The sequence below is a fragment of the Canis lupus genome, chromosome 3 (genome assembly GCF_011100685.1).
Source record: "Canis lupus familiaris isolate Mischka breed German Shepherd chromosome 3, alternate assembly UU_Cfam_GSD_1.0, whole genome shotgun sequence".
Lineage (NCBI taxonomy): Eukaryota > Metazoa > Chordata > Mammalia > Carnivora > Canidae > Canis > Canis lupus.
Window position 1 is genome coordinate 68326539 of NC_049224.1, and position 60948 is coordinate 68387486.

At 37.0% G+C, this 60948-nt stretch overlaps 1 long non-coding RNA gene across 2 annotated transcripts; it reads right to left on the bottom strand.

Annotated features, from left to right (window-relative positions):
• Window positions 1-27759: 27759 nt before the first annotated feature.
• On the bottom strand, window positions 27760-44080 carry LOC111095384. Of its 2 annotated transcripts, none has more exons than XR_005356405.1 (3): window positions 43920-44080; window positions 42381-42451; window positions 27760-29059 (listed from the first exon to the last, which is right to left on the bottom strand). It is a non-coding gene; the product is annotated as an uncharacterized LOC111095384 (long non-coding RNA). The 2 variants fall into 2 exon arrangements; XR_005356406.1 differs by lacking the exon at window positions 27760-29059 and adding an exon at window positions 34994-35111.
• Between the last annotated feature and the right edge of the window lie 16868 nt (window positions 44081-60948).

Sequence of the window (60948 nt, forward strand, 5' to 3'; positions counted from 1 at the left end):
AGAGTGGTCTAGTTTCATTCTGCACATGGCTGTCCGATTTTCCCAGCACCATTTATTGAAAAGACTGTCCTTTTTTCCAGTGGATACTCTTTCCTGCTTTGTCAAATATTAGTTGACCATAGAGTTGAGGGCGCATTTCTGGGTTCTCTATTCTGTTCCATTAATCTATGTGTCTGTTTTTGTGCCAGTACCACATTGTCTTGATGATCACAGCTTTGTAGTACAACTTGAAACCTGGCCTTGTGATGCCCCCAGCTCTGGTTTTCTTTTTCAATATTCCCCTGGCTATTCAGGGTCTTTTCTGATTCCACACAAATATTTTTTTTGACTCCACACAAATCTTAAGATGATTTGTTCCAACTCGCTGAAGAAAGTCCATCATATTTTGATAGGGATTGCATTGAATGTGTAAATTGCCTTGGGTAGCATTGACATTTTCACAATATTAATTCTTCCAATCCATGAGCATAAAATATTTTGCCATCTCTTTGCGTCTTCCTCAATTGCTTTCAGAATTCTTCTGTAATATTTAGGGTATAGATCCTTTACCTCTTTGGTTAGGTTTATTCCTAGGTATCTGATGCTTTTCGGTGCAATTATAAATGGGATTGATTCCTTCATTTCTCTTTATTCAGTCTCATTGTTACTGTATAGAAATGCCACTGATTTCTAGGCATTCATTTTGTATCCTGCCACATTGCCGAATTGCTGTATGAGTTCTAGCAATCTTGAGGTGGAGTCTTTTGGGTTTTCTATGTACAGTATCATGTCATCTGTGAAGAGGGAGAGTTTGACTTCTTTGCCAATTTGAATGCCTTTTATTTCTTTTTGTTGAATGCCTCTTTCTCTTTTGTTATATGGAGTCTAAATTTTGATAAAATTTTTGAAAAGAAAGTTTTTGATAACTTTTCATAGATATTACCAAAATACAGAATGACCCAATAGGCACATCTGCCAAAAGTGTATGAAAATTCCTGGTGCCTTTCAACATTGCCAATAGTATGTGTTACTAAAACTATTGTCTATAAGTCTGTGTGCATCATTATTATAGTTTGCCTTACTTTTGTTTTATGTTTATTTTATAAGGGGATTGGAAAAATTTATGTATGTATACTTTTTTATTGTCAGGCCCTTTATTTTATACATCTTTCTATTGGGTTATCAATATTTTATTAATTGACATATAAGTACTTTACTTGGTAAGGAAATCACCCAATGCATGTTCTAGGTGTGGCAAAAACAAATTTTCAAATTATTGTTTGTCCTTTGACATTATTTTCATAATTTAATTTTTTCCTACAAAAGTAATTTATTTAAACAGTTTTAACATATTAAGACAACTGCTTTGTGATTTCTGGATTTTATAACTAGTACCTAAGCTTTCTATAGTCTTATAAATTTTTTTCAGTTACTAGGATTTTAAATGGGAACTCTACTAACTGATTTATTTAATATTCTGTCTTTTCTCTGTTTATTGACAATTTTATTTTTGTCTTATAATAAATATGCAGATTGTATGAGTATATATTTGGGCACTTTTTTTTCTTATATTGAGTTGTTCCAATTGTACTCAAGTACCACTTTCCTTATTGTATGATGTTTCACTATGTGCTAGAGCTCTACTCTGATTAAACTTTTTTTCATTTTTTTCATTAATACTTTCAATTATATTGGCGATATTTCTTCAGAAGTTTGATAGTTTGGTTGATTAGTTTATTGTACTGCCTGGATGTAGTCTTTTTTTTTTTTTTTTTTTTGACTCTCGTTTTTTAAAGAACTTTCCAATTTATTCAGTGGTAATAGGTCTGCTTAGATTTTCTTTTTCCCTATACAAATCTTGTAATTTATATATTTTTTAGGAAAATTATCCCTTTACTCATGTTTTCTCCTCAATTTGCATAGATTTGATTAAACTAGACATATACTTTCTTCTGTAGCTGTATTTATATCTCTATTTTTGTTTCTAATATTGTATATTTATAACTTATTCCCTTAATTAGTTTACTCTATGGGTCTCCCAAGGAAGCATTCTACAAGATACCGGCCCAACTGACATTTACTAGATGTTAATTTCTCTAGCTAATGATTTTATCTGGCCTTTCTAGTCTGCTTTGGTGTCTGCTTTATCAGTCAGAAATACTAAAGAATGATCTTTAGACCAGCTCTAAACCAATGACCAAGAGTAAATGATGTATAAATGTCCCAGCTCTTTTCTCTTTTACTTCTCTTAGACACAGAGGACAACAGAGTTGTGTTGTTGGATTGGAATCTACCTGGATTCCAAAGTTGGAGAAGTTGGGGAAGTTCTAGTTGCCCACTTTAGTGGTTTCTTTTCCTCCTTTGGTTCACTATCCCACTCTTCTATTAGGTTTGTTTTTTTTTCTTTGTCGTTGTTGTTTTTTTTTACCTGTACCAAGAAAAAACATTTGATTCTTTGTCTCAGGGTTTGTTAGACTCTTTATTAACAGTCAATAGTCAACACTGTCAGCAGGGAGATTTTAGGGGAACACAACAACATCCAATACAGTTATTAACCTTATTATTTTGTCTTCAAGTCTTCTGCTTTTTTTTTATAATTTTACCATATATGTTTCTTAAACAATACATTTATTGTTTCCTGTTTTTGAACTTTATATAAATGAAGTTATATAATGAAATATATGTATATAATGAAATTATGTGATCTGGGGTGCCTGGAGTGGCTCAGTGGGTTAAGCATTGAACCCTTGGTTTTGGCTCACATCATGATCTTATAGGTCAATGGGATTGAGCCCTGTGTCAGGCTCCACACTCATTGGGGAGTCTGCTTGAAGGATTCCCTACCTTTGCCCCTCCCCCTATTTCTATACACTCTTCTCTCTCTCTCAAATAAATAAGTAAAAATAATGAAATTTTATATTCTCTATTCTATTGTATCTAGCTTCATTGCTGAACATTGTGCTCTTGAGAATTATCAAGGTCATTTGTGTATGATTTTTATTTTCACAGAAAATTACCTTGAATGAATATGCTACAATGTGTTTTTCCATTGATGGGCCAGTAGGTTGTTTCTACTTTATTGACTAATTTATTTTGTACCATTTATTAACTGTCTTGCTAGAAATATTTCTTAAGTGTTTCACTAAGTGTCTAATAAATGTTTTATATTTACATCTAGGTGTTTATCTAGTGTATTTAACCAGTCAGTGAATGCTAGGTTATGTTGAAGTGGTAAATAACACCCAAGTCTCGGGAGCTTACATCATAAAGCCTTTTGATTCCTTTTAGCTATAACACTATCTGTCCATCCCAGGTTCCTGTGACTCTGTTCCCAATCAACTTTATTCCAGGACCTAGATAGATAGAGTAGCACTTGGTTGTAGCACATTGTCACTCTCTTAGCAGAGGAAAAAAAATCCACAGAGTGGAATTTAAAGCTTCTATTTGGAAATGACACATGGTCATTCAGCTCATCTCCTGTTGGTCAAAGTTAATAACTTGATGAAACCTGCCAACAAAATGTCAGAAAGTAACACCCTTCCTGAGGGGAATTTTAATTTGCATTTTTTTTCTGATTAATAAAGGACTAAAGAATGTTCCAAGTGTTTATTAAAACTTTTAGTTTCCCTTTTCATGATATCCTTATATAGTACTTTGCTCATTTTCCTTTGATTCTGTATTATTATTATTATTTAATTTTGTTTAAATTAAAGTTAGTTAACATATAATGTAATATTGGATTCAGGAGTAGAATTTAGGGATCCATCACTTACATATAACACCCAATGCTCATCCCAATAAATGCCCTCTTTAATGCCCATCACCCATTTAGCCTGTCCTGCTACCCACATTCCTTCTAGCAACCTTCAGTTTGTTCTCTTAACTATAGAGTCTCTTATGGTCTGCCTCCTTCTGTTTTTATCTTATTTTATTTTTCCTTTTCCCCTATGTTCACCTGTTTTTATTTCTTAAATTCCACTAATATTATTGATTCATAGAAATTGACAATTGTTTTTCTCAACTGAAAGTTTTATGTGGTGGAATTTTTTTCTCCAAGAGTGTTGTTTATATTTTCTTTTGTTAATAGTATTGCTAGAAACTATAAACAGCAATTCTTTATTTCATATGCTTTAATTCATCAATAGTTTCCAGTATTTGTGCTTCATGTATTTTGCTTTAAAAAGCATTACCTTCCTCAAAAATTGACAGTCACTATGATGGGCTTGTTATATACCCCTAATGGATCATCCCACCATAAAGTAGCTCATATCTGCATCAAGTATACATTGCAGTGCATTCCTGGATTCTATTCTGGGCCAGCTGCAAGATGGGTGAGCTGAGGTTGGGACTCCTTCCTTAAGCTGGTGAAGAATAGCACCCAGCCCGTTTCCTGTGCTAAAGATGGGGAGAATGAAGGTGGGAAGGCAATGTAACTTTCAATGGTATATGCAAAGGATGAGAACAGATCTTCACAGCACACCTCATGGTCACAGATTGGTTGAGTCTCTTGACATTGACAGAGAGCAAAACAAAACTGTAAAGAAAAGCAGTCTAGATTTCAGCATGCAAGATTCCCATTGATTAAAACCAAGTAAATATGAGTTTACCATGAAAGATCATCAAAAAAAAAAAAGATCATCAAAGATCACAATATAAGTCAGCTTTCAATCCATGAATAAGAGATAGTAAAGTAATAAGCAACATATGTAGCTTCCTTCGGACTTCAGCCATTAGAGTTGACAGATTTAAAATAATGAACAATCATACATGAAATATTAAGTAAATAAAATATCTAGCTAAACTATTAGAGAACAGAGCTGGGCTGTAAATTGCATTGTCATGCATTTAAAAATTGTTAAATGGGTTCTCATTTTTCAGGCACAGAGTAAGAGAAATAATAAACTGGTGGAAAAAAAAGACTTTGCCAACTCACAAGGTCAATCCTAGGTACTCATTAACTTAATACAAGAATGGATGCACTTCTCTGAGAATTTGTGCTAAAAAAAGATCAGAAATGTCTCATGGGAAACCATACGGTATCCTGATACCAGGTTGTATGTAGCTGTGATGTGGGGCAATAGCCTAAGGTAGGCATTTCCAAATTTTGGCCTATTGAAGTATTTAAGTATGACCCTTTTTTGCTTGACACATGAACAGAAACAAATGAACATGTCAGGGTAAGATAATTGTCCACATTTAATAGAAAAGTGTATTGAAATCAATCATTTTCTTTAACGTAACAGTGTAGTCTAATAGTCAAATTTTCTGTTTGCTCTTTTTTTTTTTTTTGACTGATTTTAAGCTTTTACACTGAGGTATGATGATAATAAAGGAGATATTTGCTAACCTTTAGAACATTATCTCTGCTAGAAATTATGGTGATATAATGACAATCTGGTGGGTTGGGATGGGAAGAGGGGTAAGAGATGAGGGACTAATCTGAATGTTCCCTTAAGTACTCTGATATATTAAAGGAAGCTTCCACAGTCCTATCTTCATGAGGAATTGCAAAGTCCCTTGGAAGATACAGTAGAACATAATTAAGGGATAATAGTACCAAAAAGCATCCCTTGTCTCTTGGTGAAATGGATACCCAAGGTGTCCAGAGATTCATCCTCTGTTCCTCTTGGAGTGAGTCAAGATACTTGACCTCTGTGATGGTGCATTCAATTCTGGTAAAAGGGGGCAGGGCTTTTGTTTGTCTATTTGTTTGCTTGTTGCTTAATTTTAAATCATACGATCCACAAGCCCCTCCTATCTATATTTTTAAGGACTATTTTATTTGACAGTTTATTTCCTTCATAACTCAAAGGCCATTAGATTGTTACTGGGACACTATTTAGAAGCTACTAAGGTTAGGTAAATGGAAAAAGGAGGGCAGGTAGGTCTGTGATGATAGGAGCCTAGTGAAATTGAGTGATGTCTCCTCCTACTGGAGACCCTTGGAAAGACAGCTGTGAGGGTCAAGGAGAGAGTAAGAGAAAGGCAGAGGATTGGAGGGCTGGAGAGAGAAACTGGAGGAGAGATAAAGTAGTAAAGACTAGGTTAAAATGTGACTTGATTCAATGTTCTAACTGAAACCAGAACACAGAAGTGCACTTACTATGGTTCAGTCACTGAGAAGGTATGACATACTTATCGAGAATAAAAACAGGTGGAGTCAAAACCAGCTCTGCCACCCACAGGCTGTGAAACCTTGGGAAACCAGGCAACTTCTGCCAAAAAGGAACAGAGGTTAGTAATATATTGATAAAGAGATGCCCTTGAAAACCAGATTACTAATACTCAAAGCCTGGCTTCATATATTCTCCAGATTCTCATTTGTAAAATAGGAATAACAACAGTACCTACCTCACTGGGTTGTAGGACAATTAAATCAATCCATTAAAGGTTTTAAGTGGTGACTAGAATGTAGTAAACATTCAATAAATATTAACCATATTATTTGTTTTAGATTCTCAAAGCATAAATTTCTTGTGAATAGCAATGATTGCTTTGCCCAACTTAAAAGGTAGGTCATAAAATCAAATGATATGATGGCTATGAAAGAGCTTTGCAGACTCTGAGAATTATAATTTATGGGGATGCAAATATTTTTGTTTATTCAAATCGATTCTGTACTAATAAATAGCAAAGTACGGGCTGGGATCCAGGTAATACTGGTTTATTTCTACCACATTAAATAAATTAAATTCTATTTTAGTTAAGATAAACATCCCATGCTTAAAATTCTCCATCCCAATTATGTGAAATTGATACAACAATGTTTCCACTGTTAATAGCTTCCAGAGTTAAAGCAAATTGGAAAATCCTGTAGGCTATTTGGGAAGCTCTATTTCTGAATAGGACAAAAGTTTTGACAATAATTCTCTTTGTGAAAACATCAAGTTGTTCCTTAAAGTATCTTGGTCACAGTTTATTGTGAAGGGAAGACACTTGTTCGAGGTAATTGCTAACATAAAGCAAGTACGTATCCTGTGCCAGTTGCTGTGCTCATCATTTAATTTTTTTTTAGCTCATCTCTTTCTCACAAATCCATATAGAATATACTCAGTACACAAATGAGGAAACAGTGTGTGAATCTTTAAATAATTGGCCCCAAATCATAGATTTCTGGGGCAGGGGCTGAAGCCCACGTTTCTCTGGATCAAACAGAATTTCATGATGCCTCCAGCGTGTTTCCTGTGGCCTCCTTGTCTCCATTTTTCCAGTGTTTTGCTCTTTCTCCTTAGAAACATAGAACCAAGCATTTAATTATTTCTGCCCTAGTTATCTTCTCTGTATACTAGAAATCATAATAGTACCTACCTGAATTGTTTGTTTCAAGAATTAAATTATGTAAAGTAATTCAAAGAAAGCAAGGCATTTAGTAAATTCTCACTATGGTTTTCTTGCTTCTTTTTATTTTGAAACAAACTTATCATGCTTTATTTTAAGTATTTATCTGAGAGAGACAGAGAAAGAGAGGGCACAAGAAGGGGGAGTGGCAGGCAGAGGGAGAAGTAGATTCCCCTCTGAGCAGGGATCCCGATATGGGGCTAGATCCCAGGACTGTGGGACCATGATCTGATCTGAAGACAGACACTTGACTGAGCCACCCAGGTGCCTGAAATAAACTTACCGTTCTACAAAAGTTGCACGAACTTAGCAAAAACTTTTATTTTCTGAACTATTTCACTTTGTTGTATATTTCTTACATGCTAACAGAATTCTCCTGGGTAATCTGACATGAAGATAAAGATCAGGAAATTAACACTGACACATTACCACCATCTCATCTTCAGACCCCATTCAAGATTTGCCAATTAGCCCACCCTTTCTAGCAAAAGGAAAAAACCCAGGTTCACCTGTTGCCTTTATTGGTCATTTCTGTTTAGTTTCCTTCAGCCGTGAATTAATTTCTCAGCTTTTCTTGACTTTTATGGCCTGGGTACTTTTAAAGACTAGAGGTCAGTTTTGTGAGGTTTTCCTGCTATTGTTTGTTTTTTAGAGTAACCTTCATTTGAGTTTACCTGCATCTTTTATGGGAATATTATGAATGGTATGCCATGTTCTCATTACAATCCGTTAGGTGGCACATAAGTTCTATTTGACCCAGACCCATTACTAATGATGTTAACTTTGACCATTTGATTAAGGTGGTCTCTGCCCAGCTTCTCTGCTAGAAAGTTACCTTTCAAAATTTTTTTTGAATTGGTAAGTATTTTGTGAGAAGGTACCTAGAGATGATGTAAATATTGCATCTTCAATATACTCATTTATTTATTATATTATGGACAAATGAACCAGTCCTAATTTATTTATTCAATTATCATCTGTACTAAAGGATGATGTTCAAATTTTCCCAGATTCAGTAAGTGGGAGTCACTTTAAGCTGTATTCTATCCTTTCTATCCTTTTGACATGGACCCTTATCATTTATTTGAGTAAATACTTTTTTTTTTTTTAAGATTTTTTATTTATTTAGTACAGACGTGGCGGGGGGGGGGGGGGGGGGGGCGCAGAGACACAGGCAGAGGGAGAAGCAGGCTCCATGCAGGGAGCCCAACACAGGACTCAATCCCGGGTCTCCAGGATCACACCCCAGGCTGAAGGTGGTGCTAAACTGCTGAGCCACTGGGGCTGCCCTATTTGAGTAAATTCTTATGTTTTGGCACAACTATATATTCTGACTCTTCTTATACTTTCCTGATTCAGCCCCATAATTGGCAATTTTGCTAAGAAGGCTTAGTTTCCTTCACGGGAGAATTATGTCTGGAAAAGAAGCTCTGGCCACAAGATGTGCTCACTGCTGTGGGGATTTTGCTGTTCTCAAGCACTCTCAGTGGACAGATCTAGGGGATATATATATATATATATATACACACACACACATAGATATAGATGTAGGTCTATGTGTATATGTATATATCATAGAGATCTAGGGAATCTAGGGCATATAAATACATATGTATATTTAATTTTGTACTTATTTTTATATTCATCCATTTATATATCTATTTATCTTTAAAGGTCACACCTGATTCCCTCAAGCTGGCGGAGCAGTAGGGTCCCCAACTCACCCGGCCCCACCAACTTACCTACATAACTTTCAAACCATCCTGAACACCTACAAATTCGACCTGAGATTTAAAGAGAGAACAGCTGGAACGCTACAGAGAGAAGGGTTTTCACTTCTAACAAGGTAGGAAGGCAGAAAAAAATAAAAGAATCCAGTGGGGAGGGGCCTGTGTGGAGCTGGGCTAAGGGGGGGCGGGGAGAGCCTCGGGACAGGAAAGCCTAGCCCCGAAGAAGTGGGAACTTTAAAAACCCGCACTGGAATCTTCCAAAGGCGCTCAGCAGGGAAACCCGGCAGGACTGCAGGAGGGGCAGTGGAGCCCCCGGTCTCCCCGGGTCACTAACAGAGGGGCGCCCCGGGGGAGAGGGCACCGCACCCTGCGGGCAGAGCTCAGTAAAGGGCTGGAGCGCCCGGTGGGGCCTTGGGGAGAAGCTCAGGCTGTGGCTCCCCTCGGAGGGGGCTGCACCCTGCTGCCCCTGAGAGAGCGATTCCAACGGCGCAGGCCCCGGATCCCAGTGCGAGGGGACACAGCCCAGGCCTGCGCTCCCCCTGGGATGGACAGAGGCAGGGAGGGCCCAGAACAAGAGGATGCTCCTGCCCGGGACGCCCCCGAGCTGTGCAGATCAGCGCCCCTGCCCCCGGGGCATCCAGGCCCCTGCGGACTGGGAGCTGCGGGAGCTACTGCGGTAGTTGACTCTAGGGCTGGAGAGCTGGCCTCCACCAATGTGGTTGTTCCTCCTGGTGTCACCCTGTTCCTGGGGGAGGTGGGGCTGTCAGGGAACAGAGGCCTCACGGGGGGTCAACAGCTCCCACGGAGCCCAGCACCTGGCAGGGGGGGCGGGGCACCTCCCCCAGGTGCACAGACCTGAGAATCAGCACAGCAGGCCCCTCCCCCAGAAGACCGGCTAGAAGGATAGGGGAAGAGCAACTTCTTGAACAAGCAGTGCTGAAAAGCTCCAGGGGAAATCAAGGGATTTACAGTGTATAGAACCAGAGGACACCCCTCCTAATTCTTTTCTTCCTTTTTCCAGTACAATTTATTTTTATATCAGACTGTAAATTTGCATTTTTTTTCACTTTTCCCACCTTACCTACAATATTTTACCACCTCTTCATTTTTAAGATTCTTCCATTTTGACTAATATTTCTACAATTTCAGGTCCTAGATATATTTTCCACCTCTAGAATCCCTTCAACATACTCAACTTAATTTGGAGAGATACATAAGATATGTTTTTGTTGTTGTTGTTGTTTGTGTTTTTTCTTTTTGTTTTGTTTTCTCTGCCTCATTTTGTTCTACAATGGTGGAAGTTAATACCTTCTAAAACATGACCAGCATGCACCCAGAACCAAGTGGTATACCATGCTGATTCATTCTGTGAGATTCCTAATTCCTATTCTGCTCCCCTCTTTTATCTCATTTATGTTTTGGTGGTCAATGTTAGGGCCTTCTACATTTCTGGTTTATATAAATTTGGGACTGAGCTTCTTGTAACATACAGAACTTAATATAATCAGAAACAAGAGGATCACACTCTAGAACCCCTCAGGTAGACTACATTCTCCCTCCACTACAACTTCATCACCACCACCATCTCTCAGTCCCCCTTCCTTTTTTTTTTTTCTTCTCATTCTTTTTTTTTTTTTTCTTAATACTTTTTCTTGTTTTCTCTTTTTCTTTGGTATTCTTGGACTTTTATTTTTTACTACTTTGTTTCGAAATTTGTTTTTCACTTTAGTGGTCCTTTTGTTTTATTTCCTTCTGATCTTTGTTTTCAATTTCTGGTCTCTGACCTCTGTAGAATCATCTAGGGTGAAATTTACTTAGGTTGTGGTTGATATTCTTGACTCAGCCTGCTCATAAAACCATTCTGCACTGAACAAAATGACTAGAAAGAAGAACTCACCACAAAAGAAAGAATCAGAAATAATACTCTGCCACAGAGTTACAGAATTTGGATTACAATTTGATGTCAGAAAGCCAATTCAGAAGCACAATTATAAAACTACTTGTGGCTCTGGAAAAAAGCTTAAAGGAATCAAGAGAGATTTCATGACTGAAGAATTTAGATCTAATCAGGCAGGAAAAAAAAATCAATTAAATGAGATGCAATCCAAACTGGAGGTCCTAACAACAAGGGTTAATACGGTAGAAGAATGAGTGACATAGAAGACAAGTTGATGGCAAGGAAGGAAGCTGAGGAGAAAATAGAAGAACAATTAAAAGACCATGAGGAAAGGTTAAGGGAAATAAATGACAGTCTCAGAAGTAAAAACCTATGTATAATTGGGGTTCCAGAGAATGCTGAGAGGGACAGAGGGCCAGAAAGCATATTTGAACAAATAATAGCTGAGAGATTCCCTAATCTGGGGAGAGAAATAGGCATTCAGATCCAGGAGATAGAGAGTTCCCCCCCCCAAAAAAAAATCGATAAAAACTGTTCAACACCTCGACATTTAATAGTGAAACTTGTAAATTCCAAAGATAAAGAGAAAATCTTTAAAGCAGCAAGAGACAAGAGATCCCTAACTTATATGGGAAGAAATATTAGATTAACAGCAGACTTCTCCACAGAGACCTGGCAGGCCAGAAAGGGCTGGCAGGATATATTCAGAGTACTAAATGAGAAGAACATGCAGCCAAGAATACTTTATCCAGCAAGGCTCTCATTAAGAATAGAAGGAGAGATAAAGAGCTTCCAAGATAGGCAGAAACTGAAAGAATATGTGACCACCAAACCAGCTCTGCAAGAAATATTAAGGAGAATTCTGTAAAAGAAAGAAGAAGCCCAAAGACATAATCCACAAAAACAGAGACTGACTAGATATTACAATGACACTAAAGTCATATCTTTCAATAGTAACTCTGAACATAAATGGGCTAAATGATCCCATCAAAAGACACAGGGTTTCAGACTAGATAAAAAAGCAAGACTCATCTATTTGCTGTCTACAAGAGACTCATTTTAGACCTAAGGACACCTACAGCCTGAAAATGAAAGGTTAGAGAAACATTTACCATCCAAATGGTCCTCAAAAGAAAGCTGGGGTAGCATTCCTCATACCAGATAAATTAAAGTTTATACCAAAGACTGTAGTAAGAGATAAGGAGGGACTCTATATCATACTTAAAGGGTCTATCTAAGAAGATGACCTAACAATCATGAATATTTATGGCCCTAATGTGGGAGCTGCCAAGTATATCAATCAATTAATAACCAATGTAAAGACATACTTAGATAATAATACACTAATAGTAGGAGACTTCAACATAGCACTTTCTGTAAATGACAGATTTTTCTAAGCACAACATCTCCAAAGAAACAAGAGCTTTAACTGATACACTACACCAGATGGATTTCACAGATATCTACAGAACTTTGCATCCAAACACAACTGAATACACATTCTTCTCAAATGCACATGGACCTTTCTCCAGAATAGACCACATAGTGGGTCACAAATCAGGTCTGAACCAATACAAAAAGATTAGGATTGTCCCCCTGCATATTTTCAGACCACAATGCTTTGAAACTAGAACTCAGTCATAAGAAGAAATTTGGAAGAAACTCAAACACGTGGAGGTTAAAGAGCATCCTGCTAAAAGATGAAAGGGTCAACCAGGAAATTAGAGAAGAATTAAAAAGATTCATGGAAACTAATGAAAATTAGTATACAACTGTTCAAAATCTTTGGGATACAGCAAAAGCAGTCCTAAGAGGGCAATACATTGCAATACAACCATCCCTCAAAAAATTGGAAAAAAACCTCAAATACACAAGCTAACCTCACACCTAAAGGAACTGGAGAAAGAACAGCAAATAACACTACACCAAGTAGAAGAGAGTTAATAAAGATTCGAGCAGAACTCAATGAAATAGACACCAGAAGAACTGGAGAATAGATCAACAAAACCAGGAGTTGGTTCTTTGAAAGAATTAGTAAGATAGATAAACCATTAGCCAACCTTATTAAAAAGAAAAAAGACTCAAATTAATACAATCACAAATGAAATAGGAGAGATCACAACCAATACCAAGGAAATACAAATGTTTTAAAAACATATTATGATCAGCTATTGGCCAATAAATTAGGCAATCTAGAAGAAATGGATGCATTTCTGGAAAACCACAAACTACTAAAACTGGAACAGGAAGAAATAGAAAACCTGAACAGGCCAATAACCAGCGAGGGAATTGAAGCAGTCATCAAAAACCTCCCAAGATACAAAAGTCCAGGGCCAGGTGGCTCCCAGGGTTATTCTATCAAACGTTTAAAGAAGAAACAATACCTATTCTACTAAAGCTACTCTGAAAGATAGAAAGGGATAGAATACTTCTAAACTCATTTTATGAGGCCAGCATCACCTTAATTCCAAAATCAGACAAGGACCCCACCCAAAAGAAGAAATATAGACCAGTATCCCTGATGAACACAGATGCAAAAATTCTCAACAAGATACTAGCCAATAGGGTCCACTAGTACATTAAGAAAATTATTCACCATAAAAAAGTGGGAAATATCCCCAGGATGCAAGGCTGGTTCAACACTCGTAAAACAACCAACATAATAGATCATATCAACCAGAGAAAAAAGAACAATATGATCTTCTCAATAGATGCAGAGAAAGCATTTGACAAAGTACAGAATCCATTCCTGATCAAAACTCTTCAGAGTGTAGGGATAGAAGGAACATTCCTCAGCATCTTAAAAGCCATCTGTGAAAAGCCCACAGCAAATATCATTCTCAATGGGGAAATACTAAGAGCCTTTCCCCTTAGATCACAAATGCAACAGGGATGTCCACTCTCACCACTGATATGCAATGTAGTACTAGAAGTCCTAGCCTCAGTAATCAGGTTTTCCCTTCAGAAAGTCCAATTTTTAGAATATTCCCCTAGTTTTACTCCCACATGCCCCACAAAAGATAGCATTGTTTCAGTAACAGAGTGCTAGAAAGATCCTAAATAGTCATTGGTAACAGGCCAATCAAATAACAGAAAGGGCATCCATGTATAGGATATTATTCAGCTGTACAAAGAGTAAGTGAAGTCCACATGTGCTAATAAGGTGTCATGTCCAAAATATATTGTTATTAAAAAGAAGCAATGAGTAGAATATTGGGTAGGTTTCTGATTTGTTTAAAGTTTGTGAGTATGCAGATAAATATTTATTGCACAATCTATGTCAGCTGCCCCTATCATGATGCTGTCAGGCCAGCAATCATTGATGCCTCAATCAAAGCACATGATGGGAAAGTTCATAATTGGAAGAGAGCCTGGAAAATCCAGTGCAAAGATAGGAAATAATCATTGAATATGAACACTAACAATGGTTGTCCCAGGCTTACTGGGACACCGGAAAGTCAACAATGGGAGGAAAAGCTACCGAATTGTTCTTGTTTACTCTTTCATGCAATATAAATTTTGTGCCATGGATACTTTCTATATCACTCATGACTTGAGGATGAAAGCCACGGAAATGAAATCTGGCATCCTTAATCTAACTTAGGAATTCATTGACTCAAAGCTGGAAGAAGAAGAGTCTTGAAGCCTGAATAGGACTAAAAATCAGCTCCAGGAAGACAAGAAGTAGGAAACCCAATGACTAATGTGTAGCCAAAGAGTTCTAGTCAGAATCACACTTTAGCTGTGCAGATTTCTGAAGTAGGCACCCAAACTGGACAAGGTCAATGAAAAATTCTCTACCCACCCTCTATGCATCTCTCATCCCTGTACCACTAGCCAGAGGAACAAAGCTCCAGGTAGGAACAGCAACTGAATAAAGCTAAGACACCTGCCCCTGCCAGATTGCTAAGGGCTTAACATGAAAAGGATGATGCCCTCTCTGTTTTCATACCTGAAGGCTGAGCACTGTGTACTACTAACATCACACACAGTTGGAGATCCCACTAAAACAAAGTTGGCGTGATATGCTAAGAGAAATAAAACTCAGTCACTACAATTTTTCTCATGTGAAAAATAAAACTCCGTTAAAAATAGCTTTGGCAATTAATGAAACACCATTCAGTTTTCTGCGAAACAGCCTGGTGTGTTAGCTTCATGGACATCTGTATTTCTGAGTTATTTCTACAGAAGGGTCTATCCTACAGACAACAGGGATCACATCGATGTAGTCAGAGAATTCATTTTACTCAGTGCTCTTCGCGATGTTAATTTCTCTGTCCCACAGAGATAATGTTTTAGAATAATGTCTGGTGTGATTTTTACTCTTTTTAGTTTCATGCTGTTCTGAATGTTTAAAAAATCTTTTTAAGCGATAGAATCTGCCATTCTCCCTTAATCTTCTTTGGCATCTTATACGTTACCTATTTTAGAGAATTATCTTCACTGTCTCAGTGTGTGTTTGTCAAATTTGTATGTGTTACATTAATTCACCAAACAATTAATTTCTCTCCTGATTTCCTGTGGAGTGTGTTTCCTCCTTTCAGCCCCCTAGCTGATCTCCTGGGTCACTTGCTTTTTCAAGCACAGAAATGTCCCCTTTGCCCATGAAATAGGGTCCACTTCTACTTCAAGCCTGATGTTTTGCTCCCCCCGCCCCGAAGGGCATATATTGGATTCAAACATTTCCCATTCTCTGCTTCCAGGCAGGAGTCTTAAAACTGCATTTTGTTTGTCTATTTGTTTTATTTTCACAGCCAGAATGACGGGGAGAGAGGATAGGACCCACCACAGGCTGACACTGCCTTCAAGCCCCTCCCTCTCAGATGTCCTAGTATCAGGCACCTGAAAAAGTTGCTCGAACTGCCCACGCCTCAGAGAACACATCTATTTATCAGATTGCTGTAAGGAGGGACACTTGAGTGGCTCAGTAGTTGAGCATCTGCCTTTGGCTCAGGTGGTGGTCCCGGGGTCCTGGGATGGAATCCACATCAGGCTCCCTGCAAGGAGCCTGCTTCCCCCTCTGCCTGTGTCTCTGCTTCTCTCTGTGTGTCTCTCATGGATAAGTAAATAAATAAAATCTTTAAAAAAAAATTCCTCTGAGGAAGAAATGGGGTTGCCACGTTAACAAACAAATTTGACAGCATTTGCTTCATGGTCAGTATCCAATAAATACTCACCATAACTATTATTATTTCAAGTATTACTATTAGTCCGGGGTGTTGGATGAGATAGCTATAGGGCATTTGTATGGCACAGGGAGGAAGTAAAACCAGCACAGGCAAAGTGGTGAGGAATGACGGGTGGTGGGGTCTCACCATCAACAGGAAGGAAGGGTACACGGGAGCCCGTATTACCCAGTATACTCAAATTTAGTGCTGGTCTGAGTTTAGGGATGAAACTTGCCAGGAATATTGATAAATATGATAAAAATAAAAATAAAAATAAAGGGTTTGACCTCAGCAACAACCATAAAAGTCTAGAAACTCAAGTTGTGTGTGTGGAAGTAGTGCAACAATGTACGTAAAGCTCCCTACCCCCACGGCCACCCCAAGCTCACCTCTTCCAGCCTTCATCGCCCTCCAATAGATGAAAAGGACATTACTTGGGGTATAGTTACCTTGGGCAGTTACACTGTGATTTGAAGGTGAAACTTAATATGTAGTCTTTCTTTTGTGTGTCTCCTCCCACTGCATTTTAAACTGTCATAGTAGAGAATTGTGTCAGTTAGGCAAACTCACCAGGTCTTTCTTTCTTTCTTTTTCTTTCTTTCTTTCTTTCTTTCTTTCTTTCTTTCTTTCTTTCTTTCTTTCTTTCTTTCTTTCTTTCTTTCTTTCTTTCTTTCTTTTTTTCTTTCTTTCTTTTTCTTTCTTCTTTCTTTCTCTTTCTTTTCTTTTCTTTCTTTCTTTCTTTCTTTTTCTTTCTTCTTTCTTTCTTTCTTTCTCTTTCTTTCTTTTCTTTCTTTCTTTCTTTCTTTCTTTCTTTCTTTTTATTTATTCATAAGAGACACACACAGAGAGGCAGAGACATATGCAGAGGGAGAAGCAGGGTCCCTGTGAGGCTTGATTTCAGGACCCCAAATCATGACCTGAGCTGAAGACATATGCTCAACCACTGAGGCACCGAAGCGTCCCTTTCTTCTTTCTCATTTTTTTGCCATCCCATTCTTGTTCTTAATCAAGCTTAGGATGCTATAAAATTCTCCATCTTAAAAGCATTTTCTTTTTTTTTAAGATTTTATTTATTTATTCATGAGAGACAGAGAGAGAGAGAGAGGCAGAGACACAGGCAGAGGGAGAAGTAGGCTCCATGCAGGGAGCCTGACCTGGGACTCGATCCCGGGTCTCCAGGATCACATCCTGGGCTGAAGGCTGCGCTAAACCGCTGAGCCACCAGGGCTGCCCTTAAAAGCGTTTTCTTATACATATTATTTACAGTTATTTTAAAGTCTATGTGCAATATCTTCATGCCTTGATTGACAATGACTTTTTGTATTATCTTTTGTTTTGTTTTCTTACTGGATTTGGCTATTTAGTCCTGTCTCTTGTCACTCCTGGGAATTTTATTGAATGCTTGATATTAGAGATCCAGCACTGTTAGAGACTCAGGATAGTGTTCTTAACCCACAGAGGATTCAACATTCTCTGATAGAGTGTGAGACTACAAAACAGATCATCCGAGCCAGTCAGACATTGAAATGGTTTTTCAATGAATTTCCATGTTGCAGATGCCTTGTCTATTTTGTGTGCCTTAACTGAAATCCTGAGATTTATGATAGCACCCTCCCCTGCACAGTGACATTACAGAGAGTGCTGATGGATGTTTAGATTGTCAATTTCTGCCAGTTTGACTTCTTGGACTTTTACCCAACACCATTAAAGAAGTAGCAAAAGTCTTGAAGGTATAAACAATGCAACATGGGGATTCACCTCTCCACTTTTCTCTGGGATCTTGACTCTTCATGTCTTTGTTCTTTTAGAATATAAGAAGGCTAGATTTTGCTTGTCCAGCCTCATGGCTGTGGTGCTTATAGCTCAGAGCCTCCAATTTTTAGTAGAATTATTGTCCTACAGGTCAAGAACAGTAAATACCTCTAGAGGAAAAAAAAAATGTGTGGAACGAGGGGCCTACCTCAGTGTGTTTCACTTATCTCCAGGATCTTGGACATTCAAGTGCTGTCTGCTTGGCTGCTCTCATTTGCATCTCCCCCCAACCCTCTTTTAGGTGTATTTTTCCAACTTCTGTTAGAATCATTCTCCAAGTGGTATTTGATCTGGTAATATACACTCATTTATTAGTGACATAGAAATCTCCTTTTTCAACCTCCTCTGTTTCACACCTTTTTCTTTGGCTTGGAGCAGTGGTAAGGGGAAATCAGGTTAAGATTGTCACCTCTATTTCTCCATCAGCCTTCCTAACTTCATCTCTTATCCTTTCTCTTCCCTATATCTCCATTGGGCAGCCTCAAGAATCCTCTGAGGTATGTGCATAAGATTCATCAGTACATAGGGATATAAATGATATCTATTAACCTTAGACATTTGCCCCAAATCTATCTGTTTCCAGAACTCTGCTCTAAAGTATCCAGTACCCATAATGATAGGGGATTTTCATTCTTTGAGCCTAAATCTATAATTGTTTCTTAACATTAAATTTATCAGAAAGGAGTTAAGAGTCATTGTCAAGTAGGATATGATCATTACTCAGGTCTCCCTACAACACTGTAAAAGTTCCCAAAACTTTAGTTACAAACTTTTTAAAAATATATTTCCATATGTGTATTTCCTGTTTTCCATATACCAATAAATAGTATATTTAATATTTTTAATTATATATGATATTTAATTTTTTTTCATGGGATTCTCAGGATAATCCTATACTGTTCCCATTTCAGATACAAGGGAAGTAAGTCTCAGGAACAGGATCTACTCAACTACGTGTGTGCTTCAAATCTATGCCTGATTATAAAGGTGTCATTTCTATAATCTATAAAGGTATCATTTCTATAATGATATTTTTAAAAATTTGCAGGGAACCCAAATACACTGTGAGATGTTAAGAGGTTTTATGCTTAAAGAATGTTTATATAATCAATAATTTTGCAGCTGTGCAACCACATACTACTTGTATTATGCACAAAGCTCATCAGTATACTCTAAGCTCTGAGAAAACTACCTTTAAGAACTACTTGACCACAAAATCCTTCTCTCAAATGATATGAGACAAAAATTTTTCCAGACCTTGATGTATGTCCTTTGAGGAACAAAATTAACTCCAATTGAGAGCCACTGGGATAGATACCCATGTTTTAGGTGGCAGTCTTGATGGGAGGATTTATATGGTTTTCTAGGATGAAGCTGGTATTATTTGCAAGGACAGAAAAAAGCAGGTCCCTGCATCTTTAAAAGTGGTGTCTCTGCCTCTGTGGGAGACTATCTACAGTAGAATTATAATATTGTGAGAGTTTGGTACCTGCCAAGGACTTTCTCACAGGGAGACTGGCATGTAGGGAGAGAAGTTTGCAGCAAACCAGGACATCTTTTCCTGGGGCAGGGAACATCAGTAGTGGAATTGTATGGATAACAAGCTGGGGCAGCAGTGGGGTCATTATGAGGATGAGACAAAGGAAGAACACAGAACATACAGAAAGCAACTTAACCAAAAATAGGTCATTGGGGTACAAAGGTTCACAGAGGGAAGAGGCCAATTACAAAGGTTAGGTATAGCTATCCAGACAAGGTTAAGTTCATAGGAAGGGGTGCTGTTCCTTTTTATTTGGAGAACTGTGTATCCATTAAAACTATCTTTAAGGGAATACATACACATTCAGGAAAATATAATTGACATTGATAAGTGAAAAATGTCACTTATCAAAAGTTATTCGCCATGATATTATATTTTACATAAAGATATGCATAAGAAACAATAGTTACACAGAAATATACAATAATGTAAAGAGTGATGATTTCTGAATATGAGTTCCTATCAAATTTAATTTTTTAAGGTTCTCTGTATTTCCCCAATACTCCTACATCTAGTCATTTTCTTTTAATTAAGAATATACTTTAAGGGGCACCTGGGTGGCTCAGTCAGTTAAGTGTCTGCCTTCGGCTCAGGTCATGATCTCAGGGTCCTGGGATGGGAGCCCTTTGTCAGGCTCCCTACCTAGTGGGGAGTCTACTTCTCCCTCTGCCTCCCCTCCCCTCCCGACTAGCTCTCTCTCACTGTCTTTCAAATGAGTAAATACAAAAAATCTTAAAAAAAAAAAAGAATATACTTTGAGAGATACAAAAATAATAGTAAGGATTTAGTTGTAGGCTGAAACAATGTTTGAAACAATAAAAGAAATGTGACCAAGAATGATGTATGTCTGTGTGACTATAAGGGATTTTTTAAAGAAGAGGGACAAGTCCAGAGATCCTTGACCCCTGCTTATCATCTGTTAGGTTCTCTGCCCTTCAAGTTGTGTGTAGTTGCTGAATAAAACCTAAAATGAAAAGTTATGATCAAATTAATAAAAAAATTGGCTAAATTTCAAATGTGGCTAAGTTTGTCTTTTTTTATGTATAGAATAGAATAGTTTCCCTATTTTTCCTTTTTCTTTCCTTTTTTTTTTCTTTTTTTTTTTCCTAACTAACCATGCTCAGGGAGAAAAAATAAACAGACAAGCTAAGTGTCTAGAAATAATAAGCCCAGGTGTAAGTAGGTACTGAATGACTTCTGGGTGATTGAATAATCTCTACAATGCTGGAGAAATGGGCTTTCTTATTTAATCATCATAACCTTGGAGTGGGCTTTTATATTGATTGTACAGAGTAGGAAATCAGTTGAAACAGTTTAAATAACTTGTTTTACTTACATTTCTAGTAAGTGCCAGAGTCAGGATTTGAACCAAAAATCTCCATCTTTGTCCACTATATCATGTGGCCTCCTAAGTGGAAAATTGTGTCTTGAATGTGTTTATTCATTTCAAGCTCTTCTACGGAGGAAAAAAAAAATCTTTATTTTCTATGCTGTCCTTAAAGCTCAAAGACATGCTTCATATTTCATTTCTTTTCCTCTAACCCCTTAAAGAGCCAACTAAAGCAAGCCCAAGATCAAGGGGATTTCAGCCTTAGCATTTCAGCCCACCTCATTCATTGGATCTGCAAAAGCCCATCCCTGAAGAGTGAAAGTCATCAAATTTCATTTCTTATAACATTAGTTTAGAAACATGTTTTCCTCTCTTACCAGTTAAATTGTCTTTTACTTTGTAAACGGTTTCTATTTTTCAACAATTACATTACAATGTGTTCAATTTTAACCGCCCTGCTGCTCAATCCTTTATAAACCTGAATAAAGAAATAGTTATATAACCAAGAAGCATCAAAAAGTGAATAAAAAGAAGATATTGCTTCAGATTACTCTCCATTTGCTGAGGATGAAAAGCAATTTAACATTTTATTTTTTATATTTATTATTGCATTATTCTTTTGTTTACCTTGTAACAAGTGGGAGTCTGATAGCATCTGTCACCCTCCTACAATTTAATTACATATTCCATATCTTTATTCTCACTTGGCAGTGTCTTTGCTTGCCTAGATCTACCTTATCCACCACTTCCAAGTTCACATCGCATGATTTTTCTAATTAAGTGAGCGGCAAGTTAGCTACCTCCATCCTAAATTGAACATTTCATAGTTTTAAAGCACTTCTATTAAACTTCCCTGAGTCTGAATCCCCATTACTTCCCCATCTTCCCCTGATGATTCAATTATCTCCTCAGGGAGAATCTGTTCAATACCAAGAATTACCTTTTCTCCACAGAGGGGGGACTTGAAACAATGACTCTAAAACCTTTTTCTTTCACTCCATGTCTTCAATGAATAATTTATATTTGTGACAATCTGGTTTCTGTCTTTCCTGACTCTTAGTTTTGAAAACCATAGAAAGGATACATTCACCCCATCTCATTACTTACCACACTGAATAGAGAAAACTGCCTGTAGTCCCATCTGGCCCTTGGATTGACCTTTATTCACAGTAAAAGAGAAGAAACTCATGTTCTCCCTACTGTTCTAATGCTTTTCTTTTCCTGTTCAAATATTTGTTATTCATTAAAATCTTCAGAAGCATTAAAAAAAAATCAAAGGGCATTTTTTGGGGGAGTAACATTTACTTTTCCTCATATGAAAGTGTATAATGACAGTCGTATAAAAAAATTAGAAAATGCAGAGCAGAACAAATACAGTCTGCCTTTAACTCCATCATTAGTAGATAATCCATGGAATATGCAATCATATAAACAAAGGAAAACTATGGAGACTATAAGATCAGTGGTTGCCAAAGATTCAGGAGGAGGGATGAAGAAGCAGAACACAGGAGTTTTAGAATGGGGAAGAATGTTCTATATAGTAATATAATCATGTATACAGGCCATATATATAGGTGTCCAAACCCATGGAATGTACTGCAGCAACAGTGAACTCTATCATAAACTATGGACTTTGGGTGATTATGTATCAGGCAGGTTCATTGATGGTAACAAATGTAGCACTCTGGTGGTAGTGTGTATGGGCAGTGAGTTGTTTTGTGGGGTTCTCAATCTATCAATAACCAATGTTTTGACTGGGCCAGACCTGGTGGTTCTTACTATGATTACAAGATGCTCTTCAGCAACAAACATCAGGAAACTTTGAAAGCATAAAAGTTTGTTACTAAAGGGGCAGGCCTAGAACCACAAGGCAAGTTTGGAGGAAGAGTGACACTGAGAACATGTGGGCCGAGGATTCTGTTTCTACTTGGGTTGAGGGTTGAGGGGCTAGGGTTTCATGGGCTTACCCTGAAATTTAAATTGATGAACTTAAATATAAAGAGTTGGAATTTAAAGCAGGGGAAGAGAAAAAGAAAATGGTTCAAATAGTAACTGAAATTAACCAAGATCTCTAAAACAAAGAAGCCTCAGGTTGGGGAGGTGGCCAGGCTCTTTATCTGGTCCCATGACCAGCAATGGGTTTATTGGAGATAGGGATCTTTGAAGCAGATGTCTAGGCAACCAAAACTTATGTCAGGCATTTGCATTACCAAAACAAAAACAAAAGAAACACACATTCACAAAACAACTGTCATATACCTTACACTACAGAAGTGTATGAGAAATCTCTGTACCTTTCACTCAATTTTTCTGTGAACTTAAAACTGCTTTAAAAAGAAAAAAAAAATTACTGGCTCTAAAAGGCCAATGATAGAACATACATGCAGTACTGTTCAAAACTCCAAAGTAAGGAAAAAGTGAAATACAATTATATTCAAAAGAAATACAGAAAAGAATCATATAAACACTCAATAAATTTGAAGTCATCTCTATAGTATGTACAAATGATATACTGTCTTTTTACTCATTTTATTACAGACTTTTAAAATCTGAAAAACTATATACATCGTCAAAGCTTTTTATTTACTCTAAACACATGTGGGTTGTTCAGAAATCCCTCTGATTTGGGGGTGTCAGGTAGCTTTAAAAGAGAAGAATTATAGTGACAGATGTTCAATATTTAATGAGCACGTACCAGATGCTGACATCAGGTTAGCGTAGGGGCTACAAAGCCTTACATGATGTGCTTCCTCCTCTAACTGAGGCAAGGCAATGAGACAATACATATGGCAAAAAGAAATAGGTCTTATAATAGCACACTTACAAAATATGTTTTATATACAAAAAGAGCTTTTGTTGAAACTTCTTTTTCTCATGCAACTATTCTTGGCTTATGTCTATGTGAATACAGAGTTGAAAATTATTACATATCCTTATATCATTTAAAGTAAAGTGTTTATTAGAATACATCTATTGTTTCTCTAGAATAAACTCTAAATTTGGAGTTCCATTCATGCACCCCAAACCTTTTCTGATGATAAACCATTCTGTAAAATTGGGTACTTATTCTTGGGATCCTTGATGATTATTGCATCCTTTTCAAAAACTTTCGCTGGTTCCCTATTTCTGACAAAGTGCACATGCCTTAGGCAGGCAATTTCTCCAAAATTAAGGCCCATTCTTACTTTCTCAAATATGTTTTACTCCTGCTTCCCAAGCCGTGTCAGTCCTGCTAAAGAGTTTTTGTTGGGTTATGTTCATGTTGGATTCTCTCCTTGTCTTTTGCACCCTGCTCCCTTGGTCTGGAATCGTATCTCCTATGTCCACATGTCCATATTGCTCCCACCCTTAGCTTGACCAACCCAGGTGCGGTCCTCTTGGTGGAAGTGATTGCTTCTGCTGAAATCTCATAGCACTGAAATGGTTGTCTTGTTGCTTCCTCTACACCTACCTTGAACATGCACCTAACCTCCCACAATAGATGGAGAGATTCTTGAGAAGAGAGCTTGACATAGAGCTACCTCTTCCTCAAGACCCCGTGTAAAATTGGGACATAGCTATTGAATGAGTGAATGAATGAATGAATTTCCCTTTGAAAACATTGCACTACTATATTGATTTTATTGGGCTTTCAAATAGAAAATAATTTGGGCTATGAAACGCACTGAAATATAAATTAAAACTCAGAATATAAAGAATAAAAACTGTGACATAAACCTATGTGAATAGCAAAATACGCCACAAAGATAATCCTTTCTATTCTTTAATAGGAGGCACAGAAATGAGAGGGTGTACTAGATGAGGACAAAGATTCAATATTAGAACATGCTGGAGAGAAAAAGAACTACTTGTTCCTCTCTGTCCAGAAAAATTATCTTTAACTGGAAAAGCAGAAACAATATCACTCAAGTGCCTTTAGAGCTAAGGTTTTGAGACTGTCTAACACAGCGAGGACAGTGCTAGAGTTAATAGAGGTTCATAGTCACAAGCAGCTCTCATACATACCATCTGGAGACCTTGTACAATTCACTTAACCTATGTATGTCAATTTCCTCACAGAAACCAACGATGGTTTCAAGTGTTCATGGAGAGGATCAATAAAGATAACATTGGTAAATGTCCCTATAAGTCATGAAACCCTAATGCAAGAGTAATTCTTAGTGAAGTAAGAGTTGCATTAAAATAATTTATGGGTTGGAAATAATTTTTTAACAGAATTAAAAATATATCTGGATAAAAACTTCTAGAGAGCTAATAATGTTCAGCCTGATGGCTATAGTTAATAATACTATATTGTATACTAGAAGATTTGCTGAGAGCAGGTTTCAGGTGCCCTAATCACACACATACACACACAAGTGGTAAGTATATGAGCAGATGGATATGTTAATGAGCTTGACTGTAGTAAGCATTTCATTATATATATGTATATCAAAACATCATGTTGGATAAATACCCAGTAGTGCAATTGTTGGATCATAGGGTAGCTCTATTAAATTTCTGGGGGACAAACTCTGGTTTACTGGAGGGGAGGTGGGTTGGAAATGAGCTACGTGGGAGACGGGCATTAAGGAGAGTATTTGTGATGAGCACTGGGTGTTGTATGTAAGTGATGAATCACTAAATTCTACTCCTGAACATAATATTACACCGTATGTTAACTAGCTGGAATTTGAATAAAAACTTGAAAAAATCACGTTGAACACCTTAAATGTATACAATTTTTATTTTTAAAAAAATCTGAAAGGGGCAGCCTGGGTGGCTCAGCAGTTTAGCGCCACCTTAGGCCCAGGGCGCGATCCTGGAGACCCGGAATCGAGTCCCACGCGGGGCTCCCTGCATGGAGCCTGCTTCTCCCACTGCCTGTGTCTCTGCCTCTCTCTCTCTGTGTGTCTCAGGAATAAATAAATTAAAAAAAAAAAAACTGAAAGAAAAAACAAGTGCCCTGCGGTAGCTATCAGGTGGGGTAGAGGAACATAAAAACAATAAGAACGATAGATTATAGTAGTCATAAGCATGACAACACAAATAATGCTGCAAATATAGGCATGTAATATAAATTTTAAGAGCTTTAACTGTATTGACATATATATTTTTTATTTTATTTATTTATTTTTAAGATTTTATTTATTCATGAGAGAGAGAGAGAGAGAGAGAGAGAGAGAATGGCAGAGACACAGGCAGAGGGAGAAGCAGGCTCCATGTGAGGAGCCCAATGTGGGACTTGATTCTGGGTCTCAGGATCACGCCCTGGGCTGAAGGCAGCACTAAACCACTGAACCACCGGGGCTGCCTCTATTTTTTTTTTTTTTTTATGTTATATGAACAATTTTTTATCTGTATTTCAAAATCTTTAAACAGGATTTTGTTCTTTTATTTTTAATCCAACAGAATCCCTGATTTGCAGAGATCATCTAGACCTTTACAAAACATAATACTACGAGAAATCACAACATGAAACTTGACATCGCACAGACTCTAAAATATTAACTTTATGTTCCATGTATGCAGTTTAGTGAGAAAGTAAATGACTGCTAGACCTGTTTCAAACAAAGATCTTCTCTCCCAGACAGAAAATTGTCAGATGTGATTTGGGGGATTGTCTCTTCCCATATTAATTTAAAATGAGAACAAAGTTGATATTGGAGCAAAAATATATATATAAACAAATAAACAAAACAAATCTGGGAGCTAAAATTATATATTTCTTTAAAACAAGAAGAGGAACATCAAAATACTCTGAAACTCATCCTTGCATCAAACGCCTTCATTCAATTGCAGCCCTGATTGGCAGGCAGGCACCCTGTCCTCCTGTTTGAATTCAACCATCAGTCTGTGTTTGCCCATGATTGTGTGTGTTGGTTTTGATTACTGTTATTTCTTCCGAACAATTCTGATTTCACAGTGACGGTCCTGCCTCAGCTGAAGCTTGCAGCTGTCTGGGCGAGGATTGTCTACACTGACCTTTGCTTTTGACCACCTCCAATAACCCTCTTTATGCCACCTTCCTCTCATGTAAACCCTCACACGAATACCAGAGCCTTTCACCTCTTTAAAATAGATAATAATAGTCTTCCATCATTGAACAACTGGTTTGTAAGTTGTGGCATTCTGTGTGTATCAGACATGGCAGGAAATGGAAGGGAAATTGCACAGAGCAAAGGCTTGGAAGCAGGGAGACACAACCTCCAATCAGAGTATCACGTCATTGACTTTGAAAGAGTCACCCCTACGGTGTTCAATTTCAATTTCTTTATCTGCAATACAGAAATAGATGGGAGCCATAATGACTTCAACAGGTTATAAAGTCAGTGAGATGTTAAGTTTCCTACTTGTGATTTCTCTGTTTCTGAAAGGTCTATATGATCTCTGCCAATCAGGAATTCTGCTGCATTAAAAGGAATAAAATCCTGTTTAGAATAAATAAATAAATATTATGTATTTATTTATAAAATTATACATAAATGTAATTTGTTACATTACAAAAAATGTTTTTTTAGTTTATAAGTCTAAGTTTGGGGGTGAAATTTTTTAAATCATGATATGGGAAATACTTTAGAATTTCTATGGCTAGTGACAGTGAACAAAGTTGAGGTACCGAGATATCATCAAACTGAGGAGAGCAGAGAAATGTCATGGAGCTGTAAGGAAGCAGAGGATGGAAGATGCCTGACTCCACCTAGCTCCAGAGCAAAACAGTTCATCTTCAGTCCTAATTGCTTACAGAGGTATCTCTGTAATCACTGGATTGTGCATGATTTTCTAACACCTGAATCATAGCAGATAGTCCAACATCTGGAAAATGGCCCATGTGTTATACTCCAGACAGCTGCGTTAAAGAGAGTTGAGAAAGAAAATTCTTTTCTCTATTCATCAAAGATTTTTTTGCGTGGTCCTGAGAATTAAATTGACGTGAGACAGATGAACAGGAGAAAAATCAAATTTATTTACACATCTACTGGGCATCCACATGAATACAAGTTTCCAAAGATAGGCAATATGGAGCATATATGTGATCCTGAAGTAAAGAGAAGGGAGGGTCTGGGACATCAAAGGGAAGGAGAGCAATTCACAGGAGGATTAAAAAGAGTAAATTTTGGCCAGGCCATCCAGATACATGGGTCACAGAGAGGAATTTAACAAATAGACTTTGCAAGGTTCCTCTCTGTCATAGTGTCATTATCTGTAGTGATGGTGCCCTTTATGGAGCAGGTCCTCTACCTAAATTCTTTTAGGCCGTTAGTTGGGGCAAACACCACCAATAGCAACTTCTTGATTCTTCTGTCTTCTAAAAATAATCAGCCTAAAATAACCCTTATGAGAAAAAGACACATTTTGAGGTGGCAAGTCTTGCTTCCAAACAAGAGCATGTCTTGGATTTGGGTCTAGAAGTCAAAGTTGAACTCTGCCCTGACACTCACTAGTTTGTGCATTTGGCAGAATGACTCCATCTTCCTCAAGCTCACTTTCCTCCTGTGCTAAAATAAAAATAAAACACCACAAAGGACTGAAATAATGATTAAGTGTGAAACATAAGTAAAAGCGCAAACTAATCATCTGATAATACACATTGAAACAGGAGTTGGTCCCTTCAAAAGATTACCACCTTCAGAATTCTGTGGGACTTCTCAACTCTCATTGCCCTCAGAGGACTGAAAAAATAACCCCACAAATGTCATAACACTGGGTCGAGTTTTAACAGTGGCTTTAGAAATATTTCTGATAATCTCTGGCACTGGCTTGTCAGTGAATGCCATCTTCACTCTCACTACTGTGGTTAAAACCAAATGCCAGCATGTGAATAGGTAACAAGCCCCAACACAAATTACTTAGGATTGAGGCAGGTTGGTTGCTAGACTTTTAAAAATAGATCAAAGCAAAAATCACTTTTTCACTAAACTCGGAGTAAGGTTTGGAGAACTCTAGCATTTGAATTCATATAGGGCTTGTTTCCAAATTGCAAAGACTCTGTTTCAGTAATTCTGTGTTCAGCTCATGAATCTGTATGTTCAGCAAGCTTCCTGAGTGAGGCTGAATGAGGTTGTCCAAGATCCACGGGCTACATTTGAAGAACAGATGCTTTGTGGCATTTGTTGGTGTGAATGATGGCTGTACCCCCATGACATCAAAATGGTGAATTAAGTCTGCCCAAGTAAGAATCATGTTATCTATACAGGGTAGTGGAACCAAAAATATATGAAAATGGTACAATCTGCTGAGGCATCTGGGATTGCTCATTTCATCATCTTGTGCTTTTTTCAGGTCCTGAAAGAATAGAAACAAAGTTTGATGATGAAACAGCTTTTAAAGCACAACCAAACCCTGGCATTTTATCCCAGCTGGCGAAAGAAGACCTTCAATGCATTTTAAAATTCTTATGCATTATTATTATGCCCTCCAAATTGCACAACAAAATGAATTTAAAATGGAGTAAAGAGCTAATGTGTGAAGGGAAATAAAATAATTTCAAAGTTTAGGGGAGCCTGGGTGGCTCAGTCAGTTAAGCGTCTGCCTCCTGGGATCAGGTCATAATCCCAGGGTCCTGGGACTGAGCCCTGCATCAGGCTCCCTGCTCAGTGGGGAGTCAGCTTCTTCCTCTGCCTCTCCCCCAGCTCATGCTTGCACTCTCTCTCTCTGAAATAAATAAATAAAATCTTTTTTAAACATTCAAAGTTTAAAATAAAATATGTAGGGTTTCCTGGGAGGCTCAGTCGATTAAGTGTCTGCCTTCAGCTCAGGTCATGTCAGGGTCCTGGGATCAAGCTCCATATTGTGCTTTCTGCTCAGCAGAGAGTCTGCTTCTCCCTCTCCCTCTGTGCATGCATGCTCACTCACAGGATCTCAATCTGTCTCAAATAAATAAAATCTTTAAAAATTAAAATTAAAAAATATATATAGTAGAGAAAAAATCCATAGATTCTATCATATTAAATTTTTCCATACAATAAAAATTTCATAGATATGTTAAATGATAAATAACAAACTTGGAAAAGATGTATTATGCAAAGACTATGTGCACATTTACATAAGATTCGATTTCGTAGAAATTCATGTATACCACAAAAAAAAAAACATAAAATACAAGGATAGAAGTAGTAAAATGTTACTAAGCATAAGGAAACTGTTCAATCTCATTATTAGTAAAAACTGATCTTCTGAGAGGTGCTACGGGAGCATAATAAAATCCATCCTGGTGTCTTCAATATTTTTCTCTTCTCTGCTACACTTGGTACAATTTGGAAGCTGAGAAGCAAGCAAGCTTTCAGGAGGTGATAGCACCTGAGTTGAGTCCTGAGGATCGATAGAAGTAAGTGAGATGACACAGTTTCCAGGCAAAAACAAATGCCCCGCAGAATGAAAGTCTGTGAAAGGAGTGTATAAATGCATACGGTTTCGGATTGCTGGAGTGTGAAGTGCAAGGTGTGGAAGTGCCTGAAGACAAAGCTGAGAGGTTAGTCAGGTTATTAGAGTCCTGAATGGCATACTAAGACTCACAGTGTATGTGGGGAGACATCAAGACAAAAAGAAAAGTGAAAAAGAAAATAAAACACACAGAACAAAACAAAAACAAGGGGCTGCAAAGACCAGGCCGTCTATGAGCATTTCTTTACTTCTTTATGCCTGCATCTGTTTGTGTAATACAAGTTCATTCAGCATCGACCATGTGGCGCATGATCTTCATCATCTATTAGTCAAATGATGCCATTCCTCTGTTCAATACCTTTCCCTGTTTGTTTGTTTGTTTGCTTGTTTACTTATTTTCCTACCCCCCCCCCCCCGTAAAAGCTATCATTGTGGAATACCCCATCTTGGCTGTTCACACTTACATGGAAAGAGAATCAGATGTAATTGAATTTGGGATAAATGGAAGATGAGAGGTTATTGATATAACTTTCGTTTTGTTTTAGTTTTGGGAGGTGGATCACTATGATGAAATGAAAAGTGTCCTCCCGCCCACAAAGCCCTCATTGGACCTGACTGCTCCTTTCCCATCCTCCTTCAAATTTCTGTCCTATGGATTTTTACCATCTAGGGAGGATTTAGTAATGAACTTACTGCTTTTAAGGACAAAGGGAAAACTTGCTTAAGAAGGTGGAGGCCTCTTAAGGCTGCCCTGGCATTCTGTAGTAGAGAGTTCTATTGCCAATGAAGAGAGTGGTATGAATGCCTCTAGGGTTACCCACACATTATAGGAAAATGTTTGCATTTGAACCTGAAATTGTTGAGGAATGCAATTGCCACCACTGGTAAGGGGTGCTGTGTGCCAAGCTAAGCATGGAGAGTGTGCCCCCAGTTCCCCATGGAAGACCACACTGAGTAAAGAGACCTGAGCCCCTAAGAGAACTGAGCTTGTGAGTATTTAGGTGTGACATTCTCCCACTGCCAGAAGCAACCCAATCCCAAAACAGGATGTGTGGATCTTTCAGCACTGGCATGTTAATTTCCTGGGTTTGCCATAACAAAGATGCACAAACAAGAATTTATTCTCTCATAGTTCTGGAGGCTGCAAGTCCAACATCAGCATGTTGGCAGGTTCAGGTTCTTCCTCAGGACAGCAGAGGACAATCTGTCCAATGTCTTTCTTTTACCTTCAGGTGGTTTCCCGCAGTCCTTGAAGTTCTTTGGTATGTATGTTTTACTTCTCGAATCTCTACCTTCGTCGTCACATCACATGGCATCTTCCTGTGGGCCTCTGTCCCTGTGTCTCTTCTTTTCATATAAGGACCTCAGTATATTGGATTAAAAGCCCACCCAATTCTAGTATAATCTCATTTCAGTTTGATTACATCTGTAAAGACACCTTTTTGTCTGAATAAGGTCACATGTATAGGTACCAGGGGTGAGGATTTCCACATATTTTGGGGGGATACAATTCAACCCACAACATCAGAAATGTCTCATTTTCTGGATGAGAGTTAGTGTGCTCTTCTTTTGACCTGTATATACTTCATGGGTTCATTGGTAATCCCTGGTAGGGGGGTTTTCTGAGAGAAGGAGACTTAGACACACAGTCAATATGGTCGGTAGGGGTCTTGGCCAGACCTAATGCCACTAGAGAAAGGAAAGGGGTTGTATTTTTACTGTATGTTATGAAGGAATCCCAGTGATTACACTGAAAGGCAAAGTGAGGGGTGACTCTCCACTATTTAAATTATAAACTCTGTCCATGATAACGTGGAGTATTGACTCCCTGACTCCTGGAGAGGAATGTAATGGTGTGGCCATCGATGGGCACTCCATCTCGAGTTTGTTTCTCAGATCCAGACAAGGGCTTGGAAGACCTGGATTCCAGTTCCTGTCCTGCCACTTACTAGATGTGCTACCTCAGAGTGGTTGCTTAAATTCACCATGTCCTGATTTCCTTATCTGAACTCTGGGTCTAAAAAATGCCTGTTCCATGTACCCATCGATTCACCATGAGGCTCAGTAGACACAATCCATGCTAACTTCAGGATGAGTCTTAAAGCTCTATGTGACTGCTAAGAAATTATCTACAGTTTTTTCTCCCCACATCTCTCCTTGTTCCAAAAATAATTTGAGACCATTGTATCTTTTCTCACCTAGCTATATGACTTGTTTTGAAACATTATTGCCATTCCCGCTAAAAGATCATTAAGTCATTAAGCCTAAATGCTGTCCCTTAGCTCTTGACCCAGGATAATGGTTAGATAACCTGTGGCATAATGAAAACAACTTTACAAATATAATTAAAAACAGTAATGATAATGGTAATAATATATCCATGTGAGACTCAACTCTATGTCCTTGAGTTCATCAATATAATTCAATATAATACTACAAATACTTTTTGACAAGGTTAAACATTTTCAAACACAAATACCTAGTTTATTTAAACAAAGTCACAATTAACAAATCTCACCCAGTTCCAGGAAAGAGATAAGGCTGCCTTTGGTCTCCTAAAAGGTTAATAAGAGCCCAAAGACATGAAGATGGCTGTGCCAGAGCCAAGTTTTGTACCATATGTCTGTGATTTCCAATCCCATGCATTTAAATTCAAGTTTTAAAATTCCAAAGTCCTAGAATTTTTTTTTCTTTTAACTTTACTGCACATAGAAATCTTGCTCACATTCCATTTGTTAGAAGCAACCTTTTTAAATTATGATGGATCATTATTATGGATTATGTAATGGATGTGTCATATTACAGAACATCATTTCAGAATCTTTCTAAATAATTATTTGACTTTTTTTCTTATTTGACCAAGTGAAACGATATACCAAAGTAATGAATGCCAAATGTTAAGCGTCTCTTCATTCCTACAATGTCCTACTAAGCTGGGGCATGGAGATTTATTTTGAAAATGTACTGCCAATTGCATTTTTCTAGTTTTTATTTAAAGTTTACCCATTTCAAGTCTTAAGTAGGAATAAAGTTTTCTTATGCCATCTTTGTCAGTTCAGCTACAATGATTGAACTAGTCTCAAACATGTACTTGGAAGCTTCCTTCCCACCCCATTTTTTTTTTTTTTGTATGATTGGCAACAATTTGTGTAGCATGTAAATAATTTGTCACTTGAATGTTTGAAAGCACTTGCCTGTGAAACACTGCCTAAAGCAGACGTATTTTGAGGTACTTTCTGACAGTGTTAAATTGTCTCCTTTTCATTGATCTATTCAATTTTTCAAAGTTCTTGAGTCAATTTACATAATTAATATCTTGTTAAAAATTATTCATTTTCTTGAGATTTTCAAATATATTAGCATAGATTTGAATCCGCTTATACTTTAAACACCTTCTGTGTCTGTAGTTGTATTCATTTTCCCTCTTCTAATGTTTGAGTACTTTCATTGTTCTTGATTAAATTCTCTATAAACCATATCCTAGCTCAGATTCATGCTTTTATCTTTCCTCATCTTTTTTTTAAAGATTTCATTTATTTATTTGAGAGAGAGAACATGAAGGGGGTGGGGAAGAGGGGTGAAGAGAGAAGCAGACTCCCTGCTGAGCAGGGAGCCTGCCTTGGGGGCTGGATCCCAGAACCCTGAGAGCATCACCTGACCCAAAGGCAGATGCTCAACCAACTGATCCACCCAGGCACCCTATTTTTATCTTTTCTTAATTTTTATTTTTCCATTCTTTTCCTAGAATTCTGAGAAAACTTCTCATTTTTCCCCTTTACTCCTTCACTATTCTTAACTATTCAATCTGTTCCACTACAGCAATTACCGTCTTTCGTGAGTTTAAAATCACTTTGACAAAAACGGTTTCCTTTTCTATGTAACGTTTTCTAATTTCACACTATGCCTTCTCTGTAACTATTTCTTTTCATTTCACAGATGAGTTTTTTAGAAAGTGGCATAGATTTCCTCATGTTATAACACAGACGAGTGTAAGAAATACAGTTTCTTCATATTCTTCAAAGTATCTGAATGTCTTCATGAGCCTTCAACTGGTAACAAAGGAAATAAAATTACTGAATTTAGTCTAATCCCAAAGAATATGGTATCACTTATAATTACTGGGTCTTTAGGTAAAATGACTAGTCTTGTAGTTTCTAACCATTTTTTTTTCTCTTCTCCAAGATGGGATCTGAATTATGAGTTTATGTGTATAGAAGAGAGAATATGATATCCACATGTTACCTCTAGTTTTCCCTAATCCCCGGGAGGAGGATCTGTTTCCTATTCAGGTGATCTCTGAGCTACAACCAATCCAGCCCTTGCAGTTCTGCTCCAAAAGATGGTGTTCAGCGTTGTTCAACTTGGGGTCCTACTGTCTGTGTAGTAGTGGTTGCTTACACTAAGAGAATCTAAATTTAAAGTTACTTCCAAAAATAGTAGGTATTTATATCTTGCTGAATTAGAAATTTTCTGTAGTATATTTCTCATTTTTTTCAGAACATCTATTTTTCAGGAATATTATTGTTATACCCATATCTTAAATATGCCTGTGCATGTTTTTTCTCTACCTTATCTTTCTACAGTTTCATTTATGCTTTCTTCAGAAAATGGTTAGGTTATGTCAACAATTATAGCATATCGATGAGATGTTTATTTTCTCCACCCACACACTATCTTCTTGCTTCTAATAGTACAATTTCTTTCTGAGGAAGATTTCATTCTATATTGTGAGGGAAGCATAAGGTTGTCACTATTCCCTTGCCTGCCGTGAGAATGGGTAGTTGACCACAACTGACTGATAATAAGTGTGCCCCATCCTCTTACCCAGAGCAACTTGTACAGGCATGGATCTGCAACCCATAGCAGGCAGATGCAAAGAAGCATCATAACATTTAAGAAAGACATAAACTCAGGGTTCTTGAAGTTATTTCCTCAGCAAAATGGAGAAATTTATCTGCAGAAGATAAAAGGCAACAAACAATGAAAACAAAGTTGCACGGAGAAGAAAGTCAAGTCGGGGGACTTGGTGCTATTATTTGAGCTTCCATCCTCAAAACATCACACCCTAGGTTTGGCACTAAAACCTTATCTATCCACATTCTTTTCAATTTTTTTCTTTTTTTTTTTAATATTTTTATTTATTTATTTAGGATAGTCACAGAGAGAGAGAGAGAGGCAGAGACACAGGCAGAGGGAGAAGCAGGCTCCATGCACCGGGAGCCCGACGTGGGATTCGATCCCGGTCTCCAGGATCGCGCCCTGGGCCAAAGGCAGGCGCCAAACCGCTGCGCCACCCAGGGATCCCTCTTTTCAATTTCATACCAAGGGCACCAGCTTTTCTTTGCAATAAGGTAGTTTTAATTGATTTTTCTTTTTTTTAAATAAATTTATTTTTTTATTGGTGTTCAATTTGCCAACATATAGAATAACACCCAGTGCTCATCCCATCAAGTGCCCCCCTCATTGCCCGTCACCCAGTCACCCCCACCCCCCGCCCACCTCCCCTTCCACCACCCTGAGTTCGTTTCCCAGAGTTAGGAATCTCTCATGTTCTGTCCCCCTTTCTGATATTTCCCACTCATTTTTTTTCTCCTTTCCCCTTATTCCTTTTCACTATTTTTTATATTCCCCAAATGAATGAGACTATATAATGTTTGTCCTTCTCCGATTGACTTATTTCATTCAGCATAATACCCTCCAGTTCCATCCACGTCGAAGCAAATAGTGGGCATTTGTCATGGTTTATGTATACAATGGAATATTACTCAGCCATTAATTGATTTTTCAACACTAATAACCAAGAGAGTTCTCACAAATAAAGTTCTTTTATCTAACTTTTATAGAATAATGTAGGGAGAAAAATTATGATCAAATTTAAAGTCTTTTGCAGCTATTTCACTCAACTGTTTGTAAAATCTGGAAATGAAGTTAAATTGAGAAGGCAGGGCAAGTGGAAATACAGACCTTCAGCACTTTGTTGTATGTATTTTCTTTGTCTCCTTGGTGGAGCAGCCAAGAATTGCCTACCATTCACCTGTATGACTGGCCTTATTAATGACTCAACGAAGAAGATGCCTTTACTGGAGGACACCTAAGAACAAGTTGCCCATGTCAGAACTGGTAAGGAAGTCCCAGTGCAAACTCATTTTCAATATGGCTTCAGCACTAAGATGACTTCTTAGTATATTTAATGACATCAAAATATGCACCACTATTTGCCATGCCCTTGGCCCTCCCTTTGCGTTGTTTCTGAATAGGACTCTCTTGGTTGCCAGCACACTGACTTTTTTTTTTTTTTTTTACAGTTGGGTGTTTTCTGACAGGTGCTTTCTTCATGTTCCTTCTTTGCTATACTCTTAAAAACTTAAGTTTTAAAAATATAGAGAGACTTCTTTACAGGTTCACAGCACTGCCACAGATTTCTGACAATTTTTATATTCCATAATTCCTTTCAGTGAACAATTGAGAGAAAAAGATAAAGAAAAAATCAATTGTATCCAGTTTTTTTTTGCTTTGCTTGGGAGTTCCCTAGAGCATTTTCAAGAAAAAGTCTTGAAAAACATTTACAGCTACTTTTATAATTATTTGTCTATTCAGCTTTTTTACTTGTTATTGCAACAATTTGGGCAATTTATGTCTTTTGGGAAAAAACATTTTCATTAGGATTTTCAAATTTAACAGTACAGGGTTGCACATTTTATTTGCCAATGATTTTTGAGTCTCCATATTTATTCTCTGCTGTTAGATAGATAGATACACAGATAATCTGCCTATCTATTGATCAATCGATTGAGCTATCTTACTTTTCATTTTCTGAAAGTCCCTTATTTCATGTTTGTAGATCCAAGTAGCCAACATGGTATCTAATTCATTAAGTTCTACTAAAATCCTGATCTGGAATTTATTTTTGATTTACATACGTTTGCAAATTACATTTTTATTTCCTTTGATTAACTTTACTTTGTTTATTTTAAATTTTCTAAGTCTAAAATTAAGTTCCAAACTCCTCCAGTTTTATTCATTGTATAATTTTTATATACATTTTTATTCATTGTATAATTATGTCTTTTAGAGTCAGCTTTTTTTTTTGGCGAGTGCCAGCATGAATCCAATTTATTCAACTGATCATCAAATACTTGATCACCTACATCATGCCAACTACACTGCTAGATGTTGGAATTACAATGACAATTGAATGAAACAGAATGAAATAAAATAAAGTAAAATAAAATAATAAAATGGCCTCTTTTTAACATGAAGTTTCCGTTTCTGCAAAAGACAGAAATAAACTTATAAAGGACACATTGTTAGACATGTGAAGAGAATAAAGAGCACTATGGTGGGAATAGAGGGCTGGTTCCTAATTTAAATAGAACAATCTTCACATTATATCAGACAGAGGAAAAGTGCTGGCCTAAGGCTTGACCTGGATGGGACCTCCATAACAGAGAATTTTAAATTAGCATAGCTGAGGATGATGGTCAAGGTAAGTTTGCATGAGATGAGTTTGGTAACGTCAGCCAATCCACCTGGACCTTTAGTCTCTCCATGAAAACCCCTTACTCTCCTCTTCCTCATCCTTGATTTTCTACTCCAACATAGTATCTTCCATTATTGTCAAAATAGGAACATCACTTCTTATATCCCCAGAAACACAGAGACACCAGACAGGACTTCTGCAAATTCCAGTAAGCACACTTGAAAAATGAATATCTTTGTCTCACTTTCTTTCAAAAAGGAGGGGATAGCATCTTGTGTGAAATGCTCATTCCATGTTTGTATGCCCACTTTCCTTGGAAGTCATTTCATCATTTTAGGATCATTTTGTCTTTCTTTCAATAGTCCCTCTCTTCTTGCTCTTTCCCTTCATAGTTAAATATACTAATGTGTCTCTCATATAAATAAAACATTTCTTCAAGTTCTCATTTCTTTCCAACTATTGCCTTACCTCTCTCCTCTCCTTCAGAGTTAAACTTTGTTTAAATAAAATTTTGGGGCATTTTATTAAACTCTCTCACATATTTTCAATATCTGCCCCCCCATTGCTAAAACCATTGGAAAATGTTCATACCTTAAAAATTACTTTATATGTCCATGGCATTTGGCCAACAATTTCTTCAAACACTTCACTCAGCATCTAGAATGCTGAGGATGTTCTACCCACCGTGATTTCTCTTAATTTATCTCATAGAGATTTTCTTCTTGATCACTTTGCCCCTTAAATGTTTGTGTTACTCATGGTTTTATCCTATAATTTATTCTTTTCATTTTTCAACTATTCTTTTCTGTCCACCCTTCTATCCACTAGATGATCTTTCTTCTCCATGGGCTTCAATTTCCATCCTTTTATTAGCACATCCTGCCATCTACTCCTGGATTACTCTTTCCATGCTTCTTTCCTGCTGTTAATTTTCATATAAAAACCTACTTGTATACATCTGAACTAGGTGCTTCTTGGGTACATCTCTCTGGGTGTTTCTAATTTTGCTGGAATCACCATCTTTCCACTACTATCTGCTTATGTTCTGGCATCCTGAATCCCAGTAAATGCCACCTTCATCTATGCTGCTTGTTACACCAGAACCCTACGTGTTTTTTAAAAAGATTTTATTTATTTATTTGGAAGGGAGAGAGAGCAAGTGACAGAGAGAGTGTACGAGCTGGGTGAGGAGCACAGGGAGAAGCAGACTCCTCCCTGAGCAGGGAGTCCAATGTGAGGTTCAATCCTGGAACTCCAGGGTCATGACCTGAGCCAAAGGCAGATGCCCAAATGACTGAGCCACCCAGGTGCCCCAAGAATTCTGTATTTCCTCTTGCTTCCTTAGCCCACATGGTATATTATAAAAGCCACCCATTCTATTCCCCAAGTCCATGCCACATCACTTTGCAAAGTAAAGACTATAGCAATGTCCTTCCCTACCTTTATCATTTACTGATTACAAAATATTTTTTGAGAGATAATTATGTTCTAAACATTAATCAAATCTTGTGGATCCACACTTTAGAGGGGAGAAGGGGCAGTAGATAGTAAGTATAATACATTATTGAGAAGTACCATAGCACTTGGTAAACGTTACAGAAAATGAAAACAAGGTGGTCAGAGTAGGCCTTGGTGTGTACAGGACATTTGAACAAAAACTTGAAGGTGCAATAGAGTATAACTAGGGGAGTAGTGTAGTAGACAAAGAAGAGCCCATTAAAGGTCCTGAGGTAGAGTGTACCTATTCCACCAAGCCCTACGGAAATATGCTGGGAGCATAAAGGGAATTAGGACAGTAGAAGGAGATGCAGTTGAGAAGTCACAACTATGGGAATAATGGTATTTATAGCTTTTAACCATCATGAGAGTGTTGGACTTTTACCTTGCTAATTATAGGTCATTTCAGGGTTTGAGTGGAGTAGTGACATGACTGTAATTATGCTTTAAAATAATCATGCTCCTTGCCATGCTGAAGATAGATGCAGAGTGGTCAGGGATGGAGCTAAGGAGCCCAGTTGGGAAGCTCCTGTCACAATGCAGGTATGGGAAGATGGGCAGTACCTTGGAGGTGGTGAGAAGTCATCAAATTTGAATGTATTTTGAAGGTAGAGAATACAGGATTTTCTGATATGCTGCTACATGTGCTATATGAGTGAGAAAGAATCAGGGATGCCTCCAGGCTCTGTCCTCAGAAAACAGAAGTTTGCAGCTTCCAAAATTCAGATGGAAAAAAATTCTAGGTGAAATGGGTTCAAAGGAAGCTTGAAGAGCCTGGTTTTAAGTTTCTTAGGTTTGAGGTGCCCCCTTAGCTCTCCCAGTGGACAGGGAAGAAGTGTCTGATTCATGAGTCTGGGGTTGGTGGAAGAAAGGCAGGACTGGAAAAATATATTTGGCATCTTTGTCATACCCAGGTAACTATCTTCACTGCCTAAATCTTCCCCTGGCTCTTGGAAGTAAGACTAAACTTCCTTAGAGTGTTGGCCATGGAGGAAATATCTATATTCTCTACTGCCTTCTCTATCACTGCTTCCATTCCAAAATCTAAACTTCAGACATTCCAAGTTATTTTGGTTCTCAGAGTCTTTGCTCTTTCCCACCTCTAGTTTTGTTCATTACTTTTTCTCTTCTGCCAAGGAGCTTCTTCCCTTAAACCAAATTCCTGTCTTCCACCTGTATGAAAACTCCCACATTTCCTCAGGTCTTGGCTTCCAGCTCTCCCCCCTCTGATTCCTGATATCCTTCTCTGTGCTCTTCTACCTATATGCTCCTGCTCATAGCTCCTCACACATACAGACAAATTGAATTTACAAGCCAGGACAATTGCAACAAGAAAGTGCAGAAGCTGTTTGTAAGAGCAAGATGTTTGCAATGATGGAGTAAAGAATCTTTCAGAAACAAAAAAAAAAAAAAAACAATTTTTAGCTGAATTTTTAAGTTGAAATTAAAACCCTAGAATCCCACCAGCAAATCCCCTTAGAGAATCATTTTTAGAAATTAATTATATCGTAATGCAAATGATATTTAAAGTACATGTAAGTTCTTAGAGCATTTCATCTTTAAAAATGGCAGAAGCAATCGCTTTAAAATGATTAAAATGACAAGTAATGCAAGACTGTTTTGTTAAAGGATTCTGAAGGAATGTGTTGAGTGTTAAGGATGCAGAAAATGACAAAAAGTAGGTGTTTATTTCACAGGCAATACTATCGATATTCAAAATGGTGTGTTCTTCCAGAAGCATAAGAGTTCAGTGGCATGCATGCAGGTGCGCACATGCACACACACACGCACACACACACACTTCTCCATAAAATCCCATTATTCTTGTCCAGGCTGAAAGCCAGGCTGATAGAATTAGAATCCCTGGGAGAGTACTTCAAGTGTTAGTTGTTGTTGCTATTGTTGTTGTTGTTGTTTTTAACTCCCCAGTGATTCTGATCTTAAGGTTGAGAACTATTGTGTAAGAGTTCTCAGCCTGTCAGCCTGGGTTTCACAGACCTCCAAAATATTTGTAACTTTGAATGGGGGGGGGGGGGGGGAGACAATTTTTGTTTTCACTAACTTCTAATGGAAATGTAGCTCACCTTTCCATTACAAACTTAGACAGCTAACCATAGTACTATATCTAGTGTTTTGCTACCAACTGAATTTAAAGATAGATTCTGATTACATTATACAAGTTTTGCAGGTTTCTCAAGATTTTTATACTCATTACTACCCTACTATTTTCTTATTTATGATGCCTGCCACTATACACTTTTATTTAATCCTTTAATAAAGAACTGCACATTTCAATATCTATATAGTGAATTTGTTTTATGTTAACTTTTTGATAGCTGTTTAGACGTGCCTTGCGTCCCTATCTTAAGTATTTGTGCAGTTCTAACATTATTTTGAGAAGGGAAGGGAAGGGAAGGGAAGGGGGTCCATAGTCTTCTCCAGACAATCCAGTCTCTCTCCAGAGAGAGAATATATTAAAAACCACTGATCTGAAGTACTTTCTTTTTCTAAACATTCCTCATTCACAGATGGACTTGACATGGCCACACCATCTCCATCAGCAAAAGCATCTCCAAGCACATGGTAGTTAGCACTCTTGTCAACCCAGGAATCTCTATCTTGGGTTCACTGAAAGTGTTCATGTAAATTTTGCATCTAAATCTTTTTTGTTAAGACCTATTGTCTTAAATCTTTAATCATTTTCTGTGTTTCTTTTACTGGGTACCAATAGTGAGACATGTCCAGGAGACAATACGTATATTTTAGAAGTCAAACCATCAATTTTAATGGTCTGAGTTTGATTTTCAATCTTGTTTAGAAGTTCTAAGCAAATGTATTTTCAGGAATGCTTACATGGTATTGCATTAGCAAGTTTATATTCCACAGGGCCTCACTACTCCAAAGAATGTAAATGGAAAACCAGTAAAATTTGAAACCCACTTTGAACTAAAAAGCAATGTACTTTCACAGACTGGTAGTAATACTGCTTTAACAATGTTTTCCTACATGTTTGATGGACCAGGCAAAATATATTTTTGCAATTTTAATTCTGTAAGGAAAGTTTTACCTTCAATCCCAATGGAGAACATGTCAGTGTGAAATTTTTCAGATGCTAATTTAGGCAAGGCCTCCATCCTTCAAAAGGAGTTCTAGTTCTTATCATTATCATTTGTTTGGGCCTTCTACAATCTGCCAATATACCTGGGCTTGATTTACTCTTCAAATTCTCCATGAACACACACTCACCTTCTCTGCCATGCTCACATGTGAAGTGTCTTCTCTTGGTCTGGGAATTTATAGCAGCCTGTCCCCAGCTTCTGTTTTGAAAAGTAACAAAATTTAATTTATAAATTCTAATGAATTATTAGTACCTTAATGAATAAGTTAATATATATTAATTAGGATTGAAAATGTCTAAACCAATTTCCTAAGATGATCCTTATAGCTGACCATGAAAAGATACTGAAGAAATTCTTTCTTCCTTTTACCTTCTTCCTTTAATAAGTCTCCAATATTTTAGATTCTCTTTAAAAAAACTGAATTCTCTCTTAAAATTAAGTAATTAAAAATATTTTTCCCTAAAGAACTTAATTCTTATCAGATACTAGAGATATGGAAAAGAGGGACAAAATGGCCTAAGGGGAACATACTAAATTTATCTTTAAAGTTTTTACTTGGTGTGATGTTTAATTTTATGTCCTAACTTAAATCATAGTCCAGATATTTGCTCAAACTTCACTCTAGATGTTTCTGAGGAAGTATTTTTTAAAATGAGCTTTAACATTTAAATCAATAGGCTTTGAGTAAAGCCGATTACTTTCCATAATGTGGGTGAGGCTCATGTAATCAGTTGAAGACCAGAATAGAAAAAGATTGATCTCCTAGAAGAAGAAAAGTTTCTGCCTGTAGACTGTCTTCATACTTAAAGTGCAGCATCAACTTTTTTCTGGGTTTCCAATCTGCTTATTTTGAACTTGCCAGCCTTGCCAATTTCATGAGTCAATTCTTTAAGATCTCTCTCATGTGTCCACACACACATACAAACAAAGACACACTTAAACACACACAGTAACTACCTGAGGTGATGGGTATTAATTAGGTTTATGATGGTAATCATTACATAAGTTATATCAAAAACAACAAATTGTTCATCTTAAATATATATAATTTTTTAAAAATATATAATTTTTATTTGTTGATCATACTTGAGTAAAGATAGAAAAATAAAAACAAAAAATAGAACAGAAATCAAAATCCTGTTTGGTTTGGTAATTACAGAAAGAGACTCTGTGGCATATCCTTATCCTCCTGTTAACCTTTGAGTGGTCCCCATTTTAGAGATCCCTATTTCACTGGTCTGCTAATATCAGCCAACTATTCAATTATTCACTAAATGACCACTTATTGAGAACCTCTTATTCTCATGTGTAGGCTCTATTTTTGGGGGTAGTAACATAATGAGATAAATCCAGACATATATTTGTGGAACTTATATTCTAGTTACAAACATAGACATTACCAAATAAACAAATAAGTAAAAAAAAAAAGTAATTAGAAATGATGATGAGTATTCAAAAATAAATAAGCAAATTCCTGGGAGACAGAATAACTTGAAAATACTTTTTTTTTTTTTTAAGAGAGAGAGAGAGTATGTGTGCTGGGAGTGAGGGACCTAAGGAGAGAGAGAGAGAGAGAGAATCTTAATCAGACTTCATGTCCAGTGTGGAGGCTGACCTGGGACTTGGTCTCATAACCATAAGCTAAAATCAAGAGTCATATACTTACCCAACTGAGTCATCCTGGTGCCCCAACAGTATTTTAAACAGGTTGCTCATGGAAGGCTTATTTAATGGGAAATAAAAGTTAATTACAGAGGATGCAAAAATCCAACCACAAGCAAAGTCAAAGGAAGAACATTCCAGGCAAGTGCAAGGACCCAGGGTGAGGCAGAGCTTGACATACCTAAAGCTGTAGCCAAAAGTTCATCAATGATGGTGGGAGGCAGTGGCACAAGTCACAGGGCATTGTGAGGTATGTCATGTGAAGCAATTGATAGATATAAAGCAAAAAAGAGTTGTGGATCACTGCAAATTTACTCTGACTGCTATATGGACAACAAATTGGAAGAGGTTATGAAAGGGGGTTGGTTAGTTGACTACTGCAATTATCCAAGGAAGAAATGATGGTGAGCTGAGGTTTGATAATTAGCAATGGATCTTTATGGCACTTTTATTCTACAAAGTGCAAAAACTGGGGGAGTCCCAGAAATGCTCCTGCAGAGGTGCTGCTTACTGCTCTGCATAGTGTCACATCCAGAGAAAGTAGCCTAAAATCATGGGAGATACAAGAAGAGTAGACTAGGAGGTGTCTTAAGGCTTTCCTTGATTCAGTTAAATTTAAGGAATCAAGATACAGAATTAATTGATGTGTACTATAAACTTGCAATCTGATTATATCTGGATGATAGGATTAGCCAACCAGTATCAGTTAAGAATATGTCACCCAAAATGTGTGCCAGAAAACTAGTTACAGTGACTTAGACAAATAGATATTGGTTTTCTTATGTAAAATAAAATTCAGAGGTCAGTGACCATTGATTAAGTCAGTAGTTCAACAGTTTTTTAGCCCATGTACTCAGCCTTCCTCTCATGGTTGATGTGGTTGCTATAGCTCCAGTCATCACACCTATGTAAGTCTGTATTCAAATCATGAAAAGGTGGAAGGTGAAGAGGTGGACAACTGCCCATCTCATTGACAAAACTGGTGCTAATTTATCAATGTTAATTTATCAGTATTAAGAAGCTTGCAGAATGATTTCATTCTATTTCAAGCTATTTCAGTGTTCATAACGTTTAACAGAGAATTTTCAAAGAAGAAAAGAGATTTGGGGTACCTGGGTGGCTCAGTGGCTGAGCGTCTGCCCTTGGCTCAGGTCATGATCCAGGACCTCACAGGAGTCTGCTTCTCCTCTGCCTATGTCTCTGCCTCTCTGTGTGTCTCTCATGAATAAATAAATAAAATCTTTAAAAAAATAAGGAAAAAATATTTTAACACAACAAATCTCCAGTTGTCATACTTGAATTGACATTTTACTTCAAGTTAATAGTCCAATTTTGCTGAACTGTGTTTTTAGTATGGGCCACTGAACAAACCAGAGAAAAAGTTAATGTTTTAATAGTGATGGGGCTAGTTGCAAATGATAATCTGAATTTATGCAAATATTTCAACTTTTTCTTTTTCTTTTTTTTTTTAAGATTTTATTTATTTATTCATGAGAGAAGCAGAGAGAGGCAGAGACATAGGCAGAGGGAGAAGCAGGCTCCCTGAAAGGACCCTGATGTAGGACTCTATGCTGGACCCCAGGATCATGCCTTGAGCTGAAGGCAGAGGCTCAACCGCTGAGTCACCCAGGGGTCCCGATATCTCAACTTTTTCAAAAAATAATTCCCTCTCGACTTTAGTGTCTTACTTTACCCATTTTTAATAAGGAATAAAATGTGATTTTTATAACAGGCCTAGAAACCTAGAAACCTATTACTCAATAAATGCTAGATCTATTTTTCTTTTCCATGTATCTAGATGCATTCCCAGTAATGTGTTTCTATTTTATAAAGCCATGTAGAGTATAAATGTAATAAAAGGCATAAAATACAGTGAAAGACTCAAGCTTAAAAATGGGTAAAAATATGGGTAAAACTCTTTCTGCACATGTTTTTCAATCTTTAAAATGATAAGCCTATGCTCAGCTATTCCTTCAATTCCTGGCAATTTACCTATTTCTAAAAGATTATTTCAAGGCAAGATAAAAGAACACATTTAGGAAGCTTTAGGACAATTGTATCTGGGCAGTGGGGTATAACAGATAATAATATTTGTTTGATGAATTTAATCCTAAATTTCTTGGAATATTCAGTAAAAAGAATAATACATTGTTTGAAAAAGGAAACTTATTTCCTTTGTCTTTGGATGCAATTATTTTTTTACTGAAATTGAATCCAAGTTGTAACAGATTCTGTGAGTCTTTGAACAAAAGAAATGAGAAACAGAGTGGGCAGTATCTTGACTGTATTTTTATAAAACATCAGAATGCGGTGTGATCGAATCTTAAAGAAAATATCCCTAGAGACAAAGAATTATCAAGAAATTGTAATGGAGTAAACACTCACACTGACTAATTCTAAACTTATTATGAAGATACCGTAGTCAAAAGAGTATGGCATAAGGTAGACATATGGGATAGAACTGAGAATTCAGAAATAATCTCATTCATCTATAGCCAATTGATTTTTTTGACAAAACTGTCAAGATAATTTATTGGGGGAAAAAACAATTTTTCAACCAAAGGTAATAGAAAAATTGGACATCCACAGACAAAAACATAACCAAACCAAAACAAAACAAAACAAAAGTAGGACGTCTACCTAACACCATGAACAAATAAACAAAATAACTCAAAATGGATCAACAACCTATATAAAAGAGCTAAAGCCATGAAACTCTTACATGAAAATATAGAAATAAATCTTTTTTTCCCAAATATTTCATTTATTTATTCATGAGACACACAGAGAAAGGAAGAGACAGGCAGAGGGAGAAACAGGCTCCCTGTGGAGAGCCTGATGCAGGGCTCAATACCAGAACCTCAGGATCATGCCCTGAGCCAAAGGCAGACACTCAACCCCTGAACCACTCAGGTGTCCCAGAAGTAAATCTTTATGATCCTGGATTTGACCGTGACTCTTAGATATGACATAAAAGCATGAGCAACAACAAAAAATAGATAATTTGCTTTCATCAAAATTAAAAACTATTTTGGGTATCAAAAGATATTATCACAAAATTGAAAGACAACCCACTGAATGGGAGAAAATGTTACATACCTAATAAGGGGCTAATATCCAGATTATTTAAATAATTCTTACAACTAAAAAATAACAAATACAAAGGATCCAATTAAAAAAATGAGCAAATGACTTAAATGGACAATTACCCAAAGAAGACATGTAAATAGCCCACAAGCACATACAAAGATGCAAAATATCACGAATCATTAGAGAAATGCATATCAAAACCACAACAAGATATCATTTCATACCCACTTGGATGGCCATCAAAAAACTGAAATGACAAGTGTCATCAAGCCTATGGAGGAATTCGGACCCTCATATATTGTTGATGGAAATGTAAACAGTTTAATCTTCTGTGAAGAACTGTCTTATAGTTCCTTAGACAGTCAAACATAAAACTATCATATGACCTGGGCATTGTACTCTTAGGTATATACCCTAAAGAGTTGAAAACAAATTCACAAATACATATATGTACGCATATGTTCATAAAACTCCTATTCACAATAGCTAAAAAGTAGAAACAATACAATATCCATCAATCAATGAATGGATGAACCAATTGTGGTATATACATACAATGGAATATTGTTTATCAATAGAATGAAACCTAATTCTGATGATGTGCTACAGTGCAAATGAATGCTGGAAGAGAACATGATGCCTAGAGTAAGAACTGGGAAGCAAAAGGTCACATATTGTATAATTATTTTTATGTCTTTAATAGGTAAATCCATAGAGACAGAGAACAGGTTGATGGCTCCAAGGTGCTATGTGGAGTGGGAGTAGGATAGCCACTTTGGGGTATGAGTATTCCTTGGGGGCTGTTGAAAATGCTCTGAAGCTTTCGGAACTGATTAGAAGTGGTAGTCATGCAGCCTGTGAATGTCCTAAGTGCCACTGAACTGTTCACTTTAAAATGGCTAATGTTGAATTTTACCTCCACAGGTTCGTTTTTTGCTTTTTGTTTTTTTGTTTTTAATAGGCAAAGGATCTGAACAGATATTTCTCCAAGGAAGAGATGTAATTGGCAAATAAGTGCCTAAAATGTAGTTATTCATTAGGGAAAAGCCAATCAAAATCATGATTAGATATCACTTCCCACTGGTTACTACAGTTGTAATAAAAGGACAGAATTATTAATGTTGATAAGGATATGGAGAGTTTAGAACCCTCATACTTTGTTATGATTATATAGGTAGATAGCCTCCTTGAAATACAGTTTGCTAGGTGCTCAGAAAGATAAACTTTGAGATACCGCAAGATCCAGAAAATCCACTCCAATGATAAACTCAAGAGACCAGAAAGCATAACACACAAAAAAAACACCCACATAGCTTGTACACAAATGTTCATAGCAGCATTATTCCTAAAGGACAACTAGAGACAATTCAAATGTCTATCAACTGATGAATAAATAAACACAATTGTATACATTCATGCAAAGAAATAGTATTCAACTCTGGATGAACTTTGAAAAATATAATCCAAAGTGAAAAAAGCCAGACACAAAAGGCAATATATTTCTTGATTCTGTCTATATTAAATGTCCAAAATAGGCAAATCCATAGCGACAAAATATAGATTAACGATTTCTAAGGCCTTGGGTGAGGGAGGAATGCTGAGTGCTGACTAATGGGGGTCAGGATTTTTTGGGGGGTGATGAAAAGCTTTTATGTTAGATAGTGCTGATGGTTGCACAGCTTTGTGATGAAACCAAAGGTCACTGAGTTACACACTTTCAGAGGGTAAATATTATGGTATGTGAATTATTATCCCCAAGAACATTCTCAAAAGAAAACATGGCACTAAGTCTCACTCAGTGGGTCAAATCCTCTTCATCACTACATTCTGAAATTGTTGAACAGAAAGACATATTTTAAAAATTCACAAGTTATTTGAATTCTGAACCCCTGGTGAGATTCTCATAGACTTCAAGGAAGCTGGCAAAGTTTCACTCAAGTATCCTCTTTATTCTGACTTTGATGATTAGCAGAACTCATTAGTTATGTCCATGTACATAGCACTGAATTGTGCAGTAATTTACCTAAGTACCATAGAATGATAACAATTCATTGAAAACAACAATCAGTGATATGGGGAGAAATCCTTTGTTTCTTTCCAATGGTCCGTACGTTTCCTGGTCAACCCATCCTCTCCGCCACTTCTTTCTCTTCCAGTCCATTGGTTGGGTCTATGGGTTCCTGACTATGCTAACTTATTCCCAGGCTCTGGTTCCTTTTCATTTTGATTCAGGTACCTCAACAGGTAACTGTTCTCAATAATGAGTCTTAGATTAAACACACACACACACACACACACACACACACACACATACACAGAATGGTAGGAAGTCAACAACTGTGTTGAAATCCCTGCTCAGCTCCCTACTAGCTGATGAGTTCAGTGGAAGCTTTTAAACCTCTCTAATACTCTGTGAAAATACCCACCTCATAGACGTGTGATAAAACCGAATGAAATGTGTGTTTGGTCGCTTTCAGAATATTTGGCACACAGATAAATATTTCTCATGCCCTAGATTTACCTAGTTGAGTTCTGTGCAACATACCTAAATCTATGACATAACCAAGTCATAGAGTCGGCCTTATTCCTAATGCTGGTGTGGAAAACCATATTAGACCTTGAGACTATAAGGAAACCAATGAATGCCCCCACCCTTGCCCAGGCTGTAACAAGACTATGGCCAAATAAACCTTCCTCATTCATCCTGAGGGCACTTCAGGACAATACAACAGAGAGAAGCCAATGGGAAGAGAGACTGCCTGGTCCGCAGCCAATTGTGCAGGAGCAGTTAATTACCAGAGCTGCAGGGACCGAGGAGAGGATGATGTTGATTTAGCCTTGGGAGCATTGCCAGAGTGAAGGTAGAGAAACTGAAGTGAGTTGACGCTTAAATCTGACGAAAGATTTCCATCAGATTAAGTTTCCATCTTCCAAATTTAGCATAAAAAGCAGCATGCTATTTCTCTGAGTGGGCCTTAAAACAGTATGAGTAAAATAAAATTTGCTTCACATCCCTGCCAGCATTCTAGTAGGTGTGAAATAGTATCCCATTTTGGTTTTAATTTGCATTTTCCTGTGGGCTAATTATGTTGAGCACTTTTTTATGTGCTTATTGGGCATTCCTATATCCTTTCTGGTGAAGCACATTTTGAAGATGTCTGACCATTTTTATTGTATTTTCTTTTTCTTTATATCATCCGTTTTCTGCGTAATTCAAAAGAAGTCAGTACAAGTTCTTGGAAATAAACACTCTGTTAATATCTTAGCTTAGTGTGTCTTTTTCACTTTTTCTGCTTTATTTTCTAATTATGGTAAAATACATGTAACATGAAATTAACCATTTTTACATTTTGAACTGTGCAACTCAATATTAAATATATTGACATTGTTGTGTAATCAATCTCTAGAACTTTTTCATCATACAAATCTCAAACTCTATACCCATTAAACTTACTATTCTATTTTAAATTTTTTTGAAAAATTACCATACTGTTTTCCATAGCAATGTGTCATTTTATTTCCACCAACTGTGAACAAGGTTTCAATAAATATCCATTCTTAACTACACATATTACTTTCTGTTTCATTTTTGGTAACAGCCATCCTGATGGCTGTGAGGTGACCTCATTATGATTTAGATTTGCATTTCTCTAATGACTAGCAATGTTGAACAATTGTATTTGCCATTTGTGTACTTTCTTTGGAGAAATGTCCATGCAAGTCCTTGGCCCATTTATAATTGGGTTATTTGTTTTCTTGTTGTTGAGTTATTTATGCGTTCTGGTTATCAACTTCTTATTACATTATTTGATATATCATTTGCAAAAAAAAAAAATTCCCATTCCATTAGTGGCCTTTTCATTCTGTTGATTGTGTCCTTTAATTCATAGGAGCTTTTAATTTTAATGTAGTTGAGTTTATCTGTTTTCACTTCAGTTGCTGTGTTTTCAGTATCATATTCAAGAAATCATTGCCAAATCCAATGGCATAAAATTCTCCTTTTTTTTTTTCCTCTGAGGGTTTTATGGCTTTAGCTCTTATGATTTGGCCTGTGATTCATAGACAGTTTTTGTGTATGGTATAAGAGAAGAGTTCAATTTTGTTCCTTTGAAAATGGATATCCAGGTTTTTAAAAACCATTTGTTAAAACTACTCTTTCCACCATTAAGTGCTCTTTGACTCCTGTTAAAACCATTTGACGATAGACATGAAGGTTTATTTCTGTCCTCTCTTTCCCATTCCACTGGTTTGCATGCCTATCTTTATGCTAGTACCACATTGTCTTGATCACAGTAACTTTATCATAAGTTTTGAAATCAGGATGTAAAACCTCCAATTCTGTTCTTTTCTTTTTTTTTTAATTTTTATTTATTTATGATAGTCACAGAGAGAGAGAGAGAGGCAGAGACACAGGCAGAGGGAGAAGCAGGCTCCATGCACTGGGAGCCCGATGTGGGATTCAATCCCGGGTCTCCAGGATAGCGCCCTGAGCCAAAGGCAGGCGCCAAACCGCTGCGCCACCCAGGGATCCCAATTCTGTTCTTTTCTAAGATTGTTGTGGCTATTTGTGATCTTTTACAATTACATATGAATTTTAGGATAAAACTTTCTATTTCTGCAAAATTGCCTGGGGGATTATTATAGGGATTGCATTAGACTTTAGATCACTTTGGGTAATATTGACATCAAAATAATATCAAGTCTTTCATTCCAACAACACTGGATGACTTTCCATTTATTTGTGTCTTAAAATGTTTCACCAATATTTTCTAGTTTCAGTGTATACATCTTTCACTTCTTTGGTTAAGTTTATTCCAAATATTTTATTCTTCTTGATGTTATTGTAAATGGAATTACTTCTTAATTTCCTTTTCAAGTTGTTCATTGTTAATGTGGAGAAACACAACTGATTTGTATATGTTGATTTTATATCCTGAAACTTAGCTAAATTTATTTATTAGTTCTAACATGTTTCTTCCTCCCTTCCCTTCCCTTCCCTTCCTTCCCCTCCCTCCCTCCCTCCCTTTCTTTCTTTCTTTCTTTCTTTCTTTCTTTCTTTCTTTCTTTCTTTCTTTCTTTCTTTCTTTCTTTCCTTCTTTCTTTCTTTCTTTCTTTCTTTCTTTCTTTCTTTCTTTTCTTCTTTCTTTCTTTCTTTTTCTTTTTATTTATTTATTTATTTTTTATAATAAATTTATTTTTTATTGGTGTTCAATTTACCAACATACAGAATAACACCCAGTGCTCATCCCATCAAGTGCCCCCCTCAGTGCCTGTCACCCAGTCACCCCCACCCCCGCCCTCCTCCCCTTCCACCACCCCTAGTTCGTTTCCCAGAGTTAGGAGTCTTTATGTTCTGTCTCCTTTTCTGATATTTCCCACACATTTCTTCTCCCTTCCCTTCTATTCCCTTTCACTATTATTTATATTTCCCGAATGAATGAGAACATAAAATGTTTGTCCTTCTCCGATTGACTTACTTCACTCAGCATAATACCCTCCAGTTCCATCTACGTTGAAGCAAATGGTGGGTATTTGTCATTTCTAATGGCTGAGTAATATTCCATTGTATACATAAACCACATCTTCTTTATCCATTCATCTTTCAATGGACACCGAGGCTCCTTCCACAGTTTGGCTATTGTGGACATTGCTGCTAGAAACATCGGGGTGCAGGTGTCCCGGCGTTTCACTGCATCTGTATCTTTGGGGTAAATCCCCAACAGTGCAATTGCTGGGTCATAGGGCAGGTCTATTTTTAACTGTTTGAGGAACCTCCACACAGTTTTCCAGAGTGGCTGCACCAGTTCACATTCCCACCAACAGTGCAGGAGGGTTCCCCTTTCTCCACATCCTCTCCAACATTTGTGGTTTCCTGCCTTGTTAATTTTCCCCATTCTCACTGGTGTGAGGTGGTATCTCATCGTGGTTTGGATTTGTATTTCCCTGATGGCAAGTGATGCAGAGCATTTTCTCATGTGCATGTTGGCCATGTCTATGTCTTCCTCTGTGAGATTTCTGTTCATGTCTTTTGCCCATTTCATGATTGGATTGTTTGTTTCTTTGCTGTTGAGTTTAATAAGTTCTTTATAGATCTTGGAAACTAGCCCTTTATCTGATACGTCATTTGCAAATATCTTCTCCCATTCTGTAGGTTGTCTTTGAGTTTTGTTGACTGTATCCTTTGCTGTGCAAAAGCTTCTTATCTTGATGAAGTCCCAATATTTCATTTTTGCTTTTGTTTCTTTTGCCTTCCTGGATGTATCTTGCAAGAAGTTACTGTGGCTGAGTTCAAAAAGGGTTTTGCCTGTGTTCTCCTCTAGGATTTTGATGGACTCTTGTCTCACATTCAGATCTTTCATCCATTTTGAGTTTATCTTTGTGTATGGTGCAAGAGAGTGGTCTAGTTTCATTCTTCTGCATGTGGATGTCCAATTTTCCCAACACCATCTATTGAAGAGACTGTCTTTCTTCCAGTGGATAGTCTTTCCTCCTTTATCGAATATTAGTTGACCATAAAGTTCAGGGTCCACTTCTGGGTTCTCTATTCTGTTCCACTGATCTATGTGCCTGTTTTTGTGCCAGTACCACACTGTCTTGATGACCACAGCTTTGTAGTACTACCTGAAATCTGGCATTGTGATGCCCCCAGATATGGGTTTCTTTTTTAAAATTCCCCCGGCTATTCAGGGTCTTTTCTGATTCCACACAAATCTTAAAATAATTTGTTCTAACTCTCTGAAGAAAGTCCATGTTATTTTGATAGGGATTGCATTAAACTGGTTCAACACTCATAAAACAATCAATGTGATTCATCATATCAGCAAGAGAAAAACCAAGAACCATATGATCCTCTCATTAGATGCAGAGAAAGCATTTGACGAAATACAGCATCCATTCCTGATCAAAACTCTTCAGAGCGTAGGGATAGAGGGAACATTCCTCAACATCTTAAAAGCCATCTACGAAAAGCCCACAGCAAATATCATTCTCAATAGGGAAGCACTGGGAGCCTTTCCCCTAAGATCAGGAACAAGACAGGGATGTCCACTCGCACCACTGCTATTCAACATAGTACTGGAAGTCCTAGCCTCAGCAATCAGACAACAAAAAGACATTAAAGGCATTCAAATTGGCAAAGAAGAAGTCAAACTCTCCCTCTTCGCCAATGACATGATACTCTACATAGAAAACCCAAAAGCCTCCACCCCAAGATTGCTAGAACTCATACAGCAATTTGGTAGCGTGGCAGGATACAAAATCAATGCCCAGAAATCAGTGGCATTTCTATACACTAACAATGAGACTGAAGAGAGAGAAATTAAGGAGTCAATCCCATTTACAATTGCACCCAAAAGCATCAGATATCTAGGAATAAACCTAAACAAAGAGGTAAAGGATCTATACCCTAAAAATTATAGAATGCTTCTGAAAGAAATTGAGGAAGACACAAAGAGATGGAAAAATATTCCATGCTCATGGATTGGCAGAATTAATATTGTGAAAATGTCAGTGTTACCCAGGGCAATTTACACGTTTAATGCAATCTCTTTCTTTCTCTTTGTTGTTGTTGTTGTTGTTGTTTTGGTGTAGAATCTTGAGCATTTCCTACGTATAAGATCGTGTCATCTGCAAAACTGCAGAAAGAGATAAACCTATGTATCCTTTCTAATATGTGACTTTTATATTTTTCTTTCCTAAAGAAAGTCCTGCTCTGGTCAGGACTTATGATGCTATTTTGAATAGAAGTGGCAAAAGTGAGTATCTTTGTCTTATTCTTAAATCTTTTTTTTTAATTTTTATTTATTTATGATAGTCACAGAGAGAGAGAGAGAGAGAGAGAGAGAGAGGCAGAGACACAGGCAGAGGGAGAAGCAGGCTCCATGCACCGGGAGCCCGATGTGGGATTCGATCCCGGGTCTCCAGGATCGCGCCCTGGGCCAAAGGCAGGCGCCAAACCGCTGCGCCACCCAGGGATCCCTCTTTGTCTTATTCTTGATCTTAAAGAAAAAGCTTTTGCTCTTTCACCATTTAATATAATGCTAACTATGAGAATTTTTCTTTTTCATTTTTTAATAGACTCTATTACTTAGAGCAATTTTAGGTCACAACAATATTGGGCAGAAGATACAAAGATTTCCCATGTGTCTCCTGCATAGCCTCCCCCATTATCAGCATACCCCTCTAGAGTGGTATATTTGTTAAAATTGATGAGCCTACATTGATACATTAATGTAAACAGTCCATGGTTTACAGAGGGTTCATTCACTCTTGGTGTTATATGTTCTATAAATTTGGATAAATATATAATGACATGTATTGATCATCATAATATCACATAGAGTAGTTTGTGCAAAAAAAAAAAATCCAAATAATAAAACAAACAACAAAAATCCTGTGCTTCATCTATTTATCCCTCCCTCTTCCCTAACTGTTGATAATCACTGATTATTTTATTGTCTCTAGTTTTGCCTTTTTCAGAATGTCATATAGTTGGAAATATGAAATATATAGCCTTTTCAGGTTGGCTTTTTTCACTTAGCAATATGTATTTAAGTTTCCTCCATGTATCATGTCTTAACATCTTTTTCACTTTTAAACAATCTTTTATTTCAGCAGAAGTATTAAATTTTGATGAATTACTCATTTTAGATGAATTCATATATATGCATATATGAATGTATATTGTTCACATATATTTCATATGCATACACTAGATAGATAGGCAGGTTTTTGTGTCCTATCTAATGAATCTTTACTTATCCTAAAGGTTATGATCTTATATTCTGTTTCCTTTTAGAAACTTTACTGTTTAAGGTTTCATTTAGGGTTTTGACCCATTGCAAATTAAATTTTGTGTCTGGAGTAAACTAAGGTTCAAAGTTTATTTTCTTCCCTATAGATATCCATTTTTTTTCCAGCTCTAGTTGTTTTTTAAAAAATTAAAATAAAGACTTTCCTTTCCCCATTAAGTTGACTCAAAGTCTTAGTTGAAAATCAATAGACTATATATAGGTGTATCTATTTCTTTACTTCTTTTCTCTCTCACTGAGCTATAGGCCTATTATTCTGTCAATGATACACAGTTTCTATATACTTACACTTTAGCACATTATCTAATACATTTAACTTTGCAGTAATTATTGGAGTATGTTTTTTATTATGCATGTTTTCCAATGTTTTTACTTTTCTTTAAATGTTTTTGATTGTTCTAGATTATTTTCTATCCCATATAAATTTATTTTATTTATTTTTATCCCATATAAATTTAAATACTAATTTTAATGTCAGTTTCTTCAAAAGAGCCTACTTTCAATTGAGATCAATCTGATGATAACAAACTTTATTGCTGTTCAATTTGTGAACATGGTATATTTCTCCCTATCTTTAGGAATTTATTGGTAGTTCTCAGTGTACAGGGCTTACAGAACTTTGGTTGATATCTTTCTCTGCACTTGAAGTTATTATAAATGGAAATGTATTTATTAATTTTATTTTCCAAGTGGTTACTACTAGTATGTCAAAATTAAATTGGTACTTCTTGTATTAATTCTGTATCTTGCAAAATTTACTTATTATTTTAGAGGATTTTTTTAATTTAAACTTTTCTTTTTGAGACAACTTTTGATTCACACACAGTTGTATGAAAAATAGAGTTGTCATTTACTCTTTACCCAGCTTCCCTGATAATATCTTATAAAGCAATAAAATGGTATCATAAATAAGGATATTGACATTGATACAATCCCCTGATCTTATTCATTATTTTCTGTTTTGCTGGGCTATTTACATGTATGTGTAAGTGTGTGCCTGTATTTGTGTGCATCTTTGTGCACTTGATTCTATGCAATTTTATTACACGTGGTGTTCATGTATTCACTCTCACAGTCAGGATGCAGAACTGCTCCAGCGCCACCAGAATCCCTTGTGTTGCTTATTTATTATCACACTCACCCTCTCTCTCAGACAACCCAATCCCAGCCCTAACCTGGCAACCACTAACCCTTCTCATTTCTCCAATACATCAAAGATGTTGTGTATATCAACAATCCATTCCCTTTTCTTGACAATGTGTCACATTTTCCTTCTTCCTCATATATCTGCTACTTCTTATTGAACACTGGGCATTGTGGGGATACATTTTAGATTCTTAATTCAGTTATTCAGTTGTATTTCTCTGGAGTGTTAATATGTGTTATAGAAAGCAGTAAAATCACAAGCTGATGACCTTTAACTTATGGAAGTTTGAATTTATGTTTTGTTAGGGTAAGTCTGTGGAAAGCCCAAGGTGTTTTCCATGCCCCTCTGACTGGGAGAGATGTAAATTTCAAACTGTCATGACTTTAGTGGGCAGTAATTGAACCTCTCCCTGGGTTTCTCTGCCTTTCGGCTGTTTTATTCCACTGTACTCCTTATTCCACTGAATCTATCTCATGTTTGTATAGCTCAGTGCTCAGCCAAGGACTTAGGAGATTTTTCTTTATTCATTTTTGGATTACCTTCCTGTGGCTCCTCTTTTTCTGGAACTTGCTTCCATCCCAATTTGCATTCTCTCATCTCTCTTATCTCCATCCTGATAACTTGAAACAATAGCAACATGTATATGAGCTTGCTTTCTTATTCCCCTTTCAGCATGGGAGCATGGAAGTGCCCTTGGAGTAAAACTGTATGAACATGGCTTTTTTTTTTTTTTTTGAACATGGCTTTTGATAAGATAGCTTCTCTTCTTTCTCTCAAGAAGTGGCTTTACGCCTGTTTCTGTTTCTTTTGTGCATTATCTATGATTTAAAATACTTTTTAAAATATTTGTCTAGAATTTATAGTTGTTTTGTGGGTGATTGATTTTGATAAAAGCTACTCTGCTATTATCAGAATTGGAACTCTTAAAAAAAAAGAGTAGAGTTCAAATTTTGCAAACAATTTGTTATTGCCATTAAAAGTTTAAGAACTGTATAAAATAAGAAAAAATTACTCTAATTCTCTTTCCTGAAGAGATTATATACATTCCATACCAATTATATAAAGCAATTATATATAATATATTTACATATATATCAAAACAACTTTAAAACTGAAAAGACTTCAGAGATTTTTCTAATCTAAATCTCTAATTCTGTGGAAGATTGAATGAAGAATGGAGTCCTGAAAATATGGACACATTTGTCAAAGGTAACGTAGTAAGTGGAAGGAGAGCAACTTAACTACCAGTTTTTAAACCATTGATTCAGTACTCATTCTTCTGTTCTGGAGTCTGCTTATGGTCTAGTGTCTTCTACCACACAAATTAGACATATACCATCTCACAGAATCCTATGTATTCAGTCTTCTTAACACACAACACGTATATAGTATGGTTAGGGTGATGGGACATTCTAAAGTCATTTCAAATAATTTTCCATGACTCTCCCAGGAAGGGGTGGTGGTGGTTACTACTAATTGATGCTTATCAGTTGAGTATGGAAATGAGCTGAAAGATCTGAGGGAAGAGAAAACAAGGGAGGTCACAAAAAGTGATTCTCTTTTCTCTGTGTCCCTGACCACATAAACCCTTCCGAATAGGTCTGGTGTCAGTGGTGTTTCAGGGCTGTCATACAGACTCATAGAGATTAGCCTAGAAAAGCAGATTATTCAATAAGTATTTATGAAAAAGTTCGTTACAACCTAACAAAAATGAAAAAAGATGTTAAAAGAGAAAAAATATTGAAATTTTTTTAAAAAGATTTATTTATTTATTCATGAGAGACACACATGAGAGACATGTGTGTGTCTTGACTTGGCTTCTTCCGGGAAAAAGGCTGGGATCGAGCCTGATGTGGGACTCAATCCCAGGACCCAGGATCACGCCCTAAGCCAAAGGCAGATGCTCAACCACTGAGCCACCCAGGTGCCCCCTCAAGTGCTCTCCTTAATTCCCATTACACAATTACTCCATTCCCCCACTGAGCTATAGAGTACTTTTGAATGCTATAATCAAATAATATTTCTCTTTTTTGTATTGTTTTGTTTTGTTTTTTAGCTTCTCAATTGCCTGGCTGCCTGCTTTTGATATATTGTATTTTACCTGTCTTTCCACCTTCACATAATCAGTGGAACTAGCATTTTCATCAAATTTGGGGGTAGCTAATTTTTACTAACAGAAAAATTACTGAAAATAATAAAAATTATAATAATAGCAGCTGGTATATATAGATCTCTGTAGTTGGCCTTGTCTATGATTTCAGTAAATAATTTCCAGAATCTTATATAGTAGACAATATTAGTATTATGATTTTTATTTTTTTAAAATTTTACTTATGCATTCATGAGAGACAAAGAGAGAGGTGGAGACATAGGCAGAGGGAGAAGCAGGCTCCCTGAGGGGAGCCCAATGGAGAACTCAATCCCAGGACCCTGGGATCACAACCTGAGCTGAAGGCAGACACTCAACTATTGAACTACCTAGGTGCCCCTAATATTCTGATTCTTAAAAAAGGGGAAATAAAAGCATAGTAAAATCTAGATCTTGCCTAACCTGATGGTTGGTGAAAAAATTGGGACACAAATCCACGTCTTTCTGACTCCAACTCAATGAATCGAACATATGCTGGCATATGTTATGTGCATCCTTAAAACAAAACTTCTAATACCTTTGAATATGCCAGTATCTTGTTCTGACAGATACACAATTTTTTTTTTTTTTTTTTTTGGTGATGACTCAACATCTCTCAACTCTTGAATGATGTCAGTTGCTGTCTCTGGATGGTCTTCACCAAAGAGCAGGAGGCAGTCAAACGTTAGTGCTTCCTGACAGACACCTTGATCAATATTCTCTGCAGAGAGCTTTTCAGAGGTAATCCATCATACTGGATTGATGCTCTTTCAGTAGAAGCATTTGTTCAGTGATTTGACCAGGTTGTTATTGTTATTCCTTCTAGCCTTAAGATTCTATGATATTTTAATTACAATGCATTGAATGCAAAGAGCAATTAGTTTCCCTAACTTAATATTTCCAAGCAAATTGATGAAAACACATTAACTCCAGTTGGATTCATTCATGGAGGATATTAGGGTCACTGCAATGTGAAGAGTTTGTTCATATATCATCGGTACAATCTACCAAAGAGGAATGCATATATGTAGATTTGATTGCATCGCTGTGTGCCAGTCACCTGCTCACTTTGAGATTTGTTTCTAACCCTGCTCTGCTCTTTATGACCAAGATGACCTCAGAAGGTGGATTTTCACAGACTCCCTTGGAAACTGAAATCCTTCTGGACCACCAGAAGAGGCACAGGCAGTAGATTGGAAGGTAGTAGAAAAGGAGATATTAGAGTATTTGTCCCCTTTCTTTTGTGCCCTGGTACCATCTCGGGCAGTACCTCTGTCCTCTGTAATTTTAGCACCCCATATGGTAGGCAAAGCCATGAATCCTGAGCTCTGATAACATTGTCTTCTCTCTTGTGCTGTTATCTTGGGAGGTGGCAGGCTCTTTCCTAACCTCCAGGTTTCTTCATGCTTCCCTGTGTTCTCTCAGCAATTCTGTCATCCAGGTACCAAATGCCCTATGTTACATTCCTTCTGTTTGAAACTAGTGCAGATCCTGACTTCCTAACTAGGATTGATTTGGTGCACATCGCAGTTAATTTGAAACTCTTGAGTTTGGAGAATACCTGCTTTTTAACTGCCTGAAAGGTAGGATGCTTGGCCAGAAAAGAGATGAGGTGGAAAATGGATGGAGCATCTGGAAAGCCAAGCAAAAATGACTTGGCTTTTTCCAGGAAGACTTGTGTTACAAATATTTTCCTGACAAGATCATTAAGTAGTTGTTTTACTCTTGTAGATGTCCCAGGGCACAGTCATGGTGGTGGTGGCAACACCTGCTTGGGGGTGGTTGGTGCCCAATGGCAAAAGACAACAGGGAAAGGAGTGGGAATAGTGGGCCCAATAGTGATGCCAAAGAAAGAATT